Raw genomic sequence first — 58,624 nt, 5'->3', positions numbered from 1 at the left:
GTGGGTGTTTTAATATTTACGTTTAAAAAAAATATTACTTAGGGCCCCTTTACAACATATGCTACAGGTCCCGCACGAGCTGAATGCGGCACTGAGGTATAGTGGTGTTGTGACTCACAGTAGCGGTGGTGCAGTGGTTGACGCACAACTCTTACCAACCAGGCGAGCCACTGCTGCTGGACCTCCCCTAGGTCGACTCGGCCTCACACGAGTCAGGCGGCGTCGGGGAGATAAAGGCGGTCACCTAAACCCCTCGTGTGCCGTGCCGGTCTCGCTGGGTGCTCGCTAACAGCACTCTAGCCCCACCAGCATGTTACAGGCTACACGTGGGGATCTTTTGATTTTTAATGGGGATCCCCAAAAATACACAATGTGATGGAATATTGCGGTGGCATTATTATTTGGTGAGACTGCGTTGGCACTTGGAGGCAAATAACAAGAAAAATAACAAAGAAAACCTCAACAATTATCGTCGAATTTGTTGAGCGAGGTAAAACTTAGCCCATCAGCATTCCTATCGGGTTTCATTATTTGATTTTTATTATTTTATTATTTCCCTTCTACGTGACTTTACCGAAAGAACCAAGAATACGAAGTAAAACAAAAACTGTAATGTAATTGCAGCAGCCATCTTGACATCGGGCAATTGGTTGGGGCGGGAGTTTGACTTAGCCCATCATCATACCTATAGGGTTGATAAAAAAACAATCAGTACCACTTTGTGGGGATCTCCACAGACTCGCTCCCCGTCACAGGAATGTGGAAAGTTCACCACTGGCTCTGCTGGACAGGGGATGGAGCACCAATGCATCAATGTGGCTCATTTTAGTGGGGTATCACTTGTCACTGATCCTTCTAATCACTCGGAGTAATTATCAAGGCGATAACAGACAGAAAGACATGCATCTGTTTAAGGGGAGCTTCGGTGGCGAGATGTTAACTCCCTCGTCTGGTATACAGGAGGTCGTGGGCTCGATCCCGACCCTGACGCCTGCTGTATATGTGGAGTTTGTGTGTCTCTCTCTCTCCGTGGCGAGATGTTAACTCCCTCGCCTGGTATACAGGAGGTCGTGGGTTCGATCCCGACCCTGACGCCTGCTGTATATGTGGAGTTTTTGTGTGTCTCTCTCTCCGTGGTGAGATGTTAACTATCTCGCCTGGTATACAGGAGGTCGTGGGTTCGATCTCGACCCTGACGCCTGCTGTATATGTGGAGTTTGTGTGTCTCTCTCTCCGTGGTGAGATGTTAACTACCTCGCCTGGTATACAGGAGGTCGTGGGTTCGATCCCTACCCTGACGCCTGCTGTATATGTGGAGTTTGTGTGTGTCTCTCTCTCCGTGGCGAGATGTTAACTATCTCGCCTGGTATACAGGAGGTCGTGGGTTCGATCCCGACCCTGACGCCTGCTGTATATGTGGAGTTTGCGTGTCTCTCTCTCTCCCCCAGTGGTCGCGGGGAATTTCTCTCCGGTCTTTCCCTCGACATGAATAATGAACATCACGCGTTTAGAGTTTGTCTGCCATCAACCTCCATGATAGAGCCGCCACTTCGATGAGCTATCATTTGTATCGACAGGTCGCTTGTTTAAAAATAAAAAGGTCCGTGTAGCTCCAGGGGACATTACCTGATCAAAAGAAAACAGTTTTTTTTGTAGTTTAACTTCAATAAGGTGCACGACAGAATAATGACCTCGCGGACAAACGGCATTTGTCGTCGTAGGGGCCGTCCATAAATGACGTCACGCGATTTTGGACGATTTTTGACCCCCCCCCTCATCACAAGGCGTCACAAAAAGTCAGACCCCCCCCCCTCAAATATGACGTCACAAAGCTCTGCCCCCCCCCCCCCCCCCAAGTAAAACATGCTTCAAATCGCTTTAAACTATTGTCATTGTAGTGCGTATTTAATGTGGCGCTGCACTCTGATGTTGTAGGAGAAAATATTAAAAAGTCTATTTAATTAAGTAGAACGTGTTGTCTATATTTATTTAAAGTTGCGCATTTTGATGTGACGTCACATTTCTCACCGCCCCCCCTCGTCACAAATGTCTGACCCCCCCACCCCCTAGGTACGTGACGTCATTTACGGACGGCCCCTTATGCAACGTTTACCAAACAACCATGTTAGGCACCGCGTCAAACAACTCGGCGTACACAAGCGACCAAAAGTTTGCTAGCAACGCGCTTGCTGGCAAATGACCGCGGACCCTACAGCTGTGGGGGTGAAACTCGGTCGAAGGAGGGTTGCGCAATCGTCTCCCCGCAGTGTAAATTTCTATGGCGAGGTCGCTGTTTTTCTATGGCGAGGTCGATGTTTTCCGTGACACAGTTCGCTCGGATGTTCGACGTGTCACGCGTTAAGCCAGCGTCGCCGTGTACAACGAGGATTTATATATATACACACACATTGTGGACTGTACCCTACACACACTGTGGACTGTACCCTACACACTGTGGACAGTATCCTACACACTTACGCGGTTTAGTAAACGTGGGCAACGTTGGGCCGACGTTGACCACATGGTTAAGACGCACGTCGACACAAGGAACACAAAGACAAAGGTTCCCCCCGTGTAGCCTTCACAGACTGCAGGGGCAAGTGCTGTTGGCGAGTAGCACCTATGAAGGCCGGCACGGCGCACGAGAGGGGATGGCTGGTCAGCAAACCACGCCCGGCCGCCTTTGTCTCCCCAGTGACGATGTTGACTGCACACCGCACCAGGGGGGCTAATTTGAGGCTGAGTCGACCTAGGGGAGGCACGCACACATTCCAACCTCGCCTGTTCAAACGAGCTCGCAGCAAATGCAGTCCGCCCACTTCCCCGTGAGGGGTGGGGGGAGGAGCGCGGGCAGAAACAGGGGACGGGCCGGTGCACGTAGCCTGGCACCCGGAAGCCAGAGAGCGCTCGGGCGTCTCCCGCTCGCTCTCAACCTTCCGTTAGGGGCGACGCCTCCTCGCCTACCTCGACTCCGTCTCTCACCTCTCTCTATCACCTGTCTATCACCTGTCTCTCAGCTCACCTGTGTCTCCCTCTCACTCACCTCTCTCTCTCATCTCACCTGTTTCTCACCTCGACTCTGTCGCTCACCCATCTCTCACCTGTCTCACCTCCCTCTCTCATTTCACCTGTCTCTCCCTCTTACCTGCCTCTCACCTCACCTCCCTCTCTCCCTCTCACCTCCCTCTCATCTCACCTGTGTCTCCCTCTCACCTGCTTCTCACCTGCCTCTCTCTCTCACCTCCCTCTCACCTGCCTGTCCCTCTCTCCCTCACCTCCCTCTCACCTGCCTCTCGCTCTTACCTGTCTCATCTCACCTGTGTGTTCCTCTCACTCACCTCTCTCATCTCACCTGTGTCTCCCTCTCACTCACCTCTCTCTCACCTCTCTCTCACCTCACCTGTGTCTCCCTCTCACCTGTCTCTCACCTGTCTCCCTCTCACCTGTCTCTCACCTGTGTCTCTCACCTCACCTCTCTCTCACCTCACCCATCTCTCACCTGTCTCTCACCTGTGTCTCTCACCTCACCTCTCTCTCACCTCACCCATCTCTCACCCATCTCTCACCTGTCTCTCCCTCTCACCTCCCTTTCTCTCTCCCTCTCACCTCCCTTTCTCTCTCCCTCTCACCTGTGTCTCCCTCTCACCTGCCTCTCACCTCACCCATCTCTCACCCATCTCTCACCTGTCTCTCCCTCTCACCTCCCTTTCTCTCTCCCGCTCACCTGTGTCTCCCTCTCACCTGCCTCTCACCTCACCCGTCTCCGCACCTGCAAGCCGCACCTCGTCTCATCTAACCGCGATGGCGCGACAGTGAGTACGATCCCTGGGGTCTGTGACTCGAGTGGATCGAACACGATCAGATTTCATAAGATTAGATCGAATATGATGGGATCGGATTCTATTAAATACTGTAGTAATGTATAGGATACAATGAGATCAGAATAATGTATTTATGCTGGAGGAATCTGATGAGTTTAACTATTGTTTCACATGTCCAGATCAGTTCGGGTGGGCATTGCTGTGCCTTGTTCAGCCGCGCTGATGGGGAAGAAGGGGTTGTTGGTTTAGCAAGGCTGGAAGAGCCCGGTACCCCCTCGACAGGGGGGTAAGGGATCAAGGGGACACGGTAACAAGGAGTAAGGGATAAGAAGTACAGGGGTGTGGAATGAGGGGGATAGGGGATCTTGTAACCGGGTCGTTACGCGAGTGGGGTCCGTGTGGGTTTGAACTCCTGTGTGTGGACTGCATCGCTTGTCAGTGTAGAGTTTAGACAGTCATGGTAGACTAGTTTGAACTGTGAGTATCGACTGTGGTCTGACTAGCTTGCATTGTATAAGTGTAGACTGTCGTTTGACCCTCGTATCCTGCAAGTGTAGCCTGTAGATTTCGATTTAAAGCTTTCGTGACTGCAGGGATTCATCAATTCCTGAGGACGGCTGCTTGCGTTGTGGCCGAAACGTCGTGAGAATTATTTTATTACGTTTTATTATTGTATTGTTTCCATTCTACGTGACTTTACCGAAAGAACCAAGAAGATGTAGCCTGTAGCTTGGACTGTGTGGACTGTATCGCAATCATATCGTGGTAAGAAAACACGTGGAGCCATCCGCCTGGACGTGATTGATCATTATGAATCCAGCTGCCATTCCACCAAATCTCCGACTCCACCACCAGGTTTTATTCCAAGCAGGCCACAACTCCATCCAATCTAGAGCCCATTCTTTCCCAGGCCCCACTCTATACCAGGCCCGCAGTCCATGCAATACTCTGTAACAGTGCACTGTGGACTTAAAACATTGGTGGGGCACACATCCCTGCACTTGCTCGCTCGCAGAGGGAATTGGTGTAAAATTCAAGCCGAGGTCGACCCACCGCCCTGGTCATCATGCCCAACGTTATGGCAACGTTGGTTGGAGAACCGTTGGGGTCAACTTTGTGCCAACGTCCCACGTCTAAACTGTGGGCATAACTTTGATTAAGGCGACTCGCGTTACAAAAACAACGAAATTTGGACCATATGGCAAAGAGGGTTCATATTGGGGTGAACCTGACGATCCCTGCGCTGCGAGAAGGCCTTCTACACCCTGATCATCTGCTCAGGATCTTGGTCATTATGTTTTGGTCGTCGGTGAGACCTGTTGGCTCCCCCCAGGTTGTTTCCTCTGCCGTGATGCCACGAGCCTCACAAAATTTGCCTGTCGCAGACTTCCGCCACAGATTCCACCTTCCACTTGGGGTCACAAGCCATCGGCGAGTGAATGTACAATGACATATTTCTGGTTGCCGACTACAAGCCACACCCGTCAAACGAGATCTCGACAACGGCACCTCTTCGCCCGCACCGCCACCACCACCCTCTTCTCGGATCACGCTGCTGCTGCTGTCACCGTCCCACAACCTCCCCCCAAATGTGTGAGAACTATCCCGCTGCTGGCGAACAATAGTGGAAACAACGCGGACGCTCGGAATGATACAAATAACAACCTCATTTGAGAACCCAACTATCATCGTACGCCTCGTTGCTTTGACAGTCCTCCTCTTCCTCGAAGACACTGAAGTCACCCATCAACCGCATCAGGACATCAACAGCAGGCCCATGCACGCATCCATCTCCGTTTAGGATGGAACATTAAAGGCAAGCCACGGTGTTGTGATTGCGGCCGTGCAAGCAAAACTATGGATCTCTATAGTAAACCATCTCGAGCTGCTGGGCTGTTTTTTCCGGAATCAGAATATGTTTTATTTATCCCGGAGGAAATCCAATGAGCTATGAAGTTTTTTTTAATTTTTTTTACAAATGTCCAGGAGGGGTGGTCCGGCAAGTTACAGCAACAAACAATACGACACTATAGGAGTGCAAAGCAGAGTAAGAACAGGTAAGTAAGTCACACAAAAATAAAAGTATGCCAGTACAAAGTTCACAAGTACATAATTTCCTGCCGATGTTACAACACCAAATGCAAACTAGGACAATGGCAACAAAACACCGAAAAAACGCGCACAAGTCCCCTCTAATAAAATAGCAACTTCAAATGTCTCGGACTGTGTTAAACAGCCACACCGCAGCTCACAGTCACGTCTCTCTCCTCCTCTTCCCCCCACATCGCTCGGACTTTAGAATCACGCCTCTCTCTCTCATTGTAAGGTTTCCCAAGGTCATGTAAACCTGGCTCGAATGAACAAACGTGATATCTCTTATCTCTATTACAACTTCGACGGCTGTGCTTATTCCTGACCACTTACTTGGACTTCCTGTGTTTTGGTGGGGAGTGGCCTTTGGACCTGTGCTTAGCAAATGTGTAAACAGAAAGAAATGTCCACGCATCTGGCTCTCCGTGCGAGAGAAGTGTTCTCATTCTCAGCTCTCTCGCTCTGTTCGGCTGAATCACGCCCGTGCCTGGTGTTACGGTCTCGCCGGACATGTCTCCACCCCTCGTCCCTTGAAAGCCACCACCTCCGTGTGATACACAATCCCCTAGAGCCATTGACACCATCGCTGCCGGCGGGGCAATAACAAATCTGTTTGCACGAGATAATATCAATCTGTCGAGCGACGGCTGTAACCAAACAGTCAAGAAAAATAATAAAACGCAAGCTGCCAAGCCGGTTCACCAAGTGAGCGCTGCTTCATTTGTTACGTGATTCGCCAGGAAACGCGCCAACGGATTTACATAGAGACTCACAGACTTACGCGGGAGCTTACAGATGTACACACCGACACGTCGACTCGAAACAACTCAAGAGATAGCTCGTTGCGTACGTATGTACGATGAACTTCATTCGCGCCGTACGTAGCCAACCGTGCAAATCGGAGGTGTGACACCGAGACCTGTAGACTTGCATAGAGACCCACGCACGGAGTTACGTAGCCCCATAGACTTACATTGAGGTCAATGGTCTTACATAGTGAGCCATAGGCCTACACATATCCGTAGATTTTTTTGTGATTGCCCATAGACTCAATGTAATCGATATACTTGCGTAGACTTACACAGAGACCCACAGGCTTATAGGGAACTTATGCAATAAATAGTAAAAACAGTACACAATACACAGCTAGTTTCATTGATTAGGATTTACCCTGTGAGCCATTTGGCTCTTGATTTGGGTTCAACCGCAACAAACGATAATTGGATGAAGGCCTCCCCATGTTTGCGTTGCTCGTGGGGGTTGTTTGACCATACTTCACCATGCGAGCCAATAACTCAAGTCCGGCTCATTTTCAACAGCAGAACGCGTGCAGGTTGTTCTGAACACACGTAGATTTACCAACGCAGCAGGGTGTGCTGCTCACAGACGGCAGGACGACCACATTTTCAACCCATGAGAGTTTAATGTCTGCTACTTATCTAGACTGGACTAATCCGATTAACTTATGAAGCTCTTTTTGTCCAGCAGCTGCTGGAAAACAGTTTGCTGCTTCTGCTGCAGCAGCTACAACTGCTGCCCCTACTGGTGCTTGTGTGCGTGCGTGTGTACACAGTAGTGATACTACAATCATTACATGCGTGCCGTCTGGGTCCCCTGCTGCAGGTGGTTTCACCAGGAGCTGGATGGGCCCAAGGCGGGGGAGCTCCTCATGACCTTTGGGGACGAGGGCAGCTTCCTGGTGCGACGCAGCTCCACCAATTATGATGACTACGTCCTCTGTGTCAGGTGCACATGCACGTACAACGTCTCACAGGGAGCTGGTTTGTGTGTGTGTGTGTGTCTTGCGTGCGTGTCCATGTGGACAGCGGTCGTGCAGCGGTTAGCGCTACAAACCCGGGGACCGGAGTTCTATTCCCGCTCACGGCCAACATCGGTGACGATCGTCTGAAGCGGTCCTGGGCCTCCCCGAGGTCGACTCGGCCCCAATTGAGTATCTGCTGCGATGTGGAAATTTCACCACTCGGGAGACAAAGGTGTCAGGGAGTGGTGCTGGCCACCCACCCCCTCGTGTGCCGTGCCGGCCTTCATTGGTGCTCGCTCACAGCAACTTGCCGCCAAAGTCTGTGAAGGCTACACGGGGGATCTTTGTCTGTGGTTCAGTGGGGAGTGGTGGCGCAGCAGTTAGCGCTACGCTGCCCTACGAACCCGTCCACCCGAGTTCGATTCCTGCTCACGGCCAAAAACAATGACGGTTATCTCTGAGCCGGTTATGGGCCTCGGTTGACTCGGCCTGAAATGAGTACCTCTCGCCGCCATATGTACCTTGAACTTCTTTTGCACCGTACGCAGGCAGGGGGACCAGGTGCATCACATCAAGATCCAGCACACGGGCGACGTCTTCGACCTGTTCGGTGGCGAGAAGTTTGCGGTGCTCGACGAACTCGTGCAGTTCTACAGCGAGAACCTGGGCCTCCTGGTCCTCAAGGAGGGGGGCGACCCGGTAGGCCACGGGGGAGTAGCAACGTGGGCTGGGAGGATAAAGTGCCGCAGGGGCGTGGGGTGGGGAGGTGTGGGGGTGTGGGGGGCATAGGATGGGAGAGCGTGGAAGCACAGAGATGTAGGGGCATGGGGTGGGAGGGCATGGGATGGAGGGCGGAAGAGTCACGGGCCATGGACATGAGGGCATGGGGTGGAAGAGGAAAAGTGAGCATGGGACAGGGATATGGGGAACGTGACATGGGGGACGACGTCATAACTGACTTCGATCCCGACCCTGCCGTCTGTTTATTTGGAGTTTGCATGTTTCTCCACCGTGGTCGTGTGGATTTTTCCCTGAGACCTTGGGGTTTTCCCCTCCGAATCTAGAAACAACGTCACGTGTTTAGAGTATTTGGCTGCTATACATTTCCACGTGATGATAAGCCAATTTCGTTGAGCTGTCTTTTGTGGGCAGGTTGCTTCTGAAAAAGAGCTACATAGCTCAGTGGGCCTTACCTGGTAATATAAAAATAGCTTTGCTATAGATTATAGCTTAGGGGCCGTTCATAGATGACGTCACGCACCTGGGGGGGGGGGGTCAGACATTTGTGACGAGGTGTGACGAGGAGGGGGGGGGGGTTGAGAAATGTGACGTCACATCAAAATGCGCAACTTTAAATCTAGACAACACGTTCTACTTAAATAAATATACTTTTTAATAAATGTTTTCTCCTACAACATCAAAGTGCAGCGCCACATTAAACATGCACTACAAAGACAATAGTTTAAAGCGATTTGAAGCATGTTTTATCTTTTTTGGGGGGGAGCAGAGCTTTGTGACGTCATATTTGAGGGGGGGTCTGACTTTTTGTGACGCCGTGTGACGAGGTGGGGGGGGGGTTAAAAAATCGTCCAAATCGCCTGACGTCATTTATGGACGGCGCCTTATCTCACTCAAGGGCTTCCTCTTCCTCCCGTTCTTTCTTCTGCGCCCCCTCCTCCACGTCGCGCACAGATTTTGCTCAATAAGCCTCTGCCGTGCCGGGAGCCGACGTCCAACCGCTGGTTCCACGGCATGCTGCGCGCCACGGAGGCCGAGAAACTGCTGCTGGCACCCCGCGTCTCCGCCGGCTCCTTCCTGGCGCGCGAGAGCATGAGCAAACCCGGGCAGCTCGCGCTCACCGTGCGATCCCAGGACGGCGTCGATGGCAAAGGAGGGCTGCCCGTGATCATCCACGTCCAAGTGCAAATAAAGGTGATTGGGGGGCGGGGGGTTGGCAGTTCGCGATGGGAAGCACACTGCCTGTGCAGCGGTAATGGTAAGGTGGTGAGCGGGGCAGCGAGTTCGGGACGTGAGAATGAATCTGAATTTATCTCCATTTTGACTTTTTTACACGCTTTTTATTAACTCACTCTGTCTGTTGTCGTTGTCGTGTCCTCAAATATTGTAACTCGATTTTAACTCACTTCCCAATGTGGTATCGACTGCAAACTTGGTATACTTACTAATAACAATACTATATTCTATCATAAAAAAAACACATTTGAAAACATGTTTTTTTTATATGTTATGTTTCGGCTTGGCTATAATTGTCCACGGTAAACTGACGTTGGCTGTAAATGACCACGGACCCTTACGTTATGGCAAGCTTCGGGGCCACTTCCTGGAGTCGTGGAGTTCTTTCATTACTAGTCCGGTACATTTCATTAAAGCGTGTTTTTAAAAAAAGTTACAAAAAATATTACTTATGGTGGTCATTATCCCTGCAGCGGCGGACCCGTTCATAACTCGGACTGCCAATCCAGAGGTGGATGGTTCGAGAAGAGAGTTTTCAAGCTGAGTCGTGATGACGAATCGAATCAATAATAAATCATATTACGTCGTACTCCGATTGTAAATGTTGTGGCTTGGCCCTCCAACACACCGGTGGTGCTGTACTAGTGATGAATTGGCACGTTCTGTTTACGTGACAACCTTTACTAGTTGGCTGTGCCGGGTGGTGGCGGGTTTGAACGACACACATTTACGCGATCTAACCCAAAAACACCTCTTTTGGATATTACAATACATTACTTATTTATTTATCCAGAAGATCCACATTAATGAGTCGTGGGACACTTGTTCTGCAGGGTCCTGCATTGGATTTTTATTTTAAGATGTTTTCAGCCAATTAACGACGAGGGTATATTATACGTGTGTGAGCAAAACCACGTGCAAAAGGGGGCAACACGCTATCCCCGTAGAGATTGACACAGATCGCGATTAGTCCACTTGCTGCACTGCCTTCTCCTGGCGAGCCGGGGTATGGCACCTTGGGAAGGGAGTTTCACAAAATGTGTGCGATCCACCAACCCTCGCTGCCTCTACAGTGCTGGATTTACAGGTGTGACGAGGGTGATGAATCGCTGCTGTGTTGGGTCGATATGCGTGCGACGTAGCTGTGAGGAGCAGTCGCCTGTCGCACGGGAGTGGTCACATCCACACTGTGTACCTGGGTGCAGGAGGAGCGCTACAGCATCGGGGACGGAAAGGACTTCGATTCCCTTGAGCAGCTGGTGGATTTCTACCGCAGCCACGCCATCACGGCGCACACCAAAAGCCACCCCGACCATGAGTTCATCCTCACAAAGGTCTTCCCCTGATGTCCTGCTCTCTTGACCTCATGGCCTCTTAGTTCGCTGGTCTCCAGTCGCGCTCTCTGCCATTCTTCCCAGCTCTTGATGTCCCTGGCTCTCTCTCAGCCCCCAACTCACAAACTCCCTTCTCCCCTCCGATGCACCACAGCCGCTCTGCACATTGAGGCCTAGACGGCTTGGACCTCCTGGTGTTTCTAATCTTCTGGTCTCCCAGCATCTCGTGTCTCGCTGTCTCCTGATCCCCCGCCCACACCTGACAGCCACTCTGCACGTCAAGCCTGCTGGCCGCTGAGCTCCCCGCTCGCGTGCAGGAGCTCGAGCGGAGCAGGCACGGGGGCTCGCAGTATCCCCGTAGGAGGCCCTATGGATCTGTGGGAAGGCGGTCGTCCTCCTACACCAACGGCTTCGGCCTGGAGTATGAGGTGAGACCCCGAGCACCACCTTCCCAACCAACTATGGCCACAGACATCGGTCAGATCTCATGACCTCCAAAAATGATGATGATGATAATGTTTATGATGATGATTATAGTGATCACGGCGATGATGACGTTTGTGATAGCAATAATGATGTTTGTGGTGAAAATTATGGTGTTAATGATAGCGAAAATGATGGTGATGACATCGATTGTGATGATAATGATAATATTGACTTTGGTAGGTTTGATGGCAATGATAGCGATGAGGGTGATGATGCGTGTTTGTGAACAGTGCACTCACCTGAACAAACAATCATTTTGGTTCCATTCCCACTGACTGCCGTGAACCCCACTGACCCTTGGATGTTCCCTTGGTGACCCTGTGACCCCTGGTGACTCCCATCAGACCTTGCAGCTCAACGAACATGCGGAGTTGACCAGAAACGTAGGGAAAGACCCATGCAACAAGGGCAAGAACCGCTTCAAGAACATCCTGCCATGTGCGTGCAACATCGATTCTAGCAACTTTGTCTATTGCAACACTGCCACTGGAAGTATCACCACGAGAGACTTTGTCACGAGCAGCATCGTTGCTAGCAAGATATACACCGACCTTTGTCAATATCACGTAATATCGCTCCTGGCAACATCGTCACGAGCGGTGTCATCACTTGTTTTGTCACAAGCAACGTCATCCATCACGACATTATCACGGGAAACATTTTCACAAGCAATTTCGCCATGAGCTATACCTATAGCAACATTGTCACAAGCTAAATGATCAACATCAACACCGTCACTAACTACATAATCTGCAGCAATATTATGAGCAACATTAGAATTTTTTATTATTATTTTATATTTATATTATTTTGTTATTTCCCTTCTACGTGACTTTTTTTCGAAAGAACCAAGAATATGAATCCCTGCAGTCACGAAAGCTTAAATCAAAATTATATCATGTCTGTTTGTGTCAATTCGGCCTAAGATGAGTACCTGGTGCGGTGTGCAAACATCAGCACCGGGAAGACAAAGGCGGCCGGGCGTTCTGGCCACACCAACCCCTCGTGTGCCGTACCGGGCACCCTCTAACAGCACTTGCCCCAACAGTCTGTTGAAGGCTATGTGGGTGATCTTTGCCTTTGTGTGTGTGCGTGTCGGATGCCTTTAGTCGACAATACACGCGTGGTGCTGAAAGGAGGCCAAGACTACATCAACGCAAATTACATCGTGGTGAGCCGGGGAGACAGGAACAGGGGTCTGGCTGGGAGGGGTCTTCCCCCGGGATCGGGGTCAGCGATATGAACCGGGCTGGCATTAGCGATTGGGATTGGGTTGGGACTTGTGTGAGGGTTAGGGCTAGCTATAGGGATAGTCATCGGGCGAGTCATAGGGATAGGAGCTCGTGATATGCGTAGAGATATGGTTAGAGTCAGTGTTAGTGTTATTCCCAGTGATAGGTTTGCAGTTAGTGTTGGTGCTGATGGGGTTAGTACAAGGGATCGCAGTATTAGTAGTAGACAGTTCTAATGCCGCAGCTGCTCGAATCTGGACTCTACGATCATCATTGTTTCATCGACGATTATCGCCTTTCGTTCCCACGCACGACCACACTGATCTGCCCGGCCGTGCGTGCAACGTCCGACATCTCATTTCACGTTTCCATTCTCATCTTCCCTTCCCTTGCCGCTCTCCTCCCTGCGCCCCACTCCGCCACCCCCACCTCACTCCCCCGGGGGCGAAGGTGAAGACGGGTGACGCGGTGCCCCAGTGCCGTTACATCGCCACGCAGGGCTGCCTGCAGACCACCGTGGCCGACCTGTGGAGTATGGTCCTCCAGGAGCGTTCCCACATCATCGTCATGGCAACACAGGAGGTGGAGAGAGGCAAGGTGAGGTGCTGCCCCCCTCGGTCGCCACGGCAACCGGACCGGGGTTTGTTTTCCGCGCCGCTGTTCTCCTCCCACGATTTTGTCGCGCTTGCTCTATTGGCGCCGCGTCTCGAGACGAGAGGATCCATTTGGTACCACGGCAGAGCAGTGCAAGCTACTTCCGGGTTAGAGATGAGGCCCATGGAAACGGATATCACAGAGCTACCACCGAGATCACTTGTTGATGGCCGAGGTCAATTTCGTCGACTTCGCTGTGGCGCGACCTTGACACTCAAACGACCCCGACCTCGGCAAACCCACCCAGCCCACCCAGCCCACACAGCTGGTAATCTAGCACCGTGGAGGCAGCGAAGTTTGGTGGATTACCGCGCAAATGTTGCGAAACTCTCTTTCCGTGGACGTTAAGGAGGAGCCATCCCCTGGCTCACCAGGAGAACGCGGTACAGCAAAGTGCGAACGGAGATTGTGCCTTCTGTACGGGATCGAGTGTTACCCGCCCACATGTGTGGGTTTCTTTTCTGGGTGCTCCGGTTTCCTTCCACATGTATCAACGACGACTCAATTGGCTGATAACACCTCAATACGTAGAGGACTGCAGAGCTTCGGGGAGGGCGGAATTTGGTGCCGGCTCACTGCGTGAAAACATTTGCAGGGGGAGGAGGATGCCGTGTTTTTGGTCAGAGAGAGCCAAGGTGGACAAGGGCTCTTCTCTGCGCTTCATGCCTCTCTCCCTTTCTCACCCTCTTCGTCCCTCTGTCACCGTCCCCACGCCGGCCCTGCCCCACGCAGAACAAGTGCTTCCGCTACTGGCCGGAGGTGGGCTCCCACCGGCAGTTTGGCCGCGTGATCGTGCGGTGCGACGAGGAGCGGCTGAGCAGCGACTTCACCGTGCGGGTGCTGCATGTCACCGTGGTCGGCCACGTGAGTCCACGCACGCGTGCACACCGCAGACTCGCCCCCCCGCTCCCTCTCCTCCCTCTCTCTCTCTGTCTCGCCCCCGTACGAAGACTCCGTGTGAATTCCGTTAAAGGAGCTGGCGATGGCCGAACAAATACCTCGGCGATCGGTTAAATCACGAGTCTAAATAAATACAGTACGCCGCCACAGTCGTCACATATCTGTCCCTGCACAGTGAAAAAAATTATTTACACATTCCATCAGCCACACGCGCGGCCTTCTGGGAGTGCATGATTTCAGTGGCATTGCTTCAACAGAAGCGAACTCTGGGCCGGTTTTGACATTCGGTGCCTCATCGACAGTCATGTTTTAATGAGCCAGTGCCATTTTTTTTGCCAGATGTTAGATATGGGCACTGGTTTGATGGAAAATGATGTAATACATCACTCACAATTATAATATAATTTGCGTTGCGGAGAATGAAAGCAATCACAAGTCTACTGTCTACTGCGCTATGAAGAAGGGCCGTTGCCTAAAACGTCACCTTTTGTATTTTTTCCCCGTTAAGGATGCACCCAGTTATTGTTGATGACTGTGTTGAGGTTTCTGTTTGTTAATTGTGCTTATGCACCACTGCCAACGCAGTAGCAGCAGCAAGCAGCTGCACCAAATTATTTGTTTACTCTCTGGATAATGAGATTTTGTGGGTTATAACGTTTTTCCAGGGCACGGTTGAAAATGTCAACACAAGTCGGAGCATTTGAGTGTCCAATCGCGTGAATGCAGCTGATCTCAGACGCGCGATGGAGAGGGAACTTTCATTAAATCCAACAGTGGTGGCCGGTGATTAATCATGCGGCTGGGCACGGAAGCCTCTGTGGGTGGGGGGTTGGGGGGTAGGAGGTTGGAGGGGGACTGGGGGCTGTATGCAATTCACATTCTGTTTAACGCGTCGACTTTCGCGACCAATATGATCCATAATAAAGGTTTTTTTTGGGGTTAGATCACGTAAATACAAATGAATTTCGTACTTGAATTGTAAATGTTGTGGGTTTACTCTCCAACTCACCGGTGTATTGAAGTCGTAACTAATTGGCACATTTTGTTACGTGACAAACCTTACTAATTGTCTGTGTCGGGTCGTGGCGGGTTTAACGGCACATTTATATTTAGGCGATCTAACCCAAGAGAAACCTTGTTATGATTCTACATTCTGTAAGTAAGCCTGACTCTAATTAGGTCCCCACATCGTGAAGAGAGAATCCTTGCCTGTAACATTATGGCAGTTCACAAGCATTTATTCAAGTAATAGGCCTGACCCTGCTGATGAGATACGAAATGTCCAGGCCGGTCCAGAGTTTTTATTTACGCCCCCACCCCTCTCTCTCCCCCTTGCCCCTCACCTGATGATGATTGCTTGTGTTGCAATCGAAACGTCGTGATTTATTTTATTTTATACCTACGTGACTTTACCGAAAGAACCAAAGAGTATTTTTATTTGTAATAAACCAGTGCCGTTGGAAAAAAAACCCACTCCCAGAATGCCGTGCACCCAGTGGGTTATGTAAATTATAACTTGTTTTTTACGTGGAGAGACAGATGTGTCGACCGGTGCGTATTGACTTGCTTATTTATTTTATTTCGTTATTCATATTCTCCGCAATGAGACGTGTGATTACTGCATGTCATAATGAGCCAGGTAAATGTCGTTATGGTTTATTCACATTTGCCGGTATTGACGAGTGGGGCCCGGCCTCTGTGGCCGTGCCGATGAGGCGCCACTCAGTCGCGATGCCGAGTCGAGATTGTCACCGACGGTGGTGCCCTGTGTCCCGCCTGTGTCCCGCCTGTGTCCACGCAGCCCGGCCAGGGCCACGAGGTTTACCAGTTCCAGTTCAAGGCCTGGCCAGATCACGGCATCCCAGAGGACCCCCGGCTGGTGCTGCGATTCCTGGACGAGGTCAACAAGGTTCAGAGTGCGGTGCCGGATTCCGGCCCCATGATCGTGCACTGCAGGTGGCTAATTGATAATGACAAAGGCGTGGTGATGATGGTGGTGATGATTACACTGCACCGGTGCTTGGCTCTCTGTGTGAGTCAAGGGTTTCTATGTGAGCATCTTGCGTCCCTCAGAGAGGGACTAATTGATCATTGTAATACAAAGGCGGCAACCTGCGGTGATGATGATGATTGATGATGGATGATGATTGATTGATGTTGATGATTGATGTTGATGATTGATGTTGATGATTGATGTTGATGATTGATGTTGATGATTGATGTTGATGATGATTGATGATGATTGATGATTATGATTGATGATGATGGATGATGATTGATGATGATGGATGATGATGATGATTGATGATGATGATGATTGATGATGATTGATGATTATGATGATTGATGATGATTATGATTGATGATGATGGATGATTGATGATGATTATGATTGATGATGATGGATGATTGATGATGATGATTGATTGATGATGATGATTGATGATGATGATTGATGAAGATTGATGATTATGATGATTGATGATTGATGATGATTATGATTGATGATGATGAATGATAATTATGATTGATGAGGATGATTGATGATGATTGATGATGATGATGATGATTGATGATGATTATACTGCACCAGTGTTGGTCTCCACCAGACCGGTCATCCTGGGGGGAGCCGCGTGGGCTCATTGTGCCCGTCTGCTGGAGGAAGCAAGCGCTCGACTTGGGCAGGGGCAGTGCTCGCCCCTTCCTCTCGCCCGCTCGTGTCTGGCTGGCCGCGACCATCGAAACGTGTCTCCACCGAATTCTAACGTTAGCGGGGACGCCGTTTCTCTCCTCCCAGTGCGGGCATCGGAAGAACGGGGACCCTCATCGTCATCGACGCCCTCAAGGAGCAGATCAAGCAGCAGGGTGGGGAGGCGCAATGCCGTTTTATTATTGTTATTATTACGGTACATATTCTAATTATCTGCTTAATGGAGCCATGGGATGGTTTGTAATAGAGGCATCTCCATTCTGCCATATCAGTGCTCCCTTCAACAGACCCCTTGTTCAATTGAGTCTTCATCCTATCAATTGAGGCACGATCGAATTAATTCAACCATGAGCCATGGTCATATTAAATTGATCCATGATTAATTTATTGATCAGAGATTTAGATAATCGAGCTCTGTTCCATTCGATGAACTCGTGATCCTGTTAACCAAGCCATGGTCCAATTAAATGAGTCATGATCCGTTCAATCAAGTATTAATCCTGTAAATCGACTCCGGATCAAGTTCATTGAACTGGGCCATGATCCTGATAATCCAGTCAATCGAGTCACAAGCCCTTCAAATAACGATCCTTTGTATCGCACCATGATGCTGTAAATCGCACCTTGACCCATCTAACTGGACTATAGGCCCAATATCGAGCACTCCCTAAAATTCAAGCTGTATTTCTTTGCCCTTGCTGTGCCCCCCACTCCCCCTGTACCCCCCCCCCCGCTCCCACAGGGCTGGATTGTGAACTGGACATCCCTAAGACGATCCAGGACATGCGGAGTCAGAGGTCGGGGATGGTGCAGACTGAGGCGCAGTATGCGTTCGTGTACAAGTGCCTGGAGGTGTTCGTGCAGGACATGGTGGCAAGTCGCACGGCACATGGAGGCATCATGGTCACGTCTATGCGCCGCTTCTCGGTGGCAGCCCCAACAGTCTGGAAAGCTATCCCTCTGCACATTCGCAGCATCACCTCAATCGCCTCCTTCAAGAGACATTTAAAAACTCACCTCTACAGCCACGCGCTTTCGAGCGACTCTGAGCTTGGCTCCGCGCCTCTGAGTTGCGGCCGTTATGTCCGCAAATTAGCGCGTGTTATAAATTGCATTATTATTATTATTGTATCGTCCGTTTTTAGTTTTCTGAATCATTAATAGGATGTCTCTGAATCGATTTAGATTCCAATCGATACACTCATGCGTTGTCACACGTCTTGTGACGCGCGATGATATTCGATGTAGCCACGAGCGAGGTTGCCAACTCCTGGCTTTTGGCCGGCGGACGATGGCAGTACAGCAAGTGGGACTAATTTTCATCTGTAGGGGGATTGAGCGTTATCCAACTGCGCAATGCGTGGGTTTTCTATGGGTGTATGAACACGTGAATGGAGTTTTCCAAACATCCCGCCGTAGGATCACAGAGCTTGGGCAATTGTTGGCGGCGGTTCTTGCTACCTCCTTGCTTGTCTGCGGTTTCCCACGTCTCTGAATCGTGCTGTCTATTGAGACTGAACGAAACATTGTGCACGTTAAAAAGTCTAACTTATTGTTATGAGGAAGAAGAGACCACCCCATGAGTGGTGGCCGAGTGATTGCGTCGACAGGAGGCCATGTGACTGTCTCCCACCGCTGCCTTCTCCACAGAATCAGAAGCTGGAGGGAGGCGGTACTGAGCAAATGGAGGAGAAAAAGTGAGAGCCTACATTTACTCATTCATATTCTTAGGTTTTTTCGGTAAAGTCACGTAGGTAAAAAATTTAAATTAATAAAAGTAAAATAAAAATATCAGCCGCACCTAGTTTACACAACAAAGGCTCATTCCTAACAGCGTGCTTCAGCCGCACCGAACCTCACAATTATAATATCCAGGGCCTACCTTGGCTCCTTCCACCCTCAACCAGTATATATACAAGGACTGTTTTCTTGGAATTTCTCTTACTTGATACAGCTATCGTGCTGTGACGGTTCCACCTGAAGACGGAAGCTTGTGTTGCCTCCGAAACGTCGTGATTTTATTTTTATTTTACTTTTATTAATTTTTATTTTTTACCTACGTGACTTTACCGAAAAAAACCTAAGAATATGAATCCTTGCAGTCACGAAAGCTTCACATCTAGAATTTCTCATTCATGCACGCTAGTAACGGTGTAATAATTCGAGGTGGATCGATTCGTGCCACTGACTCGGCACTGAGCCTGCCGCTTTGTCGCTGAGAGCGTCTCTCGATCAGCACAATCAGAGTTGGCGCTGCCGACTCGAAACTGACCGTGGATTTTTGTCCATATCGTTATGGGTGTCTCTTAGCCACCCACAACAACACCCACAGTGGTTGCTGCGCTCCTGGGTAAGAGGAATCAGGGGAGCAGACGGGTGCAAGAGGATCAGGGGGGAGAATGAGGGATTAGGGGATCAGAGGTAGCAGGAGGCTGTGGTGACCTTGATTCTGTGTGTGTGTGTATGTTTGTCTTTTGTGTGAATTCAGGCTGAAATCCATTCCCATCTATGAGAACATAAAGCCTGACAAGTTCAGCATAACCTTGTGCTGACAGGAGCACGTGATACCGGCTCACCCCTCATCGAGTGACCCCTTGCCTACTGACCCCTCCGACTTATACCTCTAACTTTTGACCCCTCACCTACTGAACCAGTCACCAGTTGACCCCACGGACTGACCCTTCCCCCCCCCCCCCGACAAGACTTGTCTCATGAGTGATGACAATTTCAGTCTTGGAACGTTGTGCCAAGTCTGTCGCTCGGTCTCACGCTGTCTCAAGATGGGCGATTTTAATTTTTGTATATTATTTTTTACTTTAACGCTTCCCGAATGAGGTCATCATTTGTGCGTTAGCTCTGTTTGTCCGAAATGTACGGGGCCCCACGATAAATTTCGTGAAGGAGATCAGATATGAACAAAACTTTAGTGTAAAGTTGTATTGTTATTAGGGACTTGCGCTGGAGAAAACCGGTGGAATTGACCAAAAGAGTTGCCCAAAAACTTGGGATACGCAAAATTTACTGCGCAGTCAACATGTAACGTCGGGGCCAACGTTGGAATGTTTACCTGATATTTACAAACATGCAAACGCGATTGGCCCTGACAGCTACTGTTCGGCAAATCGGTGGATGTTGGTAGGAAGGGGATGGGTGAAATAATGAATTGCCCCTCGCGGGAATGGCCATCAAAGTGGATTTTGATTCACAACTTCCCAGTAAAAATGTAACGTTAGGCCACTGTTGGACCAACCGTTCCAACCAAATGTCAACGTTGGCTCAACGTTGACATGCTTACTGGGTCGCTTTCCAAGGTGGGTATCAGATCTCCTTTCAACACTGCAAAATGCCGTATTGCAAGACTGTGATTTGATTTCAGTGTGGAATTTGACATGCTTACTGGGTCGCTTTCCAAGGTGGGTATCAGATCTCCTTTCAACACTGCAAAATGCCGTGTTGCAAGACTGTGATTTGATTTCAGTGTGGAATTTGACTCGAGTGTGAATTATTCATGACAAGGGCAGGGAATTTCCTCGCCATACAGCCAATGGGAAATGGAGCAGCCCCTGATTGAATTCGTTGATTACGTTTAAACGTAATTCACGTGTGTTTATGAAGTGGTCACCCGGCGTGGCAGTTGATAGGATGGGGTAAGTTCATTAAATGCACCTCCCATCGCCTCAGTCCACCCAGAAGTGTGAACGGGTTCAAATGCAATCGATTGGCTGATCGCACGTAGCGGGGTAAAGCGTTGGGTGCTGCTACCTCTTTAGATACGTCCGGCCAGCGTGGAAGAGTAGGCCAAAATTCCCTCTGGAGGGGCTACCGCGAGCTTCTGCCAGCAGTGGCCTGAACGAGCAATTGCAGGGCTGCTCCTTTTCCTTTTTTTTCTTTTTTTCAAGTTCACAAACAGTAAATTAACATGCACGTTAAGTGATGGTAATAATGAAATACGATTGTAAAAGTAAAAATGTTAATATATCAGATAATCACAACATATTTCTAATAATTATTACAGTGTTAGATATTGTTAATACCATGTAATATTTTACGTAATTTTTATAATAAAAAGTACAATGAAATATCAAATATGTATAATGTTATAGCCAAATTCAAATAAATATATTATTGAAATAAATGCAGTATAACTGTTTTAAAACTAAAGTATAATAAACTATTTTCATCTTACCAGGTAAGGCTCACTGAGCTAGATCGCTCTCTTTCAGAAGCGACTTGGCCACAAATGAAAGCTCAACTAAGTGGCTTACCGTTTGGAAGAAGGCAGTAGAGTAAGTTGACTAATCTGCATCTGTTTCCATCTGTACAGGGATTGAGATGCCCTCTCTTCCATGCGTGGGTTTTTTCTGGGTGCCCGAGTTTCCTTCCACGTGCATAATAAACAAAACTCACCATTAATTCACTGAACACATCTTAAAATAAATGCCCAATGGAGCGAGACGCTCTTGAAAAAGAGTAGTGGGTAATCAGTCTGGCGTTCCTGGTTAAAATAAGTTATTTGTTTTTTATATGATTGAACGAATGCGTCGGTTTCCGTGGATGTGCTGCTGTGTTGCCGGGTAGTGCCGGGTGTGCCTTCAGCGTGACGTTCGATTGTTTGTTGAATTCCTGCAGAAGCAAAACGTCGGACATCGAACTGAAAAACGTTCAGTACAACCTGGAGAGCTTCGTTTAATTAGTTGCGGGCTTTATAAAAGCGAGCGTGGTCTTCATTTCAAAGGCAAAAATGTACCCAAGGTACAATTTTGTCCATGTTAACTGCTGATGTAGCTGGATTGCTAGTGTTATATGCATTTTATTCGTACAAATACAAATTGCCTACATTTTGCTTGGGCCTTTAAGCGTTCCAATTTTGCTCATAAACCAAATCAGTTGTGGCGCATTTGCCCATGTGACGTAATAATTTGTTTTGAGTGGCTCTATCGATAGATGGTGGAGGGTTGTACTGTAGTTAAAAACTGACATAGCGTCACGATCGAAACCCAAAAGAAACCAATTACGAATGGATTTCTCGTGCGCCCATGCAGAGCTAAACTGCTTTGTGACCTCGTGTGACTAAACCTCACGAGACCACCACAGCTCACGTGCATTGCGTAGCCCCCCCGAGAGGCGCGCACAGAATATCTCTGATCCAGATGCGTGCCCGACATATCGAGGAGCAAGGTGCATTGTTGTACTCGACGTATACGCTCCAACGCTTCACCAACCCGCAACGTACTGGTGATGTGAAGTATGTGGTCAAATAACCAGCGTGTGGCTTGTAGGGGCGACCTGAAATCTAGGTTGCAGTGAATTGACAAATGATCCTGTACAATCATGCATTGTTTTTTTAAATGTAATGTCATAAGCACTTACATTTGAAGGGATATTAGTGAAATAATATTATAAGAGCAAAATATGAGAAATCAACATTGTTAACGAAAGGAAAGTCTACATTAAGGCAGGAGGCAATGTATTAAACCATTTGCATAAACCCTCGTTAATTGGCTGCAAACATCGCAATGCATGCGCCGCCTCTGTGTGTTGCGGCTCGCGAAGCGTGTGATACAGTCGCGTAAATGAACGCTGCTATATATAGATACAAAGGTAATCGTATTAACTCGATAATATTTTGCATTCACGTCATTACCCAAGTGATGAATTGAGTTTCTTGCAGAAAACCTCTTGAGAGAGGGAGGAGCCAAATGTTTTGCATTGCTCCCAGCCTCGCTTATTGTGTCTGCTGACAATGTTGTTGTTGTTGCTTGATGTTTTTGTTGATGTACACGCTTATCGCCACTTCGTGCGAGTCTTGTGGTAATGGTGTTGATTCCCCGCTAAGGTGAGTCGTGGGAAGTACAGTCCTGCACTGTGTGATTTTTAAAAAAAATAAAACACGTCTGCGCGTCTCTGTCTCGTTCACTGGATTTCCATTTGGGATTTTTCTTTGCTACTGATTTTTTTGCTGTAATTAAAGGTTGGGGGAGTGGAAATGAATCTGACATTTAGACATATCAACAATTATTTGCTGATGCTGCTGTTGCGTTGGCAGTGGTAAACGACCACAAAAAAAACAAAGCAACTCAACACATTCGCCGTGGACTTAAAAAAAATTAAAACAAATTGTACGAGGCAATGTTCTGACAATGGCCCTGCTTCACAGCACGTCAGAATCAGAATATACTGGAGGAATCCGGCGAGTTATAAAGCTATTTTCACAGATGTCCAGTAACATTGCAGCCAGAGAGGTAGAGTCAAACATATCTACCTGATTAACTGGTAGGGGGTTGGAATGCTATACTTCGTGGAAAATAATATACACATTTAGTTTTTGTAGGAGGGAAACCGGAAAGCCCAGACACAATCCACGTGTTCTCTATGTGAGCCAGGTGATAACTCAAACCTCTGCCCATTTATTTATTTATTCAACAATCAATTTCTGTGCTGCCATCTCTTGGCCACCAATGAAACTTGCACCCCACGCTTACGGTGGTTCAAACACGATGCCGCCTGGTCCTGACCATGCCCACTGCCGTCATCCCCACGCTCTGACCATATCCACCATCCAACCTGCCCCGCGCCTCATGCCCCCTGGTACCGACCATTCCCCATGCCCCCAGACCACGTGTACTGACTGTGCCTCATGCATGTCCTACGCCCCCTGTCCGTGTGCTAACCACCATGCCCCGTGCCCCTTTTCTCGACCATGTCCATTCCCCATGGGCAATCCGTGCCCTGTCGATACTCCATATCCTGGCAACAGGCCATGCCCCGTGCATGCCCTGTAGCCTGTTGATGTATTGAATATACTCCGTGCCCCGCCTATGCGCCATGCCACATTCATGCCCATCAGTGACCTACCCATGCGCGCCATGCCCCGTGACCAGTAACATGTCCCATGGCCCATGCCCCTCACCAATGCCCCCCTCCCCCCACCACCACCCCTCCCATGCCCCTCACCAATGCCCCACCCCACCCATGCCCCTCACCAATGCCCCCTTCCCCCCACCACCACCCCCTCCCCCACCACCACCACACACCTCCCCCCACCACCACCCCTCCCATGCTCCTCACCAATGCCCCCCTCCCCCCACCACCACCCCTCCCATGCCCCTCACCAATGCCCCCCTCCCCCCACCACCACCCCTCCCATGCCCCTCGCCAATGCCCCCCTCCCACCACTCCTCCCATGCCCCTCACCAATGCCCCCCACCCCTCCCATGCCCCTCACCAATGCCCCCCCTCCACCCACCACCACCACCCCTCCCATGCCCCTCACCAATGCCCCCTCCTCCCACCCCTCCCATGCCCTTCACCACCACCCCTCCCCCCCACCCCACCCCTCCCACGCCCCTCCCCGTGCCGCTAGGGGGCAGCACGGAGCCGGCTCCGCCTCCGGAAGCGCCGAGTCCCATCGCAGGCTCCGCGCGTCCCCGGGCCCCGACCCGCAGTGCCGGACCACGGGCCCCGGGCCCTGCCCCGTGGCCTCCCCTGGCCCCCCTAGCCCTGCCCCCTACCCCTCCCCCCCCTCGGGGCCCCGCGGCCTCCCCTGCCCCGGGCCGCCCTCGGTCTGGGCCCTCAGCGAGTCCAGCAATGACCTCCCAAAGGTGAGCTGCAGTGGCCCGCTACGGGGCCTCCTCGTCCCGGAGCCTCCCTCCCCTCGGCCCTACAACACGAGGGGGGGCTCCTCCTCATCCATCCAACCCTCCAACGCGGGCGGGGGGGGGGGGCCCTTATCTCTATCCCTCTCATCCTGGCCCCCCTCGTGTCTAATCTCCCAATCTCTCAATCCCGTACCCTCCGCCCTACTCCGTCTTCATCTCTCTCGATCGTCGCCAGGGCCTCCGATCCCTGCACCCAACGGGACCCACCACGGGGGTTGCCTCTTCCCTTTCATCCCTTTAGCCCGATGGGGCCGACATCCCTGCGACAACCGGTCCCTTGGCTGATCTCTCACGACTCGATGGGTCCAATGCCGAACCCCCTCGGTGATTTGAATCTTGGGCCCCCCTCTTATCCCTCGTCGACCTCCTCTGCTATCCCATCTATCCCTGGGGTCCAGGTCCCCCCACTCATCCCTCTACCCACGGGTCCCCCTTAATCCCCTTTATCCCTCGGGGCCATACAAGGGGCCCAAACCCAGGGGGCTTGTGCCCTAGGTAAACCCAGATCGGAATTCGCCAGATTCTGGTCCGATCTCGTCATAGGGAGCAGCTGTTTGTTGGGATGTTAGGGGGGGCTACCTGTTCAGCAGAGGGCACTGTCGGAACAGTCAATTGTTGTACTGTATGCTCCCACGTGTATGGTCCCCTTCCTCCCCATCACCTTTGTTAAACTCGCGGCTGACCGGCGTGGTGAAGTATGGTTATATACCACCCCCCCCCTCAAGCATTGGATGAACACAAGGGATACACGTTTGTTTAACATAATTTATTACACTAACTAAAACATTTTTTTGTCCCTGGGTAGTGTTATTTCCTAATGGCTTATGCCAGAAAAGTACAGAAAATGCCTATTATTGCCCACAAACTTTGCTTTTGTGACCAGGACAGTGATATTTATAAATGTTACCTATTTCAATGAGAAAACGTGTGCATTTTTGTAATTCCTTCACATAAAGTCCTGGTCACAAAATAAAAGTTCGTGGGGAATAATATCCATTTTCTATACTTTTGAGGCATAAGCAATTAGAAAATAACACTTTAATACCCAGGAACAAAAATCGTGTTACAGTGTTATTTAATAAAGGGACCGTCACGTGGATTAGGGGGTTATTTCCCTTTCAGTTGCACGGTAACGCATGCCACCGCTGGATGAAGGTCGATCCCGCTCCGTGTCGGTCGTGGAGATTGTTTGACCATACTTCACCACGCTGGTCAGTGCGGGTGAGTCATTTTCAGTGACAAAAGTGGAGTACGCTTGAGGCGAAATCTTCGCAATGCAGGTTGGCCGCAGCTTAGAGGGTCAGCTGACCTCACCTCATCCGACATGCCCTTGAACGAACTGATCTCACATCTTTCCACTCTCACCTGATTTCACCAGATCTCGCATCACATTCTGACCTTGACCTGATTTCAGGGCTGCGACTGGCCAATAGAGGTCACTATGATGGAGACCGAAGTGGTGGTGGTGGTTATGGTGCTATTCTCGTAATCTATTATTTGTAACACGTGCAGTTTACGTTCAGAGAGAGAACGATCCACGGCGCCGGAAACCACAGACGAGTGAGAAGGCCAACTCCATTAACAATTGTTTTTAAGTGTGGGAGTATGGGAGTACCCAGAGAAAAATCCACGTGTACAAAGGAGGTAACACTCAATCCCTACACAGATGCCTCCTGCTACAATCCGCGCGTTTGGCCACGAATTCCATCGGTGTCGACGAGGGGGTGGGGGGTGACCGCTCATCATTCGCATCTCCTGGCCACACCTCGCAGCCCCACACCTACAACACCTGGCAAAACCCCGGTGGTCTCACATCCAGGCTTACCATGTCTGCTTAGCTGTATCCTCACCCTTACCTTTTGATTATAACAGGACCCTGCGGGGTGGGCTGGTAGGAACGAATAACCAAAGAATATAAACATAATGTATTATTACACTTGTTAAGCCAGGAAAGCCCCACTGAGTCAAAAGGTTTTTGTAGGGTCCTGCCAAGTGTTTGCAGTATGGGGCGATGTTGATACACGGACGGACGATATAATCTATTGGTGGTCTGGTCCACTTCGTTCCTACCAGTATAATCTCACCACTCCCTTACCCACACCTGTACCCTCACCTGCGCCACCGCCCGCCCTTACAGATGGTTCCACCCGCACATCACGGGGCTGCAGGCCGAGCAGCTGCTGATGACGCGGGGAGTGTGCGGCTCCTTCCTGGTGCGGCCCAGCTCCAGCAACCCGGGCGACTTCACCTTGTCCGTGCGGTGAGAGGCTCAACTGACCTTTGCGTCCCGTCCACCCGCTGTGTGGACGTAGAGACGTGACCTCAGTTCGGGAACAGTGACACGTTCCAAGCAGGAGCACGTTTTGTTGTTCGTTGCATGAGGGGTTCGCGGTTCAAGTCTAGCGGCAGCCCCAGTTAATACTGTTGCTTTATTGATCAAAGGTACACATCCTTTGATGATATTGAAAGAGCAGGCCACGTGCCGTCATCACGGTCCGAATTTGTCAAATTTCTCTACCTATTGGCAGACTAATGCCCACTTTTGGGCAGGTGCTGGTTTCACCTTGGGCCTCACAGCTGCCACTGGGGGGTGACCTGCTAGTTGTCTCGAGATGTACTGCATGGGAGATGCAGTCTATATATGAAGTGATGATGATGTTGAGACCAGTCTTGGATTCAAGGCCACAGAACCTACAAGTCCAAAACCCAGGTCAAGGCCGAAGGCCACAAGGCCAAGGTGAGACCAAGGCCAGGAGCTGTTGAAGGCCAGCGTCAAGGCCGGATCCTCTTGGCTGGATGATTGGCTACAGTGAGCAAAGCCGTTGCTCGGTGGATTGTTGCATCGTAGGCCTGTAACTCAGTGGATTGATCATGGCTGATAACACTGTCACAATTTTTTTGTTTTGTTCCTGGATAGTTAAGTGTTATTTCCGAATTGCTTATGCATCAAAAGTACAGAAAATGGCTATTATTCCCCACAAACTTTGCTTTTGTGACCAGGACAGTGCTATTTAGAAATTTACCTATTTTCCAGAACATTCCAGATAGATTCAGTGCTGGGTAAACTTGGAGTAACTTCTAGAACATTCTAGTAATATAAATAGTAGTATAAATACAGGGGCCTTAAGCCCACCAGATCAGTTTAGTTCCAGCTGCAAAAGTAGATATATATCTGCATTTTTCTGAGATGGAATCAAGAGGATGCAAGCATCCGGCAGATGCATTTTGCTATGTCTGCGGCCAATTTATCAAGACAAGAGCGAAAAAGTACTCTGGAAGCATCTGCTAAGATGTGTGAGGCCTACAAGGCATATTTCGGCATGCCTGTCGGGGATCAAGACAAACCCTGGGCACCTCATTTCACCTGCGAGCAATGCAAAAAAACTGTGGCAGGTAAGATGGACAATTGTTGCTCGGAATTTTATGTAAAAAAATGAGTAAAAAAATGTAAAAGTCAAAGTTTCTAATTAAAAAATATTTTACAATTTTAAATGTTATTGAAAAAATATATCATATATGAAAAATGTTGCGAGAATCTCTTACACATTAGTCAAGGGTGAAGTAAATGTAGTTTTGTAGGATGGTACAGAGGGGAAAAGAGAGCCATGAAGTTCTCTATCCCAAGAATTTGGCGGTAACCCACTGACCACTCAAGCAACTGCTACTTCTGCATGGTGGACCCTTCCAAACTTCAGACTGGCAAGAATGCACCAGCTATCACGTATCCGGACCTTCCTTCATCCATCGCCTCGGTGCCACACTGCCATGAGCTCCCCATACCCACTCCTCTGGAGAGGGAGCAGCCGGCTTTAGAAGAGAGCAGCAAGTCAGAGAACGAGGAAGATGTTGTCGATCCAGAAGACAATTTCAGAGGTGGAGCTGAGGAGAGAAACCCATACTACCCCAACCAAAAAGACCTCAACGACTTGCTCAGAGATCTTGGTCTCACCAAGTCCAATGCCGAGCTTTTGATGTCTAGGCTCAAGCAGTGGAACTTGTTGGATGAAAGTGTGCAAGTCGCAGATCAGAGGAAGTGTCGCCAACCTTTTTGCAGCTTCTTCACCCGTCAAGATGGGCTCTGCTTCTGCCACAATGTGACCAGTCTGTTTGAGGAAATCGGAATCACCTGTAACCAGAATGAGTGGCGCCTCTACATTGACAGCTCATCCAGGAGCCTCAAAGCCATGCTGCTCCATAATGGTCACAAGTGCCCGTCTCTTCCCCTGGCTCATTCGGTGCACCTCAAAGAGGATTACAACAGCATCGAGACCTTGCTGAACGCCTTGAAGTATGATGAGTACAGCTGGGAGGTCATTGGAAACTTCAAATGATTTTCCTGATTGGTCTCCAAGGCAGTTTTACTAAGTTTCCCTATCTTTGCCTTTGGGACAGCAGGGACACCAAGGCACACTACCACAGGCGGGACTAGCCACAGTGGACCGAGTTCTCTGTGGGGAGTAACAACGTCAAGTAGGAGCCACTGGTGGACCTCCGGAAGGCGCTGATGCCACCACTGCACATCAAATTAGGCCTTATGAAATAATTTGTCCGAGCTGTAGATAAGGAGTCGGCAGCCTTAAAGTATCTTCAAGACTTCTTCCCTAAGCTGTCTGAGGCAAAGGTCAAAACCGGTGTCTTTGTCGGACCACAGATAAAGAAGATCCTGGAGTGCAATGAATTCCCCAAGAAGCTCACTAGTAAGGAGAAAGCGGCTTGGGACAGCTTTGTCGCAGTGGTTCGTGGCTTCCTGGGCAATCACAAGGTCGAAAACTATGTGGAGCTGGTTGAGACTGGTGAAGAACTACGAAAGAATGGTCTGTAGGATGTCCCTCAAAGTCCATATCCTTGATGCTCATCTTGATAATTTCAAGAACATGGGAGCGTACTCGGAGGAGCAAGGCGAGCGCTTTCACCAGGATATAGTGGACTTTGAACGCCGCTACCAAGGACAGTATAACGAGAACATGATGGGAAACTACATTTGGGGGCTGATTTGTGAACGTGATTTACAGTAAAATCGTAAATCTCGAAAAACTACTCACTTCTAAATCTTTTGTAGTCATTTTTATATGACTTTAGTATAAATACATGTTAATTTTGATTAATGTTTTTTTTTTCTGACTTTATGTGAACGAAAAGACAAAAATTCGCCCGTTTTCTCATTGAAAGCAATTATGAAATAACACTTATTACCCAGGAACAAAAATTGTATTTTATAGTATTCTTGGGTTTTACCTATCTACGTAACTTTACCGAAAGACCCAAGAATATGAATTCCTGCAGTCACGAAAGCTTTAAGTCAATGTGTTTTATAGTGTAATGATGTTAGGAGGTATGGAGTGGGTTGGGGCAGTGTTGGGATGCAGGAGGGAGCCGAGGAGCGGGACACAGCGTTGCCAACTTATCGATTCTGTCACCAAGTTGGTGATTCATCCTGACCAGCACTTCACCGGTTTTCCCCGGCGGTAAAACCGTCGTCCGCCGCCCCCACCGGCGTGGCGCGTTGACGTTCCCTGTGACCACGTGGCGTGCGCAGGCAGAGGGACGAGGTGCGGCACATCAAGATCCAGAACACGGGCGACTACTACGACCTGTACGGGGGCGAGAAGTTCGCGACGCTCGCTGAGCTCGTGCAGTTCTACACGGAGAACCAGGGCCAGCTGCGGGAGCGCGACGGCGACGTCATCGAGCTGCGCTACCCCCTCAACTGCTCCGACCTGGCCAACGAGCGCTGCGGGGGTCACGGTGTCAAGAGGTCGGTTTATTTGGTCGTAATTTAGTGTAATTTTTAAGAAGAGTTTGCACAAAATATCGCAAATATCAATATCGCATGCCCAGCAGGGCCTAGAGATCCTTACGGTCCATCGCCAGGTCGCCTGACGCCACACGGAGTGATTTTATATGAATCCAATGATGATTATTATTAAGATGTCGGCACTGGGGCGTGATGAGACGTGGGTTCCCAAGTGGTGAGCCAGGATGCGAAGGAATGTGGAGTGGATGTTGACATGGCCCCGGGATAGGAATGAGTGAAGGAACAAGGAAGCCAGCAGACCCTATATTCGTGGGTACATTTCAGGAATGAGTAGAAGCCAATTGCCTGGGGGGCTTCAATCAGGGCCTTGAGCCAGGTCTTTTCAGATCAGTAACCTGGAAAATATTTCATGCACGCGACACATCAGTAAACCTCTCGCTTTGGCTGTGGCTACTACTATACAGTACTAATCAAGTGTCAACTAATCCAGTCGAAACAGCGTCACGGAAATAATTAAGTGGGAAATGAATCCCCCAGCAAAAGCATCTGTGCCACCGTGGTTTCTTTAATGTTGGTCAGTGTCCGTTAATTAATCTCGGCAGGTGAGATAAACGCCGCTGGGACAAACATGGCACATGGTTCGCCGTGTACCGAGTTATGAGCGTTCGGGCATGTCGTGCCGCTTGTGCGTGCCGCGGTCGGCAGGTGGTTCCACGGCCACATCTCGGGCAAGGACGCTGAGCGGCTGCTCGCCGAGAAGGGCAAGGGCGGCAGCTTCCTGGTGCGCGAGAGCCAGAGCAAGCCGGGCGACTTCGTGCTGTCGGTGCGCACGGGCGAGGAGCGCGTGGAGAACAACGAGGTGAAGCCCAAGGTGACGCACATGATGATCCGCTGCCTGGTGAGTCACGAGCGTGCACGCGCACGGCGCATGCAGTTACACACGCGCACCACCAAATGTATTTGTTTTAGCAGGTAAGGCCCACTGAGCTATATAGCCTCTTTTTCAGTAGCGACCTGGCAACAAATGATAGCTCATCGAAGTGGCTTAAAGAGTCCTGAGACTCGGTGAGGTTTTCTTGGGTAAACAAGCGTAATACTGTGATCATGATAGTGAGAGACCAACTAAGACGAGTTAACTTTTTGATCGAGTTACGTTTTTAAATAATTTGGGAGTCCCAAGGTGGGACGCACGTAAGAGCGAAGGCATCGTTTGAAAATGTTTCTTAAATCCAGGGAAGCCTCGCACAAATCAGCAAGCGTGATCCACCAACCCTTGCGTACCAAAGCGTTGGGTCACGGGCGTTCGCCACCGATGGCTCCTCCATAGGATTACTGGCTTTGGCGTCGTCTCGGCACCGTGGCCCTGTCCACATTTGTACTCCATAGATCGATCGCAATGATGGGCGATGAACGGCTTGCAATCCCCCCCCCATCTCTCTTTGTCTGGTCCCAATACGCATGTGTTGCACGCTACGTGGCATTTGTGCAATATCTGTTGCTCTGGTACTCGCAGACGGCAGTGAGACATCCTCCATGAAACTTTTAAGCAACGTGCCCATTGCTTAAACTGCCGTGCGGGGAGGTGGAATCGGCATACTTGGGAATCCAATTGCGGCGTGCTGCCACCCCTCACACCGCGGCGCGGCAACCGCATACCCGATGTAAAAACGGGAGGCATTGCCCATGGCGGGTCCCCCCATGTGTTACCGATGGCAAGGCGTGCCGGCTGGGTGACAGGTGGGCGGAGGGTGGGAGCGTGCGGGGATAGGGGGGAGCGTACAGGGATAGGGGGGAGCGTGCGGGGAGAGGCAACGTGGCGAGGGAGCGGCGCAGTGTGTGGTGAGAGGGGTTGTGCTGTTAGTCGAGCGGTTGACCGGAGGTGGGGGCTGCCCGTGACCCTTGTGACGTCCACCAGGAGGGAAAATACGACGTCGGGGTGGAGGAGAAGTTTGAGTCGCTCGCCGACCTCGTGGAGCACTTCCGCAAGAACCCCGTGGTGGAGACGTCTGGCACCGTCATCCACCTCAAGCAGGTCGGAAGATCGTCCACCCCGGCCGGGTGACCTGTCTCTCGCTGTCTCTCGCGAGCTCGCATTTCAAGAATCGTGTCTACAGCTGTCACAATCTATCTAATTTCTCACTCGTCTAAACTGTATCGATTGCTATGTTTGTAGTCAATTGGTCAGGTTCTAGTGAATTTGCCAATGCAGATTTTGAGCAAATTTCCTTATCCGATGAATCGAACCTGTAATTGGTAGTAATGGGTTACTTACACAATTAGTTTCAATAGCTTTTGAGATTACTGGGTCACGCTTGCGATGACGGCATTGTGCGTGGGTATGTGCGTGTGCTTGGGTACGTTGTGTGCCCACGTGTGCGTGTGGCGGCGCTTCCCCGCACAGCCGCTGTACGCGACGCGCATCAACGCGGCCAGCATTGACCACCGCGTGCGCGAGCTCAGCAAGACGCCCGCCGACGCCGACAAGCAGAAGCAGGGCTTCTGGGAGGAGTTCGAGGTGAGTGCCGCTAGCGCCATCCTTGCCGGCCCACAAGCGTGTACACCTAAGACCCTGCCTGTCACTCCATGCCGGATGTGGAGGAGGTTCTGTCTAGATCTGGCCGTTCCAGGTTGATCCAACGATGTCCTGGCGAAGCAGCTTGTGCGCGCGCAATGATCCCCACGCGTCACCTTAACAGACTGCTGGGGCAAGTGCTGTTAGCAAGCAGTACCTATTAGGGATGGCACGGTACACAAAGGGGTGGGTGGCCAGCACCAAGCCCAGGGGACCTTTGTCTCACAGTACCAATGTTTTACACATCCCCTAGGCCGAGTCGACCTAGGGGATATCCAGATAATCGTCACTCGTGTTGTATGTTGAACTTATTTCGCACTGTACGTCACCAACCTTGCTAATTGGAGGTGCGGGTGGTCGTGAGCGGGAATCGACCTCGGGTCGCCGGGTTCGTAGTGCAGCGCGCTAACCGCTACACTACACACTTCCCATTATGTGCACAAGCACGCGCAATCATTTAATCTGTAAAAATATAATGAAATCGGTTGCCTTTCACCGAATCTCCAGGAGTGCACCCCAATCTTCTCACATCCCGGAAACTAAGCAGGTTTGAGCTACGCATAATAAATCGGGGGTGTTGTGGTCTGCTGCAACAGCGCAGCAATATCTGTGGTACTGTATCAAGTAACCCCCATGTGATGGTGACCTCCAGACGCTGCAGCAGCAGGAGTGCAAGCTGTTGTACAGCCGCAAGGAGGGACAGCGCCCAGAGAACAAGGCCAAGAACCGCTACCGCAACATCCTGCCCTGTGAGTGCACATCAGTGTGTGCGAGTGTGTGCGAGAGTGTGCGAGTGTACACGCGTGTGCGAGTGTATAGGGGAGCAGGAGTGTAGCAGTTAGCGTGCTTCGCTACGAACCCCGGGAACCCGAGTTCGATTCCCGCTCACGGCCAACACCAATGGTAATTATCTGAACCGGTCCTGGGATTTCCGTAGGTCGCCTCAGCCTAAAATAAGTACCTGGAGTGGGGAGACAATTGCGGCCGGGCGTGGTTCTAGCCACAGCACCTTCGTGTGTGCCATGCTAGCCTTTATTGGTGCCTGCTAACAGCACTTGCCCCAACAGTCTGTTAAGGCTATGGGAGACATTTGTCTTTGTCTTGTGTGCGTGCGCAGTTGACCACACGCGGGTGATCCTGCGGGAGGTGGACCTCTCCGTGCCGGGCTCCGACTACATCAACGCCAACTTCATTGTGGTGAGTCCCTCATGACCTCCGACCCCAATAGTGAACGCGTTGATCTGACGGGCGGTGGTCTTTACAATCGGGCGATATTCTGTTCTTGCGTATGGCAGCACTATGCTCAGGAGATCGTTGGCAATGTCAAGGTCCGCTGGCCACGGCGAGAGGGGGATCAGGAGAGAATTGGCGTCGTTTAGCGATTCCTCTGTTGGAGTGCAGGACAAGTGGTCTTATTAAATGGGCCATAGCAAGGCCACAATCGCAGTACCGTAGTACCGTAGTACCGTGGCTTGCCTTGAATTTTACAATCATGAAGGAGCTGTGCGCATCAGCCTGTTCATGTTCTGATGCGGTTGATGGTGACACCAATATCTTTTGAGGAGGAATGCCAAAGCAAGGAGGAGGTGCAATGTTTGGGTCTCTAAGGAGGTGTTTATTCTGGACGTCCTCTGTAATGCAGCGGGAGGCGATATTACAGTGGGAGCCTTTATTGTGACAATACATTTTGCTTTGGAAGGCAACAACAAGAGGCGATGAAGGTGTTACCTCGTTATTAAACGACACCCTTACGGGGACCCCCGGTAGAAAGTTGGCCCATACGTCAGGGGAGGGGTGCTTGCTACAACAGGGTTAATGGCAATGTGAACCGGGCCTTCAGAGAAACGGACGAGAGCATTAACAAATCATCGCTGCGTACATTTACATTTGTGCAGGCCTCCTTAGTGAAAGGCAAAATTAAAACATCACCCAGATACACGTGTGCATAGCACCACTGGAGCTTTGCACTTTTAACTTGTCTTCCCCCGAAATTAGGAAGCCATTGGAGCTATGCACTTTTAAATCTAGATTGAAAACGAATTTCTTTAGCATTTTTGTATAGTTTGTCCTTCCCCCACGCCTCCGAATAGCGCGATCGGCTAAACAAACGGTGCGAAACAAGTTCAACATACGTACATACGGTACTTCATGCGTCGTCTTTTCTCAAAGACGACGTTGGCAATCATGGCCTTCTAATTACATTTCCCACGATGTTCGCTCAAGAAGGCAATTGTTCAAATCGCTCTCTTCGCCGCTGCCGTCTGCCCCAGGCGGACATTTCTGACGGTCGCGGGCCGAGCACCGCCCCGCGCCGTTACATCGCCACGCAGGGCTGCCTGCAGAGCACCGTGGCTGACCTGTGGAGCATGGTCCTGCAGGAGGACTCCCGCATCGTCGTCATGGTGACCAAGGAGATGGAGAGAGGCAAGGTGAGGCACCCCCCCCACCCTTACCGCCGCCCACCCCCTCGCTGCTCTAGAAGTTTTCACGAGCCTTGGAGGTGGCCCGGCAGCCCAGAGTCCTGGGTTGGAGTCCAGGTTTCAGAGGTTTTGTATGGGTTCTCAATCAGAACCTGCACACAAAAAGAAGATCGTGTTCAATTTGGTGCTGTGCTTAATATGGCCAAATTCCAGCTCAGAGAATTTAAATATCACTTTTGACAGTCATACAACAGATTGGGAAAGCGCTACCTCCTACAGTGTTTTGAGTAGAGGTCACTGGAAGGGATATCGGAAGGTAGCTCTAAGATTATCCACTTCAGGGGCCATTCTCTATTAACACCGAGAATCCCGAATGGATGCTCCTGAAGTGATGCCGCAATCGCCTGCATCGACCGTTAACCCAAACCCTTGTCATCCCCCCTCCCCCGCCACTGCAGAACAAGTGTGCGCACTACTGGCCAGACAAGGGCGGCGCGCAGGAGTTTGGGGGCCTGTGCGTGCGCTCTGTGGACGAGATCCAGGCCTACGACTACGTGGTGCGGGAGCTGGACCTGTATCGCGCCGACGCGGTAAGGTCTCCTGCCCGCTACGCGCAACGCTTGTTGTTGTCGCTTTCCTCCGCACATCAGCAGGCGTTCGTTTAGAGCTCGCTGTGCCATCACGGCCGAGACTTCCCACTGTCGGTGTGCCCGCCAGCAGCAGCTCTGATTTAAGTGATAAGATAGACTCCCGAAATTTTTTCATTTTGGCAAACCCTGTGCAATGAATCCATCCATGGTTTCTGGGGAGGGAACAGAGAAACGGTGGTGTTATTGTCAGTCTGTAACCTTTCACTGCTGGACAAAAGCTATTTTACTTGGGGGGGTGGGGGGGGTGTGTGTCACATGGCCCAGCCAAAGTGTTTCGCAGCTGGTTGTTTGTGTTTCAAATCCAACGTCCGCCCTGACTATTATTGTAGGTGTAATAATAGTCTACGCCGTCTGCTGCGCTCCATGATGGACGTTAAAGATCCCCTGATGTCGTTTGGCAAGAGCAGGCTGTCGAGTGTTGGCTTCGGCTTCCGAATTTGCTGAATAAGGAAATTACACTGCCAACTACTCAACTGGGATTACGCGCAAAGCAGCAAACATTATTACCCCCTGCCCGGGGCAGACTAATGCCCCGGGCACTCTAGCAAATGAGGCTATCCTGGTCTCTTGTGTTCTCAGCTGGTTGACCAAAATCAACTTGAAACTTGATTCTCCCCCAGTTGCTCATGTCCAGTCCGTGGCTTCCAAACTCCACTCCGGATTTAATTTCATCTCTCGTCAGCAGTTCTCGTGACGTGTCCTGCCCCCGTTTCCACTTGATTGCTTTCCTTTGACCGCTTACAGTCTTTCAAAACCGCTTAAAGAATTAATGGGTTTGCTTTGAAAGTCGGTCGGCTAATGGGACTCGACCTCTTAGGGATGATGTAACTCTAACCGTCATCCACGTGCCCACCACCCCCCCCCCTACCGTGAATGGGCACAGCCAGAGGACGTGCGCCGCGTGTGGCAGTACCAGTACCTGGCGTGGCCGGACCACGGCGTGCCGGGGGAGCCCGGGGGGGTGCTCGGCTTCCTCGAGGAGGTCAACAAGCGGCAGGAGGGGCTGCCCCTCGCCGGGCCCGTCGTCGTGCACTGCAGGTAGCAGCGGGGGAGACGTGCGGGGAGGGGAGAGGTGCAAAGGGGGAATCGTGGGGAGAACGAGTGGAGAGGTGGGGTGGGCTGTTGAACGAAAGGTCGCCCTGCATTGCGATGGCACAGTCAGGATATTGGGGAAAAACACTGCACAAAAAACTTAACAATAATCGTGGGAGACGTGCCTCTGTGTCCGCGGCGGTTGAACCGCTACTGCTGGGGGAGCCGATTGTGGTGATGGCAGCGTGGAGCGGGCGAGTGACGCGGGGGCTGCTGGTTCTGTCTCCCCCCGCAGCACCGGCATTGGGCGAACAGGAACCGTCATCGTCATCGACATCCTCCTGGGCATCATCAGGCAAAAAGGTAGCATCACATGCCTTCCACGGTCATGCGGTCTGTGCGTGGGGAGCGGTAGTGTAGCAGTTGGCTCGCTGCACGGTGAACCCGGCGACCCGAGTTCGAATTCCGCTCATAACCAATATTGGTGGCGCATATCTGAACCGATCCTGGGCCTCCCCTGGGTCAGCTCATCAAGGGGGGGGGCCGTGCGTGGTACTGCCCCCCCCCACCCCCCCGCATGTACCATGCCGGCATTCGTAGGCGCTACTCGCTTACAACACTTGCTCCAACAGCCTGTTTAAGGCTACACGGGGGATCTTTGTCTTTGTGTGTGCCCTGGAGGCCTCGACTGCGAGATCGACATCCCCAAGACGATCCAGATGGTGCGGAGTCAGCGCTCGGGCATGGTGCAGACGGAGGCGCAGTACAAGTTTGTGTACCGCGCCGTGCAACACTACATCGAAACGCTGCAGAAGCGCATGCTGGAGGAGCAGGTGGGGGCAGTAGCCACCAGCACCACTACCGTCACACCACCTGCACCTGCCTATCACCACCACACGACCGCTGTTACTGAGCATCTCTGGCTACGACCAACCGAAGGTTGCGAAGTTTCTCCCTATCGAGCAAAGCCATGCGTTGTGGGTGGTTAAATAACGGACCGCTGACCGTGTTGTGTCTGCGTGTTTGTGTGTCTGCGTGTGCCGCTTCGCAGTGGAGTAAAATCAAGGGGCGTGAGTACACGAACATCAAGTACACGACGGCCGACCCGCTCAGCCCGCTGCCCCACACGCCCGTGCACACCTACACCGAGTGAGTGGCGGAGGCTACAGGGTAACACGCAACGGTGACGTGATGCATGATGGGGAGGTGACTCGCGATGAGGGGGTGGTGACGCGCAATGAGGTAACACAGTCGTGTATGCGCTTGCCTGTGCCTCTCCGGGTGTTGCTGCAGGTGTCAGGAAGGCTTGTTCCGAAGGCCCTCAGACTGTTGACACCACGATGGATCCTGGGGTGGAGTCTGGTCCCGACGCCCAAAAGTCGAGTCGGGACGGCGAGCTCCCACCACGTCTCGGGTAGCGGCAGACTTAGTGTTTAAAGGTCAGAGAAACATGGTCCGTTGACAATAGAATCCACGCAGAGGAGAGCGCGTGAAGTTCCCGGCGACTGGACGAGAAGATAAAGTGGTGAACCACACACACACGCGCACACACAAACACACCTCACCTGTACACAAACCTAGCGGTGGTGCAAATCAGCTGCAGCCACCTCCTGTTCGCTGTTGTTTGGGTTTTTGCATTTCTACGTGGGTGAGCAAGTAGGGCTGTTGGGTCAATGAACGAGTGGATAGATGGGTGACAAAATGATGTTGGGGCACAAGTGTGTAGGCGAGTAGGTAAATGGGTGTGAGATGGTGAGTGGGCGAGCGAGGAAATGCTCCCCAGGCCCGTAAAATTGGCTGCAGCTCGGCATGTAACGATGCAGCGATTCGCCAATTTGAATAACATTCAACGCTCACGACACCGTAATCCAATCATGCTCCGTCGCAATCAATGATGTTCAACTCGTATATGTTGTACGTAAGCGGTTCTCGGCAGTTGAAATCGTGCCTCGTTAAAACGTGATAAGGACATCTCGCAACCACTGGGCTCTGGTGAGGGGGAGCCGCAAGTATTAGAATTCCTTCGCGGGCGTTTTAAACGGACGTTTGTGTTATTTTGTATTTTACGCTCTTTGTGTCGAGACCCTGCGTCGTGCAGAGCCCCACATTCGCATCGTTCAAGCTGTGATGGTAGAGAGCGTGCACGCATGAGGAGGAGGAGGCCTTCTCGCACCCGCCACAGCAGAGAAAGCGCAGGAGCCACACACGCTTTAAAGAGAGCCAGCCATGTCCGGGCGGGAACCACACGGTTTAAAGAGAGCCAGCCACCTCAGGATTGGCGTGACACACACACACACATGTACTCGCACGAATACAAAACAGCTGCCATTCGCCACTAAGTGGCGGCGACATCACCACAGCACTTGTGCCAGGCTGAGTGCACTTTGAGGTCACAAGAAGTGGAGAAGGCTCAGCTGCTGGAAGGTCTCAGGACAGACCCCAGGTGCCATGGGTTGACTGAGATGACAGATGCACCACCTGTGCGCCCCCCATAGTGCCAACTGCTAAATTTTAGCAGCTCTGCTCGTTGTGAGCGTCGCTCCACTGCCTAGCTTCCCAATAGCCTTCAAAGCAGAGGCCATCTTAACACTGCTGGTGTCAGCCATTGGCAAGTCCAACAAGTGCCACATTCTCCCGTACGTACCACCAGTCCACCTCGTCAAGCACGTACCATGCCCATTTACCTCCGATCTGGTCCAAACAAAAGCTACTTTGGCAACGTGAAGTACATGACCCAGCCATCTACATGGTCAAAATAGATGTTAAATAGTATATGGGCCAGAGGACATTTCACACCCGAAGGTGAGTAGCTTGAAAAATAGCCCAATGCCCAAGCTTAGTGTTAGTATCATAGGCAGCAGCACACGAGTATGCACTCGCAGGCTATTATACACATAAAACCGAGTTACACACACAGTACAGTACTGTCATTCACACACACAGACCCCCCCCCCCCCGTATAACCTTTTAACAGACTGTTGAGGCAAGCGCTGTTAGCGAACACCTATGAAGACTGGCACAGCACAAGAGGGGGTGGGTGGCCAGCATGAGGCCAAGTCGACATAGGGGATGCCCAGAACCAGCTCAGATAATCATTACAGGTCTTGGCCATGAGTGGAATTCAAACTCGGGCCTGCCAGGCTCATACCGGAGTGCACTATCCACTGTGCCACTACTCCCCACACACACACACACCACACTTACAGTCAGGGCCAATGTGTCTTAAGTTCCTTCTCCTTGCGGGCACCTCCGATTAGCACGGCTGGCTATGTACGGTGCGAAAGAACTTCAACATACATACGAACAATGTGGCTACCAACCAATCAACCAACACTGACGACACAGGCTTTGGGGGGGGGGAATGGAGTAGCCAGAGGGGAGCCGCCACGCCTGGGCAAGTCTCACCTGTGTTCGACTTGCAGCAGCCCCTGCGCCCGCCAGGTGCTCGCAACCTCCGGGGCGACCTTTGGCAGCAGCGTCTCTCTCTCTTGCGTGAAGCTATGGTACAGAATTGTCACGTGCGCACACGACACACGAGTAACCGACGTTAGTTTTTCGAAGCGGATATTAAATTGCAAAAAATATATAAACCGCGAAGGATTTTTTTTTATCGTCGCGGATGTGCTGTGGCTCGGGTTGTTGCCGCTCGTGTCGTCGTTTCGAGAGCTCGACGTCCGACGTTTCGCAACCGCGTGCCCCGGGGGGAGCTGCTTCGTTCCAAGTTCCCGAAGCTGCTCCTCCTCCTCTCGGTACGTGGAGCTAAACGTCGGACATCGCCGCGCCGAACGACAACGCAACCGTCAAGTTACCCGAACGCGCATTGGAAAGCTGTATTGCAAAAAAAACTAAAACGGTTTAGAAGTGCTGCCCACAGGCTGTGAAGTTATTTGTTGGGCATCAGTTAAGGGATTGGGTGGGGGGGGTGGGACTGGGCAGGGGGGGTTGCGACGCGACGGGAGACGAGAAGGGGGTCTGCGCTACATCCCGTGCCTAAGCAAAGCGAAATGCAACTCCCAGACATGTATTTTATAAATTAATAAAGTTTTAAAACCGCCGCGCCGTGGCCTCGTTCGTCTCCACGAATCCCTCCGCCGACTTAGACATTGTGTTGCGTCGTTTCATTACTGTACTAATGGTTCATAATAAACTCACTCAATACCATTGAATTCTTATATCAATGCAAAAAAATGAATTGCAATGCATTGATTTGCATTAAACCACTTAACACAACGAATCATCGCATGAATGCACTTTCCCAACGCCACATTTTCACGGAAGAGTCGTATCACTAAAACAGCTCTAAATGATCACAAAACTTCTATCTAATCTACATTTATTGAGCGCCTTTACTCAAGGACCGAGGAAGGAATGACAGCGATAGAGGGGGCTTAGGGGTCACCAAAGGGTGGGGGAGGGACGAAAGGTGTGGAGGGGCGAGGGGAGGGAATATAATGTGCGATGAAGAAGAGGTGAGGCTTTAAGAGAAGAATGGAATGAGGTTAATGTACAGGGACAATGTTTAGTCTATGGGCAGTGCTGAGTCTATGGGCAGTGCTGAGTATATGGACAGTGCTGAGTCTATGGTGCAGTGCTGAGTCTATGGACAGTGCTGAGTTTATGGACAGTGATGAGTCTATGGGCAGTGATGAGTCTCTTGGCAATGCTGAGTCTATGGGGAGTGTTGAGTCTATGGGCAGTGTTGAGTCTATGGACAGCGCTGAGTCTATGGGCAGGGTTGAGTCTATGGGCAGTGTTGAGTCTATGGACAGTGCTGAGTCTATGGTGCAGTGTTGAGTCTATGGGCAGTGTTGAGTCTATGGACAGTGCTGAGTCTATGGTGCAGTGTTGAGTCTATGGGCAGTGTTGAGTCTATGGGCAGTGCTGAGTCTATGGGCAGTGCTGAGACAATGGGCAGTGCTGAGTCTATGGGCAGTGTTGAGTCTATGGGCAGTGTTGAGTCTATGGGCAGTGCTGAGTCTATGGGCTGTGTTGAGTCTATGGGCAGTGCCGGGTCTATGGGCAATGCTGAGTCTATGGGCAGTGTTGAGTCTATGGGCAGTGTTGAGTCTATGGGCAGTGTTGAGTCTATGGGCAGTGCTGAGTCTATGGGCAGTGTTGAGTCTATGGGCAGTGTTGAGTCTGGGCAGTGCTGAGTCTATGGGCTGTGTTGAGTCTATGGGCAGTGCCGAGTCTATGGGCAGTGTTGAGTCAATGGGCAGTGTTGAGTCTATGGGCAGTGTTGAGTCTATGGGCAGTGCTGAGTCTATGGGCAGTGCTGAGTTTATGGACAGTGATGAGTCTATAGGCAGTGATGAGTATATCGGCAATGCTGAGTCTATGGGCAGTGTTGAGTTTATGGGCAGTGTTGAGTCTATGGGCAGTGTTGAGTCTATGGGTAGTGTTGAGCTTATGGGCAGTGTTGAGTCTATGGGCAGTGTTGAGTCTATGGTGCAGTGCCGGGTCTATGGGCAGTGATGAGTCTATCGGCAATGCTGAGTCTATGGGCAGTGTTGAGTTTATGGGAAATGTTGCTCAATGTACGGAGGGGGGTTATTCCAGTTTAGGGGTGCAAGGAGGGCTAAGCACCGAGCACGGCATCGTGCACTGGGGATGAGGGGCAGAGTGAGAAGAGAAGACTGGGAATGAAGAGGACGAGAGGAGGGGGACATGTTGTTAGGACATGAGTGAGCCACGTTAAGGTGGGGCAAGCCCACGTAGAGGTTTAAAGACTCTTAGCGTCAGGTATATGAAAAGACAGCAGTGTCGTAAACGGGAAGCCAGTGGTGTTGAAGGAGTGAAGATTGGAACTAAATCGCGCAGAAGCATTTTGAATCTGTTGGAGGGAGGGGAGTGCATCGGCCGGGAGACCAATACGTCTTATGAGAACTACATACCTAGATAATATAAGAATTGGTTTTACCCTTTCTGGCAATAAAACGGGTGTTAAGATGTTAAAACACCAAACAGAAACCTTTTGCAAGGAATCATGTCTGCATTAACCACACGTACTTGTGGCGAACATGCAAAAAAAGCATTCTCTTTATCAAAAACTACATACCTCTCAACCCCGTATCAGTTCCCTACCTTATTACAGACCAATTCAGACCTTATTTCCCTAATAAATATCAACGTTCATCCTACAAAGTCCCATCACAAGGGAGAAACACAAACGGACAACATAGATGTTGCACGTATTGAAACGGCTGTAAGGACCTGCAAACTCGAATATCCCTGTACAAGAATACTGGGTAAACCGTATTCGGTTGACAGGTCTGCTTTAACCACTATAACATCACCACACACGGCTGTTGCGAATCGCCCCACATCCGAATCTCACGAACCACCAACTCAAATGTTCCACTCCGTCGATGGAAGCTTTCAAAGACGGCCATCTTCTGGACCGCATGGTAATACGCGTCCGCTTCACACGAACGAGGCCACGACCTGGGCCTTACTTGAGCTACAAACTCACCACCTTACTTCTCGTAGACCCTACCACCCCCGCCTCTATTAATGTGTAACAATTTAAGAGCACTGTACCCAATGTACTGTACATTACCTTGCACGCTGCCGCCAAGCGACCAAAACTCCCGCGGCCATCTTCCACGTCAGCCCTGGCCACGTGACCGTGGTGGTGGGCGGAGCACCCACCGAGGTGGGCGGAGCAACCCCCGAGGTGGGCGGAGCAATCCCTGATGATTTTGGGGGGGGGGGGTAAATATGTTAAGGACATCTTTGAAAAAGAGCTTTATTGCTCATCGGAATGCTGCTCCAGCATAAATGAATAAATATCGTGAAGGAGACGTAGTCCGCTTATCTATTTGGTTATGGAGACTATTTGTAGGGGTGAGGGCTGGGGTGGTGACGGGTGGGGCTGTGGGGGGGTGAGAGGTGGGGGCTGAGGGGTGGTGAGAGGTCGGGGCTGGGGGGTGGTAAGAGGTGGGGGCTGGGGGGGGGTGGTGAGAGGTGGGGGCTGGGGGGTAGTGAGAGGTGGGGGCTGGGGGGGGTGTGAGAGGTGGGGGCTGCGGGGGTAGTGACAGGTGGGGGCTGGGGGGTGTTGAGAGGTGGGGGCTTGTGACAGGTGGGGGCTGGGGGGTTATGAGAAGTGGGGGTTGGGGGGTGGTGAGAGGTGGGGGCTGGTGGTGAAAGGTGGGGGCTGAGGAGTGGTGAGAGGTGGGGGCTGGGGAGTGAGGGGGGGGCACTGGGGGGGAGACTTGGAAGAGCTTTACAATTTTATTTAGCGTCAACAACCCTCGTCAACAACCAACAAAGCACAGCAACAACAACCACCACAACAGCAGCAGCTAAACGGACTTCTCTCCACGCAGCGAGCCGGGTGACACGTGCTTACGACATTTCACAATTGGACGATGCGCAGAACATGAATGACCGCATTCTCCGCAAAGTAAAAAGGCATAACAATCATCAGGCGCGGTTTATATTCACATCTGACAGGTATTGCAATATTGCACCGTTTATAATATACCCTGTGTGTGTGTGCGCGCGCGATCATTAATAATAGGCGCTCGCTAACAGCACTTGCCCATATATTTATGGTCCGTGTAAGGCTAAACCACCGAGCTAAGAGATGTCTGTGGTTATGAAGGTTCGTGTGTTTTCAAACACGGCAGAGACGCAGGCAACAGCAGCGGCACATTCTTCGTTACCGAATCGGGTCTGGGCCTCCCCTATGCCGACTCGGCCTCAAATGAGTATTTGTGGTTAGGGACAAGTGGAGCGGCGTGCCGTTGAGATGATGCCACCACCACGACTACTAACCAAGCATCATCAACGCCATCGTTACACAAGCCTTAATAGGTGCTCGCTAACAGCGCAGGCTACCCAGTAAACATGAAAATGTGTGCTCAGCCAATGAGCCAGGTTCCTCTAAGGGCAATCGTTGCCTTCCTCTTTCTTCACGCCTGAGTCTCTCTCTTTCCAAGCGAGCGAAAACTGTTGTTCCAAGTTCCAATGAAATATTGCGGTATATAATTATAATCGCTGCCACCACAGCGCTGGATTCACACGTGGATGTGTGCGCCACAAGCCCGAACTCACACGGCTGGCTCATTCATTCTAAGGCAAAGACAAAGATCCCCCCAATAATCTTAATTTAGGAGCTTTCGTGACTGCAGGAATTATTCTTTGGTTCTTTTCGGTTAAGTCACGTCTAAAAATAAAATAATAAATTAAAATAACATATTACGACGTTTCGATTGCAACACAAGCAATCATAATCAGGCATAAAAGAAATAGCAACAAAAATGTAACTAGAAAACTATAGACAGACATACAAGCAGACAGACATCACAACGGCACACAGAGAGAGGACACAAATCGGCACAAAGAGAGGGGTCGTTTCTGTGACGGTCCCTTAAATATAGAGAGGGGGCGGCGGAGACGGAGAGAGGGAGGGGGCAGAGAGAATTAGCACTCATTGATATGCTAATTCTCTCTGCCCCCTCCCTCTCTCCGTCCCCGCCCCCCCCTCTCTATATTTAAGGGACCGTCACAGAAACGACCCCTCTCTTTGTGCCGATTTGTGTCCTCTCTCTGTGTGCCGTTGTGATGTCTGTCTGCTTGTATGTCTGTCTATAGTTTTCTAGTTACATTTTTGTTGCTATTTCTTTTATGCCTGATGATGATTGCTTGTGTTGCAATCGAAACGTCGTAATATGTTATTTTAATTTATTATTTTATTTTTAGACGTGACTTAACCGAAAAGAACCAAAGAATAATCCCCCCAATAGCCTTAACAGAGTATTGGGGCAAGTGCTGTTAGCGAGCACCTATGAAGGCCAGCACGGCACATGGAAGGGGTCGGTGGCCAGCACCACGCCCGGCCGCCTTTGTCTGCCCAGTGGCGATGTTTAAACACTGCACAAGGTACTCATTTGAGGCCGAGTCGATCCAGAGGAAGCCCAGGACCGGTTCAGATAATCGTCAGCGGTGTTGGCCGTGAGCGGGATTTGAACTCGGGTCGCCGGGTTCGTAGCGCAGCGTTAGCGCTGACCGCTGCACCGCCGCTCCCCAATTTTCTCGAGGAATCTCGGGAGAAGCGTTTGGCCGTGAGGTGGCAGTACAGGAGGCGGGATGGTGAACCCGTTCCTACCCACACCCTCGATCAGGAAGGAACTCGCCACAACATCGCATTGCGGCAGGACTCTGCTGGGAAGGAGTTTGTTGTTGTTGTTTAAGAGACGGAGCTAAACTTTACAAACGAAACAAAGGGTGCGTTCGTTTGCATTAAATGTATTATTAGACTATATACGAGAACCCCAAATAACTGAATAAATGTAAACAACACTTTTTGGGTGCATTCCTCTGCTGCTTCTTCTTCCCGCGATTTCGATTGTCGCCCAGGAAGCCGCTTTAGATCTTGACTTAAAGCTTTCGTGACTGCAGGAATTCATGTTCTTGGGTCTTTCGGTAAAGTCACGTAGATAGGTTCAAAGAAAATAACAAAAAATAACAAAACTACGACGTTTCGATCGCAACACAAGCAAGCGGTCGTCTTCAGGAAAAAAAAAAGACGACCGCTTGTGTTGCGATCGAAACGTCGTAGTTTTTTGTAACTTTTTGTTATTTTCTTTGAACCTATCTACGTGACTTTACCGAAAGACCCAAGAACATGAAGCTGCTTTAGTTGTGAAATTCGGTCGCCTCTGGAAGGCCTCATTGCTGCACCAACTTCGTTTCCCGCGTGCGCATTAGCGGCGGTTGTCGTCATCGTCGTCACTGCTGCCCACGTGTGGCTGCCCACGTGGGCTCTCGGTTTGTGTGACGCGCCTTGTTCGTCACAAGTGGCCGACGTCTCGCGCGCACGCGCCGTGAGCTTCTACGGCAGCTTCGTCTGTCGAGTGGAGAGTGCCATCGGTGAGGCGAGGGGGGTGACTGAGTGAGGGAGTGATTCGGTGAGTGGGTGAGGTGAGTGGGTGACTGAGTGAGGGAGTGATTCGGTGAGTGAGTGAGGTGAGTGGGTGACTGAGTGAGGGAGTGATTCGGTGAGTGGGTGAGGTGAGTGGGTGACTGAGTGAGGGGGGCAATTGAGTGAGGGAGTGATTAAGTCAGTGGTAAGGTGAGTGGGTGTGAGTGGATGAGGGGGTTAACTGAGTGAAGGAGTGATTGAGCGGGCGAGTGGTCAGGTGAGTGAGTGGTTAGGCGAGTGAGTGGTCAGGTGAGTGAGTCAGTGAGTGACGGGGGTGGGTGGGGGTGAGTTTGAGCGAGCGTGTGAACTGACTTCAGTTACCGAAGAAGCTAACGAGCGCGCGAGCAACATAGACACACACGTTCACCGCCCCGCGTCTTGCCGGAGTCGGTGTTGGTTTGCTTGCAAGAGCGGAGAGTCCCGGAGACATAACACGAAACGAGGGGAGAATGTCCCCCCCACCCCCATTTATAATAACAACACGCGACTTGCATTGAACATTACAAGGCAAACGATAATCGTAACAATAATACTGTCGTTCTAATACTACTGCAAAACAAGACCGCGAGTCTTCACAACAACAATTGAATGTACAGCCCTTTGTTAAAGCCACTGCTCGATGACCCCACACCACGTCAGTCATTTGGGGGGGGGGGGGGTTGTTTGACCATACTTCACCACGCTCTGTCAGTGTGGGTTGGTGAAGCACAAAAAGATGGGGGTGAGGGGAGGGGGCAGTCCACTTCAGATTTTAGCTTCAGCGCGCGCCAACCACTGTGCCACCACTCCCCCCCCTCCCCCGCTACGTAAACTTAGAATAATATACAAATAATAATTTAAACGTGACACGTGATCGTTTTCTCACGCATTGGGCGCGAGACGCAGGGGAGAGGCGTAAGGGGGGGGGGACACGTTTCAACTGAAGTAGGGACATCGTCAGCATCATCCTCGTCGTTGTCGTCGTCATTGTTGTTGTTATCGTCGTTGTTGTTGTCATCTCTCTCCCCGTGGATTTGTCTCCGGGCCCTCCGGCTTTTCCCACCAACACTTGGGAACGCGCGTGTCGAGCTCCCATGGCCCTCCCCTCGACGGGTGCTGTCCCCACCAACCCCTCCTCGCTCCGTTCGTGCTCTCGCCAACGGAGGCCGACAGCGTTGACAGTGGAAACGTTATTGCAGCCAAATACTCTAAACGCGCGATGTTGATTCTAAATGTGCAGGGAAAAGCCGGAGGACCCGGAGACAAATCCACGCGGCCACGGGGAGAGAAAGAGAGACACCGCAAACTCCAAATATACAGCAGCAGGCGTCAGAGTCGGAATGGAACCGACGACCTCCTGTGTACCAGGCGAGGTAGTTAACATCTCGCCACCGTGGCGCCATGTTAGCGTGGGTTTCGTGACGAACTCGACTCTGTGGGCCCCCTTCTTGAGGCGGTCATCGATATCGATTACCGGTCATCTGTGAATCGATGACCCCTCTATTAATTGGTGGGCTAATCCCTCCGGGGCTCACCGCTGCGGGCAGTGAAAGCTGGTTCCCCTTTGTCTGCTTTTGTTGAGGAGGAGGAGGCTGACTCTTTGTCAATACGCGAGTGGGGGTGTCGGTGTGCCGCTGCAGGAGGCACGGCGTGGTGGTGGTGGCAGTGGTGGTGGTAACAGTGTGGCGGTGATTGAATGACGATGGTGGTGGAGGTAGTTATGGTGGTGGAGGGGATGGTGGTGCTGGTGGTAGTGGTGGTGATGGTGGTAGTGGCCTTCACGTGGCACAAGCGCTGTGGTGACGTCACCACCGCTTAGTGGCGAATGGCGGGTGTTGTTGTTGTTGGTGGTGGTGATAGCAGTGGTAGTGGTGGCGTTGGTGATTGTGGCATTTGTGGTGGTGGAGGTGGTAGAGGCACTAGGGGTGGTGGTGTTGGCGATGGTGGTGGTGATTGTGGCGGAGCCGGCGGTAGTGTTGGTGGTGGCTCTAATGTCCAGCATCAAGCCTACGTTGTGACCTTACCCCCCAAATATCTCGCTACCCCCACCACCACCCTCTCACCCCCGCACCCCTCCCCCCAGGGGTGGGAGACACGAGGGGGCAGGAGGAGCAGGGAGCACACGGTAGCAGATGGTGACGGTGAGGTGGCATCGCCGCTGATGATGGTGATGATGCTGCCGACTGACTCAGAGGAGTGTGATGATCACCCCATGTGTACTGCTGATAATGATGATGCTGATGCCAATTATGGTGTTGCTGCTGCTGATGATGTTACTGTGCTGCTGCTGATGAAGATGATGCGACAATGATGTCGTTCTTCGGACTGCTGCTGCTGTTGACACTGCTGCTGATGCTAATGATGATGCTGATGATGACACAAAAGCGCATTCCATGACAATGTTTTTATGCTGCTTTTGATGCGGTTACTACTGCAGCTGATGATGCTGCTGATGCTGCTGATGACGATGATGCAGCAGCAGTAGCTGCTGCTGCTGATGATGACCACTCAGAAGAGCTTCTTGTAAGGCACGCGCCTGAACATGCGCAGCGGGAGGAGTTTGATTTTCGGCAGCACCAACTCCACGCGTTGCGACGTCACCACCACCTCGTTAGCCTCATCCTCCTCTTCGTCCTCCTCCTCATCGCCGCCGCCGTCGTCGTCCCTCTCGCCCGTCACGTGACCCCCCCCATCCTCCTCGTCGCCGCCGGGCCGGCTGACGATTCGCGACGTGAGCGAAATGTCGTCCTGTAGCGCCAACAGCAACTCCGGGCCCTGCGGAAGGAGAAATCATCATCAGCAGCAGCAGCATCATCATCAGCAGAAGCAGCAGCACCAGCAGCATTGTCAGCATCAGAGTTGACGTCATCGGTAGCATCAGCAGCAGCATCATCATATTTAGTGCCATAGTAATTCAGGGATAATTACGTGTGTGCTTTCCAGGCCCTCTACACACACTAAAACACACTGTACACACACACACGAGCAACATAGACACACAAAGACAAAGATCCCCTGTACTGTATAGCCTACAGAAGTTGTTGGGGCAAGTGCTGTTAGCGAGCGCCGAATGAAGACCAACACGGCGCACCTGTGGGGGAGCACTGTGGCTAGCACCACGTCTGGCCGCCTTTGTCTCCCCAGTGCCGGTGTTTTAATACACACCACGACCAATAGGCCTAGACTGCCACGACCAATAGGCCCTCTCGCCACCAAGTGACGGTGACGTCACCACGGGACCTGTGCCAGGCCAGGTGCACTTTGAGACCACGTGAAGTGTTGAAGGCTCGCTGGCAGGAGGTCACGGGACAGACCCAGGTGCCATGGGCTGGCTGCCACTACCATAACCAACACCACCACTACTACCAACAACATTACCACCACTACACACAATGAAGCAACGTGGCTATTGTGTAATACCATCACCACCACCACCACGATTGCCACCAGCACAATGCCACCACCACCACCACCATCGGCACCACCCCCACCATTGCCCCTCCGCTCCGTGGCCGCACCGTGAATAATTGAGGGGGACCCGAGGCATGGAGTTTCAGGGGAAGGGGGGGGTGAAACCCCTGGGTTGCCAGGGTCTTCTCCTCCTCGCTCGTGCGAGATGGAGCGGTGGCGCAGTGGTTAGCGCGCCGCGCGACGAACCCGGCAACCTGACCTCGATTTCCCATTCACGGCCAACAGCAGTGACTGATTTATCCAGATCTCCGCGAGCTCTAGGTCGACTCAGCCTTAAATAAAGCAACGGGCACGGTGTGTAAACGTCAACAGTGGGAAGACAAAGGCGGCCGGCGCGTGGTACTGGCCACACCACCCCCACGTCATGCGCTCGCGAAGAAGCACTTGCCCCAACAAACGGCGAGAGGCTATACGGGGGACCTTTGTCTTCCCGTCTCTCTATCGTTGATTGATCGCGCAATGAACGCGAGATGCTCCCCAGAGTGCTTCGCGACCGCTTACGAGCCCACAGAGATCAGCTGGGAGTGACTCTCAAGGGAGACCTGGGCTAAAATGCGTGCATTTAACCATGGCAGTTAAAATGCGTGCAGTTGGACTGCCATGGTTAAACACGTGCGCGTAGTTTGTTCGTCGTTGTGTGGGATGTGATGAGTTTGTTGTTCTTCCACCCCCACCTCTCCCTGCCCCGCACCTCCGATTAGTGCGGTTACCTCTGTGGCGAAGCGAAAGAAGTTCAACATGGACACGTACAATTGCCAACATTCTGCCGTCTCATTACAATGTTCGTTAAATGTATGTTCCGCGAGCTTGCACTGGAAAGCCTCGCTGAGTCTCAAGACTATGCTTCAGGAGGGTCCTGCCAAGGCTGTTTGTTTGCAGTAGCGGAGCGATGCTGCATTCATTTGCAAAGCGCATCAACGCAGAACAACCCTGGGTTTGATCTTCAACGAAGCTCACGGTCCACCCTAAACCGCATCCACTGCACACACCATGGCAGTAGATTCGGATACCTGATGCACACATGGGAAATTAACTATCTCCAGTTGTGCGCGACCGTGGTCATCCAGAACAGACCGTACAACGTGTAACGACACAATGCCCCGATCCACAAATACGAAGAGGAAACATCACGGCGATGATGCACTACTCCGCTGCTCCTGACACGGTAGTCTGGCTTGCCCAGCTGAATGTCAAATTGTCGTTTGTTGCTCTGCATCTGCATAAGAAATAATTTGCAGGTACGTTTTGTTGTTGCGGCAAATGGGATGACAAATGGTAGTAAGCTTTTGCGAGCGATATTATTGCTAATGAAGGTTTTTGGGTTAGATCGTGTAAGTATAAATGTGTCTTCTTGGTTTTTTCGGTAAAGTCACGTAGAAGGGAAGTAATAAAATAATAAAAAATAAAACATAATAAAATTAAACAAATTATTTCTTATAAAAAATAAAACATAATAAAATTAAACAAAAATTGTTGAATTTTATTATGTTTTATTTTTTATTATTTTATTACTTCCCTTCTACGTGACTTTACCGAAAAAACCAAGAAGATGAATCCCTGCAGTCACGAAAGCTTTAAATCGAAATATAAATGTGTCGTAACCCGCCAACATCCGACACAGTCAACCAGTAAGGTTCGTCACGTCAACAGAACGTGACAAATGAGTTACGACCGGATGCAATTACCAGCGAAACGTCGCAATACTCAAATTGTACTTGTTGTGGATTTACTCCAACACACCGGTGGGCTGAAGCAGTAACTAACTGGCACGTTTTGTTCATGTGACGAACCTTACTGGTTGGCTGTGTCGGGTGGTGGCGGCTTCACGGTACATTTATACTGACGCGATCTCACCCAAACACCTTCATTATGAGCCAATGGGATGTTTGGCCCAATACCAGTTACATTTTGCTCGTGGAAGAAACCACGGAAACCTGAGGATGTTGAAGCCCCCCCCCCCCCACAGCCATGCTTCCTAGTGTGACCGAAACACAAAACTCAAAAATGTCACAAAGTGATGAATCCCGTTGTGTCAGAATCAGAATCTTTGTTAAGAGTGAAGCTCTTTTCCCCACAGATGTCATCTGCAGTGTGAGTTGGCCATCAACACAATGGCATCGCTGTGCGGTGTCACTACCGGCTTGATTTGGCTTCACAGTTCGCTTATTAACGATTCAACACCGATGATTAAAATACCTCTGGAGGTGAATAACAACGGAGCGGTTGGAGTCACCACTGGGCACGAGTGGTGGGATTTTAACAGTCAAGGGCTGGAGGGATTTAATTTATAAAGAGGGCCTCCCCACCACCGCCTGCCCCCCCCCCCCCGAATTTACAACAACCCCTGCCCCTCCCTCCCCTATCGGGCCTTGGTGATATCACCCGCGTGAACAGTGCCTCGGGTTAACAACGTCCTACAAGGACGTTCATTAAATGTAGGGCACGATAATATACAGTCTGGTGACCATGGATTAGGGGAGCCTGGTGAGATTCGTGACAAACCTGACGATTCATAGTTGTATGATTGACTGGTCATTTGATGATGCTAGTTGTAAGCAACGGCGAAAACGTGGGACTATCCAATCGTATAAGCGTGTGTGTGGATCGCTCCCTCCAACACAGCCAGCGATGGTGATGCTGCTGCTGAATGCAGTTATATACATTGGCAGCGTTTGTTCATCACGTGACAACTCTATTAATTGACCGTGTCGTGTGGAGAAGGGTGTACGACACATTCTACTCACGCGAACCTCGCCCCAAAAATCTATTAGATGAATGCCAGTATTGGTCTGTAGTGGTAGTGCCTTACGCCAATAACCCCCCCCCCCTACATACTCAACAAGCCAGCCTATGTGGCTGACATCGTTCAAGAAAGGGAAAAAAAACAATACCGAGTGAGACGTTAAAGCCGTGGCCTAAAATAATAATGAGCATAATATAATAATTAAAATTTTTTACGAAGCGCCCTTAAACAATCGTTCTCTGGGCACTACGCATGGAAGATGCGACGAAGGTGTTTGAGAGTCGGGGAGGACGCCCGCTTACCTGCGCTGGCACGAGGGAGAGCGCCCTGCAGAGCGGACACGGCAGGGCGCTGCTGCTGCTGCTGCCCTTGCCCTGCTGGGGCCGCGCCAACAGCAAGACGCAGGCTCCGCAGAACGAGTGGCCACACGCGGGCAGACGCTTGGGCACGGAGCGCCCGCGCCGCGAGTACTCCCCGTAGCAGATGCCGCACTCCATCTCCTCGCAGCAGGTCTCGCGCGACATGGCACCCCCCTGGGTAGGGGCGGTGGGGGGGGGTTCCTGGTGGTTGAGTTGTAGCGGTGGCCGGGTAGCTTTGGTGGTCGAGTTGTAGCGGTGGCCGGGTCGCAGCGGTGGTAGTGATCAGCAGCTCCACCAGGCGATTGCAGCTCCAGCAGATGGCCCTGAAGGATACCTCGCAGGCGGCCTCGCTCACCAGATGACGACTCAGCTCACCAGATGACGAAACCAGCTCAGCAGATGGCCCGGCAGATTAACTCGGAACCACAGGAGTCCCCTGCAGGTGATTCAGCTCACCGCGGGACGACGTCGCTCACCACGGCAGGGTGATCCAGCGGGTCACCAGCGACAGTCCCTCCTCCAGGGATGAGTCAGCACATCCCGGGCGCGCGGCGTCTGCGATCTGGGGGGGCGCGCGACACATTTAAGGCTGCGTTGGTGCCATGATCGTCGTGGCAAAGGGCTCGCTGTGTCTGTTCGGCAGCACCGGTGCGGCCTGGAGGGAAGAAGCTATGTCTAGACACTGCCGTTCGGCTGTGACAACAAAGACGCGCCCAGACAGAGGCTTTCTCTATCTCTCTCTCTCCGTCTGCGCGCAGTCGTCGTCGCAACAGACTTTGTTGGGAGCGCGTTGCTCTTCGCGAGCGCCTATAAAGGCTGGCACGGCGCTCCAGTGGATTGGTGGCGTGGCCGGTAGTATGAGCACAGGCACATATGTGTGTGTGTACACGCACGCACGAACACGTGTGTGCGCGATGTGCTTGCTACGTGTAGATGGCACGCGTGTGCGTGTGTGTGTGCGTGTGCGCGCGCGGGAGCGTTTTTGTTCGTCTGTGCACAGCTGACTGAGTCGCCTGGGCAAGCCCAGGGGCGGCTGTCAGGTGAATGAATGAATGACGCAGCTGTGCTTTAAGAAAAGCCCACCACCAACCCACCCTCCCCCACCACCCACCACCCCCTACCACGAACACCCCCCCCCCCACACAGAGATCTTCACAAAGGGGCAGTGTATACGCTGCAACATTGCGGTTTAAAGGGGCCCCGTGCGATACACCGCAATGTTCAACACTGTCGCGGGGGTTCATGGTGAATGGGCGGCATTTTAAAGAGGCAGTGGGATATACGATGACTTGACCCGGCAGAGTGCACATTGATACGTCGGAGGGACAAGGTGCGCGTCACGTGTTCTTTAAGGGGTGGTGCATACGGTGCTTGAACTCGCGAGAGTGTGCACGCGACTTTAACGGCGGGACAAAGGTAAAGGAGCCCCGGCACACGATGATGACTTGTCGTTCGAGTAGTTTTACCCTCCGACCTTCAAATTGACACAATGTCCACGAGATGTTTTTTTTATCTTTCTAAAGGCGGCAGTGTAAATGCGCTGCCGGCGATGATCGATGCACGACTTTTATTACCGTGCCTCGTCGCAGGACGGCGAGATGCGCTCTGCAGGACCCCCACGGCGGCACTCCAGCGTCGTGTTAACTCGACATCTGCACGGACTGTGTCACACGGCGACAACGCAGTGGACACAAAGTCAAGCCAGAGGCAGACAGCTCACGGAATGCAATGCGACGCTGGGGGTGGCGGTGGGGTGGTAGTGGTCGCTGAGCACTGCGGCTAATACTGGGGGCAAAGACAAAGAGCCCCCGGATAGGCTACGCGGGTCTGCCGGGGAAAGAGCTGTTAGCGAGCACCTATGACGGGCGAGCACGGAACACGAAGTGGTGGTGGTGGTATGGGGTGGAGGGTCAGACCTCTTGAATCCTCGTCGCCTAATGGTAGAAGATCTCATGCCCCAGGTCGCTGTTGCAAATGAGAAACTTTTCGCCCGATCTCTGGAGTTCTCTCCTGGTCAAATGAAATGAACCTGAAATGGTGGAGCTCACACAGACGGACTCACCGGCAGAGACACGGACCCACAGTGACACACTCATAGAGACACAGACCCACAGAGACACATACTCACAGGGACACGGTCTCACAGAGACACCGATTCACAGAGACAGACTCACAGAGACACAGACTCACAGAGACACGGACACACAGATACACACTCACAGGCACACGGACACACAGAGACACCGATTCACAGAGACACAGACTCACAGAGACACCGATTCACAGAGACACGGACCCACAGAGACACCGATTCACAGAGACACAGACTCGCAGGGACACACTCACAGAGACACGGACTCACAGGGACACACTCACAGAGACAGACTCACAAAGACACCGGCGGACTTGCAGAGATACGGGCCCGCAGAGAGACTCACAGCCTCTCAACAACGATCCTTTAAACCACCCCCCGCCTCGTCTCCTAGGAGACATTCAGTACATTCGCCCTCCCCCACCGTTAATTATTAGGACGCTCAATCCGCAAATAAAAACGAGAATAATCTTGCACGCGCATGGATTACGCATCCAGTCCAGACGCTAACAGCACTTGGCCCCATATTAATCTAAACACACACAGGGTAGACACAAAGTCCCTTTGAACGGGATACCTACAACACAATGTGACTCCGAGCAGCTGCGTGTGCTGCCCTTAACTCTCAGCCCACGGATGGATTCCTACCCCGGCAGTTTCCGACGGAACTTTTCGAGCGGATCGTGGCTGCGTAATCGCACTAGCAGTTACGCAAGGCTGTTTTAAATTCGTCAATATGTGTCGGTCCTCATTGTTAGGTAGTCTATTCAATAAAGTGAACTATAGACTATTTTTTATGTCAGAAGCGACCTGGCCGCAAAGGACATCTCGACGAAGTTGCTCATCACGTGGAAATGTATAGCGGCCAAACACTTTAAATGCGCACGACCACAGGGAGAGAGAGAGAGAAAGAGACACGCAGACGACAAATATACAGCAGGCGTCAGAATGGGGATTGAACCCACGACTTCCTGTATAGCGGGCGAGGTAGTTCACATCTCGCCGTCGTGATGATTGCGTTGCTGTTATTGTTGTCAGGTGTGGGCTTCGTGGCGGCCACAGCAGAGATTAGATCGTCTCTTGATCCACATCGCACACTGAACCTTCCCCCCCCCCCCCCATTCAAATAACACTGGTCAACACACTTTTTCTGGCATAAGGTATTCCAACGGTTTTGAAGGTAATTTTGGGGTGCTGATTCCAAATCTGGCATCAGTTTTTTGTCTATCACATCAGGTTTTTGAGATATCAAATATTGCATTTCCAATCAAAACTGCAGAAGAAAAATATTAAATAAATGTGGATATCTACATATAATTATATTATAAACACACTATCCTAAAAATACAGCACCATATTTTAACACTAAAGCAGTCACTGACTCGCAACGACTTGCAATCATAAGTGACAGAGTTAATTTCGGGTAAAATCAATGAAAATGGGGTATGCCGATAGCATAAAAATGAGATGTGACAGAGCAAATCTGAGATCAAATTTGGAATCAGCACCCTCAATTTAGTCTATAACAGCTGCAAAAGTCCAGGCCAGAAAATTTTTTTTTGTTGTTGACCAGTGTAATTCCCGAATTTCGGAGGACCACCACAATGCGCTGCAGAGAACGGAGACTTGTGGTCACCCTGTACAAGGCTACACAACCAACAACTTAAATCATTTGTCGATAACGCGGCCCTAAAAGGGTGCAAGCAATACAATAGCCCACGTTGCGGGCAACGGTCCTACTTGTCTACGTGCTCTTGAGTTGAAATAATTGTTGAGTATTTTTCGTTGTCGCGTGTGTACATGCGCACCACAGCCAACGCAGCATTGCAAAACAATACATATTACCCATAAGATGACATTTGGCAACAATGCATGTACATAAAAGGTTATATGTGCAAACAATTAATAGATTACGTGCCCAGGAATGTCACACAGAGTCTGTCGATTATTATTTTTCAACAAGGGGGTTCTGTCTGTCGATTGTTTGGCCAACAGCAATGCTGTACGAGCTGGTTAATCTCTTGTGTGTGTATGTACACAGCTGCCTATGTACGTGAATGTACGTGTTTTGTGAGCATACATACATATGCGAGTGTATGCGTAAATATGTGTGTGTGAATGTATGAGCGTGTATACATGTTGATATGCATGTGTACATGTCAACATGTGTACTTATGTACACACAATAACAAAACAAAAAACAAAGATCCCCGTATAGCTTTAACAGACTGGTGGGGCAAGTGCTGTTAGCGAGCATTTATGAAGGTCGGGACGCACACGAGAAAGGGGGTAGCCAGCACCACGCCCGGCCGCCTTTGTCTCCCCAGTGGCGATGTTTAAACATCGCAGCAGGTAATCATTTGAGGCTGAGTCTACCTAGGTGAGGCCCAGAACCGCTAGTGTTGGCCGTAATCGGAAATCGAACTCGGGTCGTTAAGTTCGAAGCCCAGCGCGCTAACCACTACACCACCGCTCCCCACACACGGCCAAACAACCCCATAGCCGACACGGCGTGCTGTGTGGCCTTCATCCAACAGCGGACTAACCGTGGCTGATGATGCCGATGTGTGCAAAATGAACGATTTGCTACGAAGGAGGGTCATTGCCTGAAACGTCGCCGAATTAAAATGTGGCCCCTTGAGGGCCCACGGTGTTACTGAAGAATCGTTGTGGTTGCCGTTGTTTGTGCACCACTGCCCATTGAGAAGAAACAGCATCATCACTACCACCACCACCACCAGATCGCTGGCGAGGTCTTCTCGGGGCCTGTTTACCAGCTGTGCGTAAGAGAGGCGAGACGCGGGGCTTGAGCCCTACACGAGGGGAACAATGGCTCTGGGAGGGAGACGCTGGGTGCTGGTGGTGGTGGGGGAGACACTTGGGGGTGGGGAGAAATTCTGGGAGAGAGAGAGGTGGTGGTGGTGGTGGGTGTGGGGCAGCCGGGAGACACGGGGAGGAGAGACGCAGAGAGTGGTGATGGCGAGGGTTGATGGGGGAGGGG

General features: G+C 51.2%; 3 protein-coding genes across 7 annotated transcripts; 2 read left to right on the top strand and 1 right to left on the bottom strand.

Annotated features, from left to right (window-relative positions):
- Positions 1–3,576: 3,576 nt before the first annotated feature.
- LOC144942782 (tyrosine-protein phosphatase non-receptor type 11-like) lies at positions 3,577–22,867 on the top strand. Of its 2 annotated transcripts, none has more exons than XM_078869709.1 (15): positions 3,577–3,812; positions 7,536–7,658; positions 8,223–8,373; positions 9,367–9,606; positions 10,854–10,982; positions 11,249–11,410; positions 11,813–11,906; positions 12,578–12,639; positions 13,157–13,297; positions 14,087–14,218; positions 16,056–16,210; positions 17,052–17,119; positions 17,707–17,837; positions 18,615–18,661; positions 19,453–22,867. In XM_078869709.1, exons 1-15 carry the CDS (start codon positions 3,802–3,804, stop codon positions 19,514–19,516), a joined length of 1,710 nt encoding a protein of 569 aa, XP_078725835.1. In that variant the 5' UTR covers positions 3,577–3,801; the 3' UTR covers positions 19,517–22,867. The 2 variants fall into 2 exon arrangements, with proteins under 2 accessions (XP_078725835.1, XP_078725834.1); XM_078869708.1 differs by having other exon boundaries at positions 13,151–13,297.
- Positions 22,868–24,340: 1,473 nt separating this feature from the next.
- LOC144942781 (tyrosine-protein phosphatase non-receptor type 11-like) lies at positions 24,341–40,951 on the top strand. Of its 2 annotated transcripts, XM_078869706.1 has the most exons (15): positions 24,342–24,565; positions 26,760–26,882; positions 30,159–30,377; positions 31,083–31,275; positions 32,293–32,409; positions 32,779–32,892; positions 33,602–33,698; positions 34,067–34,146; positions 35,220–35,378; positions 35,828–35,959; positions 36,903–37,057; positions 37,347–37,414; positions 37,733–37,884; positions 38,103–38,200; positions 38,345–40,951. In XM_078869706.1, exons 1-15 carry the CDS (start codon positions 24,552–24,554, stop codon positions 38,382–38,384), a joined length of 1,761 nt encoding a protein of 586 aa, XP_078725832.1. In that variant the 5' UTR covers positions 24,342–24,551; the 3' UTR covers positions 38,385–40,951. The 2 variants fall into 2 exon arrangements, with proteins under 2 accessions (XP_078725833.1, XP_078725832.1); XM_078869707.1 differs by lacking the exons at positions 37,347–37,414; positions 37,733–37,884; positions 38,103–38,200; positions 38,345–40,951 and having other exon boundaries at positions 24,341–24,565; positions 36,903–37,061.
- Positions 40,952–46,629: 5,678 nt separating this feature from the next.
- On the bottom strand, positions 46,630–55,980 carry LOC144942780 (uncharacterized). 3 transcript variants are annotated; one of them, XM_078869705.1, is made up of 4 exons: positions 55,922–55,980; positions 55,106–55,192; positions 53,475–54,093; positions 46,630–49,733 (listed from the first exon to the last, which is right to left on the bottom strand). In XM_078869705.1, exons 3-4 carry the CDS (start codon positions 53,694–53,696, stop codon positions 49,467–49,469), a joined length of 489 nt encoding a protein of 162 aa, XP_078725831.1. In that variant the 5' UTR covers positions 53,697–54,093; positions 55,106–55,192; positions 55,922–55,980; the 3' UTR covers positions 46,630–49,466. The 3 variants fall into 3 exon arrangements, with proteins under 3 accessions (XP_078725831.1, XP_078725829.1, XP_078725830.1); XM_078869703.1 differs by having other exon boundaries at positions 55,448–55,954; XM_078869704.1 differs by having other exon boundaries at positions 55,111–55,192; positions 55,448–55,954.
- Between the last annotated feature and the right edge of the window lie 2,644 nt (positions 55,981–58,624).

This window comes from Lampetra fluviatilis, chromosome 28 (assembly GCF_964198595.1).
Source record: "Lampetra fluviatilis chromosome 28, kcLamFluv1.1, whole genome shotgun sequence".
Taxonomy (NCBI): Eukaryota; Metazoa; Chordata; class Hyperoartia; order Petromyzontiformes; family Petromyzontidae; genus Lampetra; species Lampetra fluviatilis.
The sequence above is the reverse complement of the archived record's forward strand: the minus strand, read 5'-3'. Positions and strand labels throughout refer to the sequence as shown.

What these genes read in the sequence shown, in the direction of transcription:
- LOC144942782 (XM_078869708.1), top strand. An exon ending in ACGTCCAAGTGCAAATAAAG is followed by an intron (nt 9,607 to 10,853) that starts GTGATTGGGGGG and finishes ACCTGGGTGCAG; the next exon opens with GAGGAGCGCTACAGCATCGG. An exon ending in GCTTCGGCCTGGAGTATGAG is followed by an intron (nt 11,411 to 11,812) that starts GTGAGACCCCGA and finishes GACTCCCATCAG; the next exon opens with ACCTTGCAGCTCAACGAACA.
- LOC144942781 (XM_078869706.1), top strand. An exon ending in GCTTCTGGGAGGAGTTCGAG is followed by an intron (nt 32,893 to 33,601) that starts GTGAGTGCCGCT and finishes GGTGACCTCCAG; the next exon opens with ACGCTGCAGCAGCAGGAGTG. An exon ending in GGGCATCATCAGGCAAAAAG is followed by an intron (nt 37,415 to 37,732) that starts GTAGCATCACAT and finishes TGTGCCCTGGAG; the next exon opens with GCCTCGACTGCGAGATCGAC.
- LOC144942780 (XM_078869705.1), bottom strand. Translation starts at nt 53,696, where the DNA reads ATGTCGCGCGAGACCTGCTGCGAGGAGATGGAGTGCGGCATCTGCTAC. An exon ending in TCTCCCTCGTGCCAGCGCAG is followed by an intron (nt 49,734 to 53,474) that starts GTAAGCGGGCGT and finishes CTCCTTCCGCAG; the next exon opens with GGCCCGGAGTTGCTGTTGGC.